The following is a 72,089-nucleotide window of genomic DNA, read 5'->3' as shown; positions in this document are numbered from 1 at the left end:
AGACCATTGTATTGAGAATCAAGAGAGAGAGAGAGAGAGAGGAAGCCATCTAGATACTAAGTACGGACCCGTAGGTCTACAAAGAACTACTCACGCATCATCAGAGAGGCACCAATGGAGGTGGTGAACCCCATCTGAGATGGTGTGTAGATTGGATCTGGTGGTTCTGGACTCCGTGGCGGCTGGATCAATATTTCATCGACTCCCCTAGGGTTTTGGGAATATTGGGGTATTTATAGAGCAAAGAGGTGGTCCGGGGGGGCATCCGAGGTGGGCACAACCCACCAGGGCACCCCTAGGCCTCCTAGCGCTCCCTGGTGTGTTGTGCTCTCCTTGGAGCACCCCCCAGGCGCAGCCAGGGCCCATTATGTTCCTTCTGATCCATAAAAAATCTCCGTAAAGTTTCGTGGCATTTGGATTCTGTTTGATATTGATTTTCTATGATGTAAAAAACATGGAAAGAATAGCAACTGACACTTGGCACTATGTCAATAGGTTAGTACCAAAAAATTATGTAAAATGACTATAAGATGGTTATAAAACATCCAAGATTGATAATATAACAGCATGGAACAATTAAAAATTATAGATATGTTGGAGACGTATCAGATTATACAATGGAAAAATGTGAACACCGACACGATGAATAAGTGGACACATACTCCCCCAAGCTTAGGCTTTTAGCCTAACTTGGTAGTCGATCAGAAACCCGGATGATAGTAGGGGTACGGAGGAGCGGGCATCCACTGATCCCACTGCTGAGGCTCCTCCTCTGCCTCTGCAGCAGCCTGAGCATTCTGGTAGGCGATGATGTCCGCAGGCATAATCATATATCCACCCATGGCAATAGAATCAAACAAAGCAGGAGCAGGCAATGGAATAATATCGTGAGTTTCCATGCTAAAAACCATGTTATAAGGAATAGGAATGTCAGGATATTTATCATCAGTAAAATGGTGGTGACCCATGGAAGCACGGTCTAGGTAAACCTTGGCCAGAGGGTAATCATGAGGGCGTATCTCAACCTCAAAGTGAGCCGCCAAACGAGTAGCATAAATACCACCATGAATTTTACCTTTGATTTATTAAGGTGGAGGCGACGAGCCACAATAGCTCCCAAGCTATAGGTGTTGTCGCCCTCTAATGCACGACGCGGAACAACAAGGTCTGGTGAGCTGAGCACACCCACCTTCTCCCTATCAAGCAAGCATTTTGCAATGAAAAGAGCAAAGTAATGAACCGCGGGAAAATGCAAACCATCGGCAGTGATAGCTGACACCCCTCTCTCATCTCCCACTGTCAAAGTATGATAAAATGTCTCAAACTCCGCCGGCCTAGGCTCGGCTAAGCTGCCATCAGAAGGGATCATGCATATGTCACAAAATTCAATAAGTGGTATCTGATGGTTTTCTGCATATAAATCAAAACTCACTTCAGGAGGATATTCCTAGGAAGGAAAGTAAAGCTTTGAACAAAGATGTTTGTGAGGATTTGGTGCTGTTGACACTCATCTGCGATGAATTTGGCGAGGTCGGCATTAGCAGCATATTGCGTGAACTCCTGAAGTATTCCAGCCTCTTCCAGGAACGGGGTGTGCGGCCATTCACACGGCCGTACTTCCGCCAACCTCCGAGGATGGACATCACTACCAGATGACTCCCCAATAACACCCTTGGAGTTCTTCTTAGACACAAACTTCCTAAAGATATTCATGGTTTTCATGTGAACAAAATTCTGAAATTTATTATCCCACAAAATTTTCTGAACAAAACCTCACAAAAATGATACCAACTACTCAATGGGGTACATAGAGGCCATAGCAAGCATTCAAACTACTTAGAACACTAAGAATTCAACATGCAAGCTCATCTACAGCAGCACCAAGATTAGCTAATTATTCAAAATATAAACCATTAAAACAAAAACTAATTGGACAAACGGTGTAGTCACATACCTAGCGACAATCGCCCGAAACAATTTCGGAAACAGAGCTCCGAGCAAAGATATCGAAATCCACGGGATTGAGAGCAAGACCACGGGAGAAAGAGCAATGGAGATATTTTTCTGGAGGTAAGTGTTGATGTGGTATGAAGAGATAAGTGAGGGGCTCCATGTGGGGACCACAACCCAGCAGGGCGCGCCTGGGGGTCCTAGCACACCCAGGTCGGTTGTGCCCACCTAGTGCACCTCCCTCTGGTATTATTTTCACCAGAAATTGAGAAATATTCAGAAAAAAATTGTATTAAATTTTCAGGGCATTCTGAGAACTTTTATTTTGGGTCATTTTTTGTATTGCACGGGAAAATCAGAAAATAGACAAAACATGGCATTTATTTTATTTAACTAATAAAATCAAAGAATAAAATGTAGGGACAGAAAGTAGTGCTTTTCTAAATTCATCAACTTCATACCGTTCGAAAATGATCCATTAATAAGTTTGATCAAGTCTTACTAACAACCACTTTCGATTAGCATGAAACCGAAGAACTTCCGTAAATCACTAAGTTACCTCAATGGGGATATTAATGTCCCCAACAATAAGCATTTCATATTTCTTTTTGATAGTAGGTAGAGGTATTTGAAAACTTCCAATAGTGATTGTCCGAGATTTTTCAATAACATTAATACCATTCACTTGGAATTGTTTCTTTGGAAAGTGCACTGCATGCTCATTACGATTGATATGAAAAGTGACCTTACTTTTATTGCAATTAATAACAGCCCCTACAGTATTCAAGAAGGGTCTACCAAGGATAATCGACATGTTGTCCTCCTCGGGCATCTCAAGTATATAACAAAGTCAGTCAAAATAGTAACATTAGAATCAACAACGTCCACATCCACATAGATACCGATAGGTATGGCAGTTGATTTATCAGCCATTTGCAAAGATATTTACGTAGGTGTGAGTTTATTCAAATCAAGTCTTTTTATATAAAAGGAAAGGCATAATACTAACACTAGGTCCTAAATCACACATAGCAGTTTTCACATAATTCTTTTTGATAGAGCAAGGTATAGTTGGTATTCCCAGATCTCCAAGTTTTTTAGGTACTCCATCTTTAAAAGTATAATTAGCGAGCATAGTGGAGATTACAGCTTCTGGTATTTTTCTATTATTAGTGATGATGTCTTTCATATACTTTGCATAAGGAGGCATTTTCAAGATATGAGTCAAGCGAGTACGCAAAAAGACTGGCCTCAGCATTTTAGCAAAGCATTCAAATTCTTCTTCATTATTCTTTTTAGTTGACTTAGGTGGAAAATGCATAGGTTTTTGAACCCACTGTTCTCTTTCTTTACCATGTTTTCTAACAATGAAGTCTCTTTTGTCATACATTTTATTCCTAGGTTGTGGGTTATCAAGATCAACAGGTGGTTTTATCTCAACATCATTGTCTGGTTCTTTATTATTTGGTTGGGAGTCTTCATGAACATCAGCATTATCTTTTTCATTATCACTAGGTGAGTGTTCATTACCAGATTGAGTTTGAGCATCAAAGACAAAAGTTTCATTATCATTGTCAGGAGGTTTCTCTATTTCAGGTTCACTAGGAGCATGTGAAGTCCTGTCATTTTTCTTTTTCTTTTTCTTTTTAGAAGGATTTGGTGTAGTGATATTGTTCCTTTGTGAATCATGTTCTATTCTTTTTGGGTGTCCCTCAGGACAAAGTGGTTCTTGAGTCATTTTACCCCCTCTAGTTGCAACTCTAACAGCAAAGTCATGTATATTATTATTCATTTCATCAGGCAATTCTCTTTGAGATTTAGCAACTTGTTCTAACTGAGTTTCAACCATAGAAGCATGCTTTCCAACACCTCTAACAAATTTTATATTCTAAATAACAAGTCACTCAAGAAAGCAATCATATCAGAATTGTATTTCAATTGTTTCATAACATTTTCTTTGAAGTGATCTTGTTTTCTAATATAATTTTCAAACTCATAAAGGCATTGGCTAGGATGCATATTGTGAGGATTTTCATTATCATTGAACTTCATAAGAGAATTTACCTCTACCACCTTAGGTAGTGGTGGTGCATTAAGCCCATGTATTTCTTCAATAGCAGGTAATTTTTTAACATCCTCAGCCTTAATACCGTTTTCCTTCATAGATTTATTTGCCTCTTGCATATCTTCAGGATTGAGATATAATATACCCCTCTTCTTAGGAGTGGGTTTTGGCGGTGGTTCAGGAACAGTCCAATCATCATATTTTTTCATTATATTATTCAATAATTCCTTAGCTTTTCCAATAGTTCGTTCCCTGAAAACACAACCAGCACAACTATCTAGGAAGTCCCTAGAAGCATCAGTTAGTCTATTTTAGAAGATATTAAGTATTTCATTTTTCTTAAGATGATGATCAGGCAAAGCATTAAGTAATTGGCAAAGCCTCCCCCAAGATTATGGGAGACTCTCTTCTTTAATTTGAACAAAGTTAAATATTTCCTACAAGACATCTTGTTTCTTATGAGCAAGAAAATATTTTTCAGAGAAGTAATAAATCATATCCTGGGGACTATGCACACAACTAGGAGAAAGAGTATTGTACCAAGATTTATCATCACCCTTTAATTAGAAGGTAAATAATTTGAGAATAACGTAATAGCGAGTTTTCTCATCATGAGTAAAAAGAGTGGCTATATCATTCAACTTAGTAAGATCTACCACAACAGTTTCTGTTTCATAACCATGGAAAGGATCAGATTCAACCAAGGTAATTAACTCTAGGTCGACAGAGAATTCATAATCCTTATCATCAATAAAGATAGGTGAAGTAGCAAACTTAGGACCACATTTCGTTCTAGCATACAGAGACTTTTCTTTATACTTGCATTATAATTTCTCTAGATCATCTCTATCTCTGCAAGCAAGAATATCTCTAGTTGTTTCCTCACTCATAACATAACCTTCATGTACCTTAGGCAATTCATATCTAGGAGGGCTAGTGAGGGAGTCCTGGATTAGGGGGTCCTCGGGCGTCCGGACTGTGTTACGTAGGCCAGACTGATGGACGGTGAAGATGCAAGACCGAAGACTCCCACCCCTGCCTGGATGGGACTTTCCTTGGCGTGGAAGGCAAGCTTTGCATCCCAATATGAAGATTCCTTTCTCTGTAACCGACTTTGTACAACCCTGGTCCCCTCCGGTGTCTATATAAATCGGAGGGTTTAGTCTGTAGAGGCGCAGAACAATCATAATAAGATAGGCTAGACTTCTAGGGTTTTAGCCATTACGATCTCGTTGTAGATCAACTCTTGTAACCCCCATACTCATCAATACTAATCTAGCAGGACGTGGGGTTTTACCTGTATCGAGAGGGCTCAAACCTGGGTAAACATTGTGTTCCCTATATCCTGTTACCATTGAGGGAGTCCTGGATTAGGGGGTGTTCGGGTAGCCGGACTATACCCTCGGCCGGACTCCTGGACTATGAAGATACAAGATTGAAGACTTCGTCCCGTGTCCGGATGGGACTTTCCTTGGCGTGGAAGGCAAGCTTGGCGATGCGGATATTCAAGATCTCCTACCATTGTAACCGACTCTGTGTAACCCTAACCCTATCCGGTGTCTATATAAACCGGAGGGTTGTAGTCCGTAGGCAATCAACTCCATACACAACAATCATACCATAGGCTAGCTTCTAGGGTTTAGCCTCCTTGATCTCGTGGTAGATCTACTCTTGTACTACCCATATCATCAATATTAATCAAGCAGGAGTAGGGTATTACCTCCATCGAGAGGGCCCGAACCTGGGTAAAACAAAGTGTCCCCTGTCTCCTGTTACCATCCGGCCTAGACGCACAGTTCGGGACCCCCTACCCGAGATCCGCTGGTTTTGACACCGACATTGGTGCTTTCATTGAGAGTTCCTCTGTGTCGTCGCTTTTAGGCTCGATGGCTCCTTCGATCATCAACAACGATGCAGTCCAGGGTGAGACTTTTCTCCCCGGACAGATCTTCGTCTTCGGCGGCTTCGCACTGCGGGACAATCCGCTTGGCCACCTTGAGCAGATCAAAAGCTATGCCCCTGGCCATCAGGTCAGGTTTGGAATCCTAGATTACGCGGCTGACATCCGCGGGGACTTGATCTTCGACGGATTCGAGCCACAGCCAAGCGCGCCGCACTGTCTCGATGGGCATGATATAGCTCTGCCACCGAACAGCGCCTTGGAGGCCGCACACGCATCGGTTCCGACCATTGATTCGGAGCCTACTGCACCGATCGAGGATCAGCGGTTAGACGCTGTCTCAGGGGCTGCGATCTCAGAGGCGATTGAGCAGAACTCCAGCCCCGCACTCCGCATGGCCCGTGACTCCGAGTATCCGGATTCCTCTCCAAGCTCCGAGCCTCCCGCGCCCCTGCCGATCGAATCCGATTGGGCGCCGATCATGGAGTTCACCGCCGCGGACATCTTTCAGCACTCACCCCTCAGCGACATCCTGAATTCTCTAAAATCTCTCTCTTTATCAGGAGAGCCCTGGCCGGACTATGGTCAGCAAGGTTGGGATACGGACGACCTATTCGGCAATTCGACTGCCGCACAAACGATGCAAGATCCAGGGAGGCAGACAAGCCATGCCGCATTATGGAACTCCCGGGTGGTCTCTGTTACGAGCGGTATACCTGTTTTAAATACAATTCCGCGGCCTGCCCCTGGTCAGGACATACTGAATAGTCCAATATCTTTTGCTTACCGCACTATTTGTATCGTTCGGCTTTGATAAATAGCCTCTCTATAAACAATGCATAGCTTTTTGTCTATTTTTTGCATTACTCTCTTTTATATATGTTCATTTATGACATGTTGCACCCGTACACTGTGGTACGGCAAGTACGCCAGGGGCTTCAGTACCCTTTAACATGGTGTGAGAAGTCCGTACACTTTCACAGGTGCGGCACCCCGAACTTATAGCACTATATGCATCGGCTCCGAATCATGATTTCGGTCAATAGTTGGGTTTGCCCGGCTCCTATGGTTTGGTGCCTTACGTTCCGCTATATCGGCTAAGGTAGCACTAGGAGAACCACTGCGATTGTGCCCCGGTTGAGCTGGGTTAAGCACCTCAGTGGAGAAAGCTAAAACTGATTGTTATGATGAGGCGAGAGACCGGTCGCTGTTCGAGAGGTTTTTCAAGTCCCTAAAGACTTATGCCGCTTCGAGCGAGGAGCTGGATAACCCCAGCCAAGGCGTGGATAGCGCCCCGGACTCAGTCTTCCGAACTAGGGGCTTCGCTGAAATTTAAAATTATAAAGTTCTATGGCTAAGTGAGAGTGTTCAAGCATTATAGTCCGATTGCCTGGTTCGTCGTGCTGAGCGCCTCCCTCGAAGGACCCAACCATGGGAAAAAGAGCGCTCAGGTTTATCACCGAACACCCCTGCACTAGTGGCATGGGGGCAGAAGCCGACGACTGGCCATCTCTCAATTTTTGATAAACGGCCGCACAGAAAATAATATTTTAAATTCAATAAGCATTGCTTAAAGCGCCTATGAACAAGTTTTCAGCGCATAGGATAAAAACGAGTTAGTTTATTCAAAAATTACATCCTTGGTACATTCATCCGCCACAAGGCGGGCACCTACAAGAACATCCTTGTAATAGTTCTCGGGCTTGCGATGCTCCTTCCCCGGCGGCGGCCCGTCCCTCACAAGCTTCTCACCGTCCAGCTTACCCCAGTGCACCTTCGCACGGGCAAGGGCCCTACGGGCTCCTTCGATGCAGACGGACCGCTTGATGACCTCGAGCCTTGGACAGGCCTCCACCAGCCGCTGCACCAGCCCGAAGTAGCTCCCAGGCAGGGCCTCTCCGGGCCACAGCCGAACTATGAAGCCCTTCATGGCCTGTTCGGCCGCCTTGTGGAGCTCGACCAGCTGTTTCAGCTGCTCGCTCAAGGGCACAGGGTGTCCGGCCTCAGCATACTGAGACCAGAACACCTTCTCCGTCGAGCTGCCCTCTTCAGCTCAGTTGAATGCGGCGGCGGCGGATACGCTGCAGGGAAGATCTGCGAATGCCCCTGGAGAGCTCCGGATTCGGGTAAGTAACAAGTAGTTTACTTTTATATTTCTGCTTTGTATAAAGAATGCCATACCCACTGCTATCTTCTTCATCTCCTCCAACTCTTGGAGGGCCTTTTGGGCTTCGGCCTTGGCAGACTTGGCAGTCTCAAGGGCCGCCGCGAGCTCGGACGCTTGGGTCTTTGACTCAAGCTCCAAACTCTCATGTTTTTTCATGAGAGCCTGAAGCTCTTGCTACACCTCGCCGACCTGAGCCCCAAGTTTCTCTCGCTCGGTGCGCTCCGCGGCCGTTTCTTTTCGGCCTCGGACAGCGCCTGCTTGAGCGTCGCCACCTCAGTCGTGGACCCTACAATAAGCAGTACAATCCTGTTATTTTTTGCAATCACGCCTCTCTATAGGCACCTTTTTTTGTAAGGTATTTCCTACCTTCTTTCTCCTCGAGTTGCCACTTGGCAAGGCTGAGCTCTTGCCCGGTCCACTCGAGGTCCTGCTTTAGGACACCCACCTTCGCAGTCAGTGCGGCGGTGGATACCAGCGAAGCCTGCATACGCATATTGACTCTTTATTGTTAGACTCCTGCGAAATTTAATAGATCCTCTATTCGGCTTTTCTTTCCAAACGCCAAACAGAGCATCAGGTGCTACTGTCTATGCGGTAATATTTTTACATATTTTTTACTTACCTCGAAGCCTGTTAGGAGGCTAGCACAAGCTTCACTCAGTCCGCTCTTCGCGGACTGAACCTTCTGGATCACCGTACTCATAATAGTACGGTGCTCCTCGTCGATGGAGGCGCCTTCAAGCACCTCCAGCAGATTGTCCGGCACCTCCGGTTGGACGGAGGCTGCCGGCTCAGAAGGCTTGCTCCTCTTGGAAGGAGTTCGCCTGCCGCGGTCCGGAATCGTTGAAGATTCCGGCATGGTGTCCGGATCAAAGCCGGACTTGGAGTCCTGGGGGGTCTTGTCCCCTTCACTCCTGGAGTCCGGGAGGTCGCCTTGCGGCTCCTCTAGGACCACCTCCTCTTGCCCCGGAGCTCGTTGCGACGCCACTTCGGCGTCATCCGCAGTGCGGGGGGAGACAACAGGCAGAACTAAGTTCACGTCAGATGAATCCAGGGAGCCACTCGACGACTCGTTGAGTTCGGCCCGGGGCGGGCTGCATGATTATATTTGACATTAGGGAAAGCTGTGCAACAAAAGGAATATCATGAGTTACTCTGGTATCCGAACACTTACGACTTCGCCGAACGCCGGGCCCTGTCCGGCCACTCCTCTTCGTCCTTGTCGGCGTCGGGGGCGTAGTCCGGCGGAGGGGTCTTCCTCGTCTTGGACCCTTCGGCCTTCCCCCTTGGGGCGGCCTTCCTTTTCTTTCCTCCCTCCGCTGGGGGGGGAGAGCTTTCTTCTTCCTCCTCCTCATTTTCATGGGAGGAGGGCGTCTCGGACTCGTCGGATGACGAGTCCGACAACACCATGTTGCGGGTACTCTTTCGAGTCCCCGTGGTCTTCTTCTTCTTGGCCTTCTTTTCCGGCACCACATAAGGCGCCGGAGCCAGCAGCTTCACTAGTAGAGCTGGGGCTGGGTCTTCCGACAGCGGAGCCGACAGTTAATCGGTCCGGATACCGCCCGCCAAGCTTGTCAAAGGTAAGGGAGTTTAGATCCCGCATAGAGTTAAACTATGAAAAAAGCTGAACATCCTCTAAAAGGTGAAAATAGCTTACCTCGCTAGCGTAACGCTGCGAGCTGTATCCGCGGTCCTCGGAAGCGGATGCGGGAGCCTCGGCACCTTTGATTAGCGCCTTCCAGACGTCTTCATACATCGTGTCGAAGAGCCAGTTAAGGGTTCGGTGCCGTGTCGGGTCGAACTCCCACAGAGTAAAGTCCCGTTGTTGACACGGAGGATTCGGTGAACGAGCATGACCTGGACTACATTTACAAGCCTGATTGACTTGTTTACCAAGGACTGGATGCATGTCTTCAGTCCGGTCACCTCTTTCTCATTACCCCACGATAGGCCCATCTCTTTCCAGGACATGAGCCGCGTGGGGGGTCCGGATCGGAACTCGGGGGCTGCGATCCATTTCGGATCGCGTGGCTCGGTGATGTAGAACCACCCGGCTTGCCACCCCTTTAGGGTCTCTATGAAGGAGCCCTTGAACCACAGGACGTTGGCAATCTTGCCCGCCATGGCGCCTCCGCACTCCGCCTGGTTGCCGCACACCACCTTGGGCTTGACGTTGAAGGTCTTGAGCCAGAGGCCGAAATGGGGGCGGACGCGGAGGAAAGCCTCGCACACGACGATAAACGCCGAGATGTTGAGGATGAAGTTCGGGGCCAGATCGTGAAACAGGCCGTAGTAGAACATGAGCCCCTCGACAAATGGGTGGAGTGGAAAACCCAGTCCGCGGAGGAAGTGGGGAAGGAATACTACCCTCTCATGGGGCCTTGGGGTGGGGAGAAGCTGCCCCTCCTCGGGAAGCTGGTGCGCGATGTCTTTGGACAAGTATCCGGCCTTCCTTAGCTTTTTGACATGGCCCTCCGTGACGGAGGAGACCATCCACTTGCCTCCCGCTCCGGACATTGCTGGAGAAGGTTGAGGTAGGAAGTACGGGCTTGGGCGCTGGAGCTCGAGTGCGTAGGAGATGGACAGGCAAAGGAGGAAGAAGGCGTAGGTAAAAAGGTGGATCCTTATCCCCTTATATGGGCGGATGCGATTGTGCGTCCCCGCCAGCCTGGTAAAACTCGCTTGCCTCCCAAGCGCCGTATAAATGGCGCGGTTAGGGTTACCCATGTCCGTATTGATGAGAAACGCGTAAAAAAGGGTACACAATCTCTGCTTTGACAAGACGTGCCAAGGAAACCGCCTCGCAAAGCATGCTGAGGTGGAAAAGTGAAAACGATTCAAGTAAAGGACTTGGCTGTAGTGTGATGGCGCACTGCAAAATACGTCAGCAGATTTGATTTGTGTTAATATTATTCTCTCTATGGCAATATGTCGAAACTATTTTTGAAGAACCGGACACTACTCTTGGTGTTTAAAAATCTTCTATGAAGCACTTGGAGGAGGAACCCACCTTGCAATGCCGAAGACAATTTGCGCGCCGGAGTCGTCGTCATTGAAGCCTGGTTCAGGGGCTACTGAGGGAGTCCTGGATTAGGGGGTGTTCGGGTAGCCGGACTATACCTTCGGCCGGACTCCTGGACTATGAAGATACAATATAGAAGACTTTGTCCCGTGTCCGGATGGGACTTTCCTTGGCGTGGAAGGCAAGCTTGGCGATGCGGATATTCAAGATCTCCTATCATTGTAACTGACTCTGTGTAACCCTAACCCTATCCGATGTCTATATAAACCGGAGGGTTGTAGTCCGTAGGCAATCAACTCCATACACAACAATCATACCATAGGCTAGCTTCTAGGGTTTAGCCTCCTTGATCTCGTGGTTGATCTACTCTTGTACTACCCATATCATCAATATTAATCAAGCAGGAGTAGGGTATTACCTCCATCGAGAGGGCCCGAACCTGGGTAAAACAAAGTGTCCCCTGTCTCCTGTTACCATCCAGCCTAGATGCACAGTTCGGGACCCCCTACCCGAGATCCGCCGGTTTTGACACCGACAACCATCAACCTCAGACGCACAGTTCAAGACCCCCTACCCGAGATCCGCCGGTTTTGACACCGACAGCTAGTTCTAGCTTGTGTTTTAGGAGTTTCAGTCACTACTACAGGATACTGCTAACGCGACACTACGATCAGAGACCCTTTCACGAAACTGTGTGTGATGCATTAATCACAAACAGGTATGAAAAAAACCGTCAAAAAAGGTCCAAAACTTTAGCAATGGAGGATGCATCAAACACGGTTCAGATTTTAGTTGCGTGTGCAATCCAGGGCATATGGTTCAGTCCAATGAATCGTTTGCGATGAGGCGGAACAAAAGGAACAGGCAGCCTAATGAAGGCGTGTGCGATGTACAACATACGGTTCCCTCGGATGAACTGTTTGTGATTAGGCAACACAAAAGAAACGGTCAGCCAGATCGGTGTGTGTGATGTACAACATACAGTTCACTAGGATGAACTGTTTGTGATTAGGCAACACAAAAGAAACGGTTAGCCAGATCAAGGTGTGTGCGATGTACGACATGCGGTTCACCCAGATGAACTGTTTGCGTTGACACAAGAGAACAGAAACGGTTCAATATAACAAATACCATAAATATTGCAAGGTTCAAATTCAAAGATTACAACACCCAAATGCAAACATTGCAAATAGCGTAATTTCTGAAAAGGGATTAGCCGCTTACAAGTCATGTATGGGTTTGACACAATGACTTCCAATTGCTTTGCCATATGCACTTCCAATACGAAGTTTGGCATTTTTGGAGGCATTTCCATTCCGCGGTACCAGTCGCCTCTGATAATCATACCATTGATCTTTCCTAATTGAATGTGTGTTCAACCATAGTACCCTCAACACCTTTGCTCTGGCAAGAAAGAACATGGTGAGTGTTAATCTCCGGTGGGGTTCCTCGGTAGGAGTTCAAAGTAATATTTGAGAGATGAAAATCCAGGCATTCGATGTGATTGTCGTTATCAACATCTTCCACTGGGCGTAATATGCACTCAAAAGAAGAGAACGTGCTTGTCCCTACATGCAGTTTTGAACACTACTACATGATACGTCTCCATCGTATCTATAATTTTTGATTGTTCCATGCCAATATTCTACAACTTCCATATACTTTTGGCAACTTTTTATACTATTTTTTGGGACTAACATATTGATCCAGTGCCCAGTGCCAGTTCTTGTTTGTTGCATGTTTTCTGTTTTGCAGAAAATCCATATCAAACGGAGTCCAAACGGGATAAAAACCGACGGAGATTTTTTGGAATAAATGTGATTATTTCGGAAGAAGAATCAACGTGAGACGATGCCTGAGGGGGCCACAAGGCAGGGGGCGCCCCTGACCATCGTGGCCACCCTGTAAGGCGGTTGGTGCCCTTCTTTCTCCTCTATAAAGCCAATATCCGGATACAAATCGTGTTAAAATTTCAGCCCAATCGGAGTTACGGATCTCCGGGAATATAAGAAACGGTGAAAGGCCAGAATCTGGAACGTAGAAATAGAGAGAGACAGAGAGACAGATCCAATCTCGGAGGGGCGCTCGCCCCTCCCAAGCCATGGAGGCCATGGACCAGAGAGGAAACCCTTCTCCCATCTAGGGAAAACGTCAAGGAAGAAGAACAAGAATAAGAAGAAGGGGGCCCTCTCCTCCTCTCTTCCGGTGGCACCGGAACGCCGCCGGTGCCATCATCGTCACCACAATCTACACCAACACCTCCGTCATCTTCACCAACATCTTCATCACCTTCCCCCATCTATCTACAGTGGTCCACTCTCCCGCAACCTGCTGTACCCTCTACTTGAACATGGTGCTTTATGCTTCATATTATTATCCAATGATGTGTTGCCATCCTATCATGTCTGAGTAGATTTTCGTTGTCCTATCGGTGATTGGTGAATTGCTATGATTGGTTTAATTTGCTTGTGGTTATGTTGTTGTCCTTTGGTTCCCATCATATGAGCGTGCGCGTGGCTTACACCATAGGGTTAGTTGTCTGTTGATAGGACTATGTATTGGAGGGCAAGAGTGACAGAAGCTTCAACCTAGCATAGAAATTGATGCATACAGGATTGAAGGGGGACTAATATATCTTAATGCTATGGTTGGTGTAATGCCCCGAGACCCATGTGCCAGGTGTCTTCCAGTTATTCGCTGACGTTGTCATGTCATTTGCTTGTGTGTTGCATCTTGCCATGTCATCATGTGCATTGCATCATCATGTTTTCAAAACTTGCATCCGTCCGGGTTCCCCCAGTTCCGTCCATTGTCCGTTCTAAGCCCAGACACACTTGCACGCTCCCGCGGCATGTCCGAAATATTATTTTATAAGTGGCCGGAAAATGTTCTCGGAATGGGTTGAAAGTTGGCATGTGGTGTTGCTATGTTGTAGGTAGGCCGCCTGCCAAGTTTCATCGCATTCGGAGATCGTTTGACGCCCAAACGGTTTACTATAGCGACAATATAGTCGGTCAAACGTCGGACGTTTTCAGTCTCCGGAAACAGTCGTCGGGTCTCTCTCTCTTTTCTCTTCTCTTAGTCTGAGGCCTTCTGCACAGCCCACTACCCACTCACCGTCAGGCCCTACCTAAACTATCTTGTCAGCCCGCTCCCTCCTCGTGCGCGTCCGAAATTGTCCCGGACCCGACCCGGGCAGTCGTCACCGTTGGATCCGGATCATCCCCAAACATCTACAAAACGTCACTGTTTTCTTATTTGGACTTCCTAGCTATTTTATTCGCGATCGTTCGATTGCGATCGGAGGGACGATATACCCCTAAGTCAACCCACCTACTATATATATAGTCTATCCCTAGTCCATTTTGGACAACCCTCATTTTTAGGGATCCTCCCAGCCGCCGCCGCACTCATTTCCCACCTCGGGATCCTCTCATTCCCCATGCACCAACCATTAGCCACACCCAGATCCAATCCATCCATCCCATCGATCCATCTCGAGTGAACGACCGCCGACGCTCAAATCCCGCAGGAGCCCGAGCTCCACCTCCTTGCCCACCATCCCCGTCTCCTGGATCCTAGCGCGCCCGAGCTCTCTGCTGCTCCTTGAGCCAACCACCACCGGAGCGCAGCCACCCTTCCGCCGCCGTCGAGCATCGGCTGTGCCCGACCTCGACCTCCAGGCCAGCCCCGCGCCCTGCCTCTCTCCTTTCCTTCCTTAGTTTCTTCCTCTCAAACCTCTCTCCCTCTCTGCCATGGATGACCTCAGGAGATCCCTCCGATGCCTTGGCTCCTGGACCTCAAGCCTTCGCCGGAATATGAGTGGGAATGGATGGACTAGTCCATCCCCGACCTCCGGCCGTCCCCTGCCTCGCAGGAGGGGCTCCACGCCATGACTTCCTGAACCTGAAGCTCCATAGTCGCCGGGACCAAGTCTTTCTGCCCCATGGAGCGACCCCGCAGGACCTCCTCCTCGCCGTCCGTCGTCTTCATTCACGCCAGCACCGAGCCCCGCTCCCCTCCGTCCGCCACCTTCCCTCCATCGCGCCGCCCGTGGCCGAGTCCTTTGCCGCTGCGTGCTCTACTTTCCTGCATCGAGCAGCAGGAGCGAGCGCCGCCGCGTGTTGACCCACGCCTGGGCTGCGACCAGCGCGTCCAGGGCCCAGCGGGCCTCCTCAGCCAGACGGCCTGCCCGGTCTCCTCCCCACTAGTTGAGTTGAAGCCCATGGTGAGATAGCCCAGCGCCCAACAGATTCAGCCCATGTCGTTTTTTTCCTGAGCAAATTTGTCTAATATCAAGTGTAAAATAGTTTTGCAGTTAAGTCCCTGTTCTTCATGCATTTAATAACTTCACAACTGTGCATCGGTTTAAAATGATTTATATATGAAACTTGCTCAGAATTTTTGTCTAGTTTAATAATATGTCATTTTCATCCATGTTAAAATGCTTTAATTCATAACTAAATAACCGTAACTCCGAATTTAATAAACATTATATGTAATTGGGGTAGAAAAATGCCTAGTTTAACATGGTAGCACCACTTTGCATGTTTAACAACTATAAAATATGGTTTAGGGCAGAACAGTACCAAACCTAATATATACATATGGGGATTTACAAGAATTGTTGTTCGTTGCTTCCGGCCTCATTTAAACTTGACTAGATATGTAGTTTTACTTTGCTTCACCCTCTTGCCATGTTTAACAACATTTAATATTGTTGCGTACCTAACCGGGAGAGAACTAAATAATTAATGTGGTTTTCCGTCAATATGCAACTCGTTGCATATTGAGCTCCACTTAATTTGTAGAATTTGCTTGTGCATTTTGCCATGCCATGCTTCATTAAACCGGACATGCATCATACTTGATTGTGCATCATGCCATGCTTATGTGGTGGTTGTTTACTATGTTGTTTGCTTCTTTCCGGTGTTGCTTCTTCGGGTTGGTTCCGATAACGTCGCGTTTGTGAGGACCCGTTCGTCTATGTCTGTTTGTCTTCTTCTTGGACTCGTTCTTCTTCCTTGCGGGATCTCAGGCAAGATGACCATACCCTCGAAATCACTTCTATCTTTGCTTGCTAGATGCTCGCTCTTTTGCTATGCCTATGCTGCGATACCTACCACTTGCGTATTATGCCACCCATATTGTTGAACCAAGCCTCTAACCCACCTTGTCCTAGCAAACCGTTGATTGGCTATGTTACCGCTTTGCTCAGCCCCTCTTATAGCGTTGTTAGTTGCAGGTGAAGATTGAAGTTTGTTCCTTGTTGGAACATGGAGATGTTGTTCCTTGTTGGAACTTGTTTACTTGTTGGTATATCACAATATATCTTATTTAATTAATGCATCTATATACTTGGTAAAGGGTGGAAGGCTCGGCCTTATGCCTGGTGTTTTGTTCCACTCTTTCCGCCCTAGTTTCCATCATATCGGTGTTATGTTCCTGGATTTTGCATTCCTTACGCGGTTGGGTTATAATGGGAACCCCTTGAAAGTTCACTTTGAATAAAACTCCTCCAGCAAGGCCCAACCTTGGTTTTACCATTCGCCACCTAGCCTTTTTTCCCTTGGGAGTCGCGCATCCCGAGGGTCATCTTATTTTAACCCCCCCCCCCCAGGACAGTGCTTGTCTAAGTGTTGGTCCGAAATGGGCAGCCTGCGGGGCCACCTCGGGGAAACTTGAGGGCTGGTTTTACTTGTATCTTGACCTATCCGTTGTTGCCCTGAGAACGAGATATGTGCAGCTCCCATCAGGATGTCGGCACATCGGGCGGCTTTGCTGGACTTGTTTCACCATTGTCGAGGATGTCTTGAAGAACCAGGATACCGAGTCTAATCGGAATGTCTCGGGAGGAGGTCTATTCCTTCATTGACTGTGAGAGCTTGTCATGGGCTAAGTTGGGACACCCCTGCAGGGATTTGAACTTCCGAAAGCCGTGCCCGCGGTTATGGGCAGATGGGAATTTGTTAATGTCCGGTTGTAGAAAACCTGAAGTTGAACTTAATTAAAATGAATCAACCGCGTGTCTTACCGTGATGGTCTCTTTCCGGCGGAGTCCGGGAAGTGAACACGGTGTTGGAGTTATGCTTGACGTAGGTTGTTTTAGGATCACTTCTTGATCATAGTTGTTCGACCGTGCTTTTGCTCTCTCTCCTCGCTCTCATTTGCGTATGTTAGCCACCATATATGCTAGTCGCTTGCTGTAGCTCCACCTCATACCTTTTACCCTACCTATAAGCTTAAATAGTCTTGATCGCGAGGGTGCGAGATTGCTGAGTCCCTGTGGCTCATAGATACTTCCAAAACCAGCTTGCAGGTGCCGATGAGTCCGTGCAGATGACGCAACCAAGCTCAGGAGGAGCTCGATGAAGACCTTGTCCTTTGTGTTGTTTCCTTCTAGTTGATCAGTAGTGGAGCCCAGTTGGGGTCGATCGGGGACCTTTGTCGCATTTGGGGTTCTTCTTTTATTTTGGTTCCGTAGTTGGACCTTGATTGTATTTGGATGATGTAATGTTTTATTCATGTATTGTGTGAAGTGGCGATTGTAAGCCAACTATGTATCTTTTTCCTTATGTATTACATGGGTTGTGTGAAGATTACCTCACTTGCGACATTGCTTTCAATGCGGTTATGCCTCTAAGTCGTGCTTCGACACGTGGGAGATATAGCCGCATCGAGGGCGTTACAGTTGGGTTTTACCTTAATGAACGTTAGTAGTTGCGGATTCTTGCTAATAGTTCCAATCATAAGTGCATAGAATTCCAAGTCAGGGATGACATGCTAGCAGTGGCCTCTCCCACATAAAACTTGATATCGGTCTAGTAAAGTAGTTAATTGCTTAGGGACAATTTCGCAACTCCTACCACCACTTTTCCACACTCGCTATACTAACTTTATTGCTTATTTACCTAAAACAGCCCCTAGTTTTTATTTACGTGCTCTTTATATTCTTGCAAACCTATCACGTTACACCTACAAAGTACTTCTAGTTTCATACTTGTTCTAGGTAAAGTGAATGTTAAGCGTGCGTAGAGTCGTATCGGTGGTCGATAGAACTTGAGGGAATATGTGTTCTACCTTTAGCTCCTCATTGGGTCCGACACTCTTACTTATCGAAAGAGGCTACAATTTATCCCCTATACTTGTGGGTCATCAAGACCTTTTTCTGGTGTCATTGCCGGGGAGTTATAGCGTGGGGTGAATATTCTCGTGTGTGCTTGTTTACTTTATCACTAAGTAGTTTTTATTTTGTTCTCTTGTTTTCTATCTTTAGTTATGGGTAGGAAATGAAAAATACCAGAAAAATAGTTGTACCTACTACACCAATGGTTGAAGAACCACTCAAAATCTATCACACTCCTAAAGCTTTTTACTTGGATCATCTTCGATCCCTATGTGCTCGTGCTGAAACCCCAACTAGATTAGTTGAGGGCAAATCTTTAGATGAGCATGCTTGTTATGTGCGACAACGCTTATCTTAAAAAGGGAAACTTTTACTGGATCAAATTCATCATTTGCAATGCTATGCTTGGAATTTATGTGCAATATATGATTTTACTTGTTGTTCTGAAGACCCTAAGAAACACCTTCCCTACCGATGTGAGTTTAGTGATAATGGAATCATATCTTCGTATGCTAAGGGTGTTTATAATTACTATGATGTTCAACAAATTGAAGAATTTGTTGCTTTTAAGGGTTCTTATGAAATTGCTTCTTTGATTGGAAAGTATGATGCTAGTCTTTACAAATCTGAAAATTTTGCCATACTTAAATATTGTTATGATAATTATGCTTCTAATGCCTATGTTAAACCATATATTGAGGACTCCTCTATTGTCCAAGAAGAGACTAATATTTTGCAGGGGTCTATGGAAGAAGGAATTGATGAAACTGTGGGCTCATTGGATGAAAAAGATGATGAGGAGAGGGAAGAACAAAAGGATGATTGCCTAATGAGAGTAACTCTTCAACTCATACATTGTTTAATTTCCCTTCCTGCTTACCAAAGGATGATTGCTATGATGATTGTTATGATCCCGTTGATTCTTTTGAAATATCCCTTTTTGATGATGCTTGCTATGCTTGTGGACAAGATGCCAATATGAATTATGCTTATGGAGATGAACTTGCTATAGTTCCTTATGTTAAACATGAAATTGTTGCTATTGCACCCACGCATGATAGTCCTATTATCTTTTTGAATTCTCCTGACTACACTATATTGGAGAAGTCTGCCCTTATTAAGGATTATATTGATGGGTTGCGTTTTACTACTACACATGATGATTTTGATAGATATAATATGCATGTGCTTGCTGCTCCCACTTCAAATTATCATGAGAGAGGAACTACATCTCCGCCTCTTCATGTTTCCAATATGATGTAATTGCAAGAAACTGTTTATACTATGCATTAGCCTTTACTATATGTGCATGAATTGTTCTTTTATGACATGCCGATGCATAGGAAGAGAGTTAGACTTCGTTGTTGCATCATATATGTTACTTTGTGCTCACTACTAAATCAGAAATCATTGTTAATTAAAATTGGCTTTGATATACCTTGGGATCTGGGTGGATCCATTACTTGAGCACTATATGCCTAGCTTAATGGCTTTAAAGAAAGCGCTGCCAGGGAGACAACCCGGAAGTTTTAGAGAGTCATTTAATTCTGTTGTGTGCTTTTATAAAGTTTAAAAACAAGAATAATGTGCCAAGATCTGCCTTTAGGATGTTTACATGGCTTGTTGGTTTGTGCGGTGCAAGACAGAAACTTTGGCTGTAGTGCGCGATTTTACATTTTTTTACTAGAACATAAAACGGTTCTGAAACCTTTTGCACTATATTTCAATACAAATTGCTTATTTTTCCTAATGTTTTCAGAATTTTTGGAGTACCAGAAGTATAGTGAATGTTCAGATTACTACAGACTGTCCTGTTTAAGATAGATTCTGTTTTTGATGCATAGTTTGCTTGTTTTGATGAAACTATCAATTTCTATCAGGGGATTAAGCCATGGAAAAGTTATATTATAGTAGCTACAATGCAAAAACAAAATATGAATTGGTTTGCAACAGTACTTGGAGTATTCATTTGCTTCATTATACTAACCGGTCTTACCGAGCTTTCTGTTGAGTTTTGTGTGGATGAAGTGTTCGAAGATCGAGAAGGTCTCAATGTGAGGAGAAGGAGGAGAGAAAAGAGCTCAATCTTGGGGATGCCCAAGGCACCCCAAGTAAATATTCAAGGAGACTCAAGCATCTAAGCTTGGGGATGCCCCGGAAGGCATCCCATATTTCTGCAACAAGTATCGGTATGTCTTCAGATTCGTTTCGTTCATGTGATATGTACAAATCTTGGAGCGTCTTTGGCATTTAGTTTTCGCTTTTCTTTTATGCACCATGCTGGTATGAGATAGTCCTTGGTTGATTTATAGAATGTTCATTGCACTTCACTTATATTTTTTGAGTATGGCTTTATAGAATGCTTCATGTGCTTCACTTATATCATTTGACGTTTGGATTGACTGTTTCTCTTCACTTAGAAAACCGCCAATTATAGAATGCTCTTTTGCTTCACTTATATTTGTTAGAGTATGGGCATATATTTTGTAGAAAGAATTGAACTCTCTTGCTTCACTTATATCTATTTAGAGAGTTGATGGGAATTAGTCACCCACATGGTTAGTCATAAAATCCTACATAAAAACTTGTAGATCACTGAATATGATATGTTTGATTCCTTGCAATAGTTTTGCGATATAAAGGTGGTGATATTAGAGTCGTGCTAGTTGAGTAATTGTGAAATCGAGAAATACTTGTGTTGAAGTTTGCAAGTCCCGTAGCATGCACGTATGGTAACCGTTGTGTGACAAATTTGAAGCATAAGGTGTTTCTTTGATTGCCTTCCTTATGAGTGGCGGTCAGGGACGAGCGATGGTATTTTCCTACCATCCCCCTAGGAGCATGCACATATTGCTTGGTTTTGATGACTTGTAGATTTTTGCAATAAGTATGTGAGTTCTTTATGACTAATGTTGAGTCCATGGATTATACGCACTCTCACCCTTCCATCATTGCTAGCCTCTTCAGTACCGTGCATTGCCCTTTCTCACCTCGAGAGTTGGTGCAAACTTCGCCGATGCATTCAAACCCTGTGATATGATACGCTCTATCACACATAAGCCTCCTTATATCTTCCTCAAAACAGCCACCATACCTACCTATTATGGCATTTCCATAGCCATTCCGAGATATGTTGCCATTCAACTTCCATCATCATCATAGACATGACGTGAGCATTCATTCTCATATTGCTTTGCATGACCGTAAGATAGCTAGCATGATGTTTTAATGGCTTGTCCATTTTTTGATGGCATTGCTACACTAGATCATTGCACATCCCAGTACACCGCCGGAGGCATTCAAATATAGTCATACTTTGTTCTAGACATCGAGTTGTAATATTGAGTTGTAAGTAAATAAAAGTGTGATGATCATCATTATTAGAGCATTGCCCCAATGTGGAAAGGATGATGGAGACTATGATTCCCCCACAAGTCGGGATGAGACTCCGCACTTTAAAAAAATAAAAGAGGCCAAATAAGTCCACCAAAACAAAACAAAAAAAACATGAGAGAAAAAGAGAGAAGGGGCAATGTGACTATCCTTTTACCACACTTGTGCTTCAGAGTAGCACCATGTTCTTCATATAGAGAGTCTCTTGAGTTATCACTATCATATACTAGTGGGAATTTTCATTATAGAACTTGGCTTGTATATTCCGATGATGGGCTTCCTCAAATGCCCGACGTCTTCATGAGCAAGCAAGTTGGATGCACACCCACTTAGTTTCCAGTTTGAGCTTTCATACACTTATAGCTCTTAGCGCATCCGTTGTGTGGCAATCCCTACTCCTCGCATTGACATGAATTGATACGCATCTCCATAGCCCGTTGATTAGCCGTGTCGATGTGAGACTTTCTCCCTTTTGTCTTCTCCACACAACCTCCATCATCATATTCTATTCCACCCATAGTGCTATGTCCATGGCTCGCGCTCATGTATTGCGTGAAAGTTGAAAAAGTTTGAGAATACTAAAGTATGAAAAAATTGCTTGGCTTGTCATCGGGGTTCCGCATGATGGGAGCATTTCGTGTGACGAAGATGAAGCATAGCCAAACTATATGATTTTGTAGGGATGAGCTTTCTTTCACTATGTTATTTTGAGAAGACATAATTGCTTGGTTGGTATGCTTGAATTATTATTGTCTTAATGTCAAATGATAGACTATTGCTTTGAATTAATATTCATGCCATGATTAGATTACATGATCAAAATTATGCTAGGTAGCATTCCACATCAAAAATTATCTTTTTTATCATTTACCTACTTGAGGACGAGCATGAATTAAGCTTGGGCATGCTGATACGTCTTCGTGGTATCTATAATTTTTGATTGTTCCATGCCAATATTCTACAACTTTCATATACTTTTGGCAACTTTTTATACTATTTTTTGGGACTAACATATTGATCTAGTGCCCAGCGCCAGTTCCTGTTTGTTGCATGTTTTTGTTTGGTAGAAAATCCATATCAAACGGAGTCCAAACGGGATCAAAACTGATGGAGATTTTTTTGGAACATATGTGATTTTTGGGAAGAAGAATCAACGCGAGACGATGCCCGAGGTGGCCACGACGCAAGGGGGGCGCGCCCCAGGGGGTGAACGCGCCCCTGACCCTCGTGGCCACCCCTTAAGGCGGTTGGTGCCCTTCTTTCGCCGCAAGAAAGCCAATATCCAGATACAAATCGTGTTAAAATTTCAGCCCAATCGGAGTTATGGATCTCAGAGAATATAAGAAACGGTGAAAGGCCAGAATCTGGAACTGAGAAATAGAGAGAGACAGAGAGACAAATCCAATATCGGAGGGGCTCTTGCCCATCCCATGCCATGGAGGACATGGACCAGAGGGGAAACCCTTCTCCCATCTAGGGAGAGGGTCAAGGAAGAAGAAGAAGAAGAAGAAGAATGGGGTCCTGTCCCCATCTCTTCCGGTGGCGCCGGAACACCGCCGGGGCCATCATCGTCACTGTAATCTACACCAACACCTCCGTCATCTTCACCAACATCTTCATCACCTTCCCCCATCTATCTACAGCAGTCCACTCGCCCACAACACATTGTACCCTCTACTTGAACATCGTGCTTTATGCTTCATATTATTATCCAATGATGTGTTGCCATCCTATGATGTCTGAGTAGATTTTCGTTGTCCTATCGGTGATTGGTAAATTGCTATGATTAGTTTAATTTTCTTGTGGTCATGTTGCTGTCCTTTGGTGCCCATCATATGAGCGTGCGCGTGGATCACATCATAGGGTTAGTTGTATGTTTATAGGACTATGTATTGGAGGCCAAGAGTGACAGAAGCTTCAACCTAGCATAGAAATTTATGCATACGGGATTGAAGGGGGACCAATATATCTTAATGATATGGTTGGGTTTAACCTTAATGAACGTTTGTAGTTGTGGATGCTTGCTAATAGTTCCAATCATAAGTGCATAGAATTCCAAGCCAGGGATGACATGCTAGCAGTGGCCTCTCCCACATAAAACTTGCTATCGGTCAATTGTTAGGGACAATTTTGCAACTCTTACCACCACTTTTCCACACTCGCTATACTAACTTTATTGCTTCTTTACCTAAAACAGCCCCTAGTTTTTATTTACGTGCTCTTTATATTCTTGCAAACCTATCCTATTACACCTACAATGTACTTCTAGTTTCATACTTGTTCTAGGTAAAGCGAACGTTAAGCGTGCGTAGAGTTGTATCGGTGGTCGATAGAACTTGAGGGAATATTTGTTCTACCTTTAGCTCCTCGTTGGGTTTGACACTCTTATCAAAAGAGGCTACAATTGATACCCTATACTTGTGGGTTATCCCTACACGCCCATTTGGTTTGCCGGATTTGTAAAATGCACCAACGTGCCATCTTCGATCTGTCGTGATTAACATGGTCATTAATTTGATTACAATCTAGAAACATGTAGCCTTATTCACAAGAGGTTGGATTGGATGAAAAATTCCCTAAGAAAACTAGTACAGATGAATCCAATGGAGAAATGCTTATGGACGATTTTAACCATATGAATGATGCAACCAATATGGGGTGGGGGTTTATGTCCTCAAATCCTCCAAAATTCCTTCAGAAATCATAGTACATAGTCATTGTAAACTTGGCAAAAGGTGCAAAAATTTGAACTCCCTTATGGTTAACATTTAACAGGAAACGAACATCACCTCGATATACAGCTTCTTCGGGCACTGAAAGCATCTCAGGCAACTCAAAACGTGGTCCAGGTTGGGGACGACAGATTCTAGTGCCAAGACCTTCACTGTGCCTAGAGTCTGGGTGAAGCTTCACTGGATGACAGACAAACATACATCTTCAAAACTATAAATAACGTTGATATCAAGAATGAGAGGTATATAAGGCGACTGTTGTACCTAAAAGTTGCAGTATTTGACAGACGAGTAGCCCACCACTTTCAATTTCGGCGCAGAAATGACATTGATTCCTGTTGGACCTTGTTGATCAACCACAAGTAATCTCTCAAGTGAAGGCGTGTCCTAGATGACCATATTGTGGTCCACCTTTTGTGATCTCTCGTTCCAGCACCAACAACACACATAAATAGTGTGGAGAGTCCTGGAGGTGATGTGCAACATACTCGACCAATTCATCGCCTGAAGACGAAGGAACTCGGGTGTAGTACAGCCGCGGAGTAGGCACTCCATGTTATCCTTTGGGATGCGGATGGTGATGAGCTTGAGGTGCTTCAGTCGTGGCAGAAAAAGAGCGGGCGCATCATTAAGGGGGGATAGCAGTTCATGAAAGGCGCAGCGTGGGCGCGAAATGGAGCATGGATGTTGGCAGCAAGCTCATATACCCATCATTATAATTTAGCTTCTCGAGCTGATCTATGGCGCGGGATCGGAACCACTCGTCAAGCTTGTCTCATTCCTTGCCATTGGAATGGAACTTGCCCGCGATAAGGCCTTTGATTGGGCCATGGTGACTGCCGAGGATCTGGGAGAACGCATCCAAGCTTTGGTGATAGCCATGGCAGAGCTTGTGGGCGTGGAGGAGGTCGACAGGGGTGCAGAGCCATAGGGTGCGCCACCGCCGGGAAACGGCATCTATCCTCGCCCAATTTCTAATTGGGAGGAGGGATAAGATGACTGTCAACATATCATCGGGGAGGTTGTTGATGAAGTCTAGGCCTGCTGGAGTCCCTTGCGGTTCTTTCTCGACCCGCCTCCACTTGTTGGCAGCCTCGTTCTCCACCTCGTCGGCGGGGACAGGAACCTATGTCTCCATATTCACGCCGTGCTCCGGTGCTTCAGCAGCCCCGGCATCGCCACTCCCTCCGATGGGGCGCTTCCACGACATCCTCGTACACTGACGGCTTTGAGGACTCAGAGCAGCATCAAGGATGCAGGCAGAGAGAGAGGAATTTTGTGTGTGGCGAGGATGGGGGGTGTGGCCGCTCAGCGGTGCCATTAATATAGACCAATGGGAGCGAGGCGGGCGGCGGTCCAAGGCTGTCTTGCTTCCTGGTGAGAACAACTACTTAATCTCTAGTATGAATGAAATCTATGCTTAATTACAGAATTTTAGTTGCAAAAAATAGAAAGGGATATTAACTTTTAGCTGCATATTTTGACAAATTGCAGTGTCTCTTGGCTTAGCGCCGAAGTCTGGCTTTAATTTGCATACAGTAATCTGAACCGTTTGCATTGAAGAGATGCATAGATCCAGCACTGAACAGCCTGTACGCTTCCCGGTAGCCTATGCACCGGACTGCGCTCGCACGCCTCCCATTCGGTCAAGCAGCTGTCCACACCGCACCTCCTATAGCCATTAAAAACCAAGACACATGGCGTCACATGAATGGTTAACCGAACACACACGGTTTTAATTATAGAAACGTTTGAGATATTATAGTGGCAGCTATTTTTTTTCAAAATGCTTTTTTTGGCTGTCATTATTCGAGTGCGCCTTCTCTCCAAATAGACACGAAAATACCACAGCATGTCGGGTACCCTTCCATGATAGCATGCCAAGTTTCATGACTTTCAGACGAGTTTTGGATTTACTAGAATTGAAAAACAAGGCATCTCAATGTTTTGCCGGCAATCAACGGCGCCTTGGTGTTTGAAATTCATTCCCATTTCTTGCATGGGACCAAATCATGCACCCAAGGACACAGATTTGATTTTTCAACCAATTTATATGCACTGGGGCATGCACATGTAGTTCAAATTTGAATTATGCACATAAATGCATTGAAAACTCAGTTGATGCATAAAAATGTCCAAACGAACCCCGAAAAATCACAAAAATTCACACAACACTCCTGTTGTTCTATGTTGACACAACAAAAAATAACTTGAAAGCAATAAGAGGCAATGGATATCGTTTCGTCCCCAAAGATGGGATGTTCCCTACCAAAAAACATCGTGCTTGTTGTGAGAAGCTCCAGCTTGTGAGAATCATATACCCAAACCTGCCCCAAATAGGACAAAATTTGTACCACGGCATGTTGATGCCGCTCCATGATAGCATGCCAAGTTTCCTGAATTTCAGACAAGTTTTGGATTTACTAGAATTTAAAAACCAGGCATCTCAATGTTTTGCCGGCAATCAACGGTGCCCTGGTGTTTGAAATTCATTCCCATTTCTTGCATGGGACCTAAGCATGCACCCAAGGACACAGATTTGATTTTTCAACCAATTTATATGCACTAGAGCATGCGCATGTAGTTCAAATTTGAATTATGCGCATAAATACATTGAAAACTTAGTTAATGCATAAAAATGTCCAAAAGAACCCCGAAAAATCACAAAAATTCACACAACACTCCTGTTGTTCTATGTTGACACGAGAAAAAAACTTGAAAGCAATAAGAGGGCAATGGATATCCTTTCATCCCCAAAAGTGGGACGTTCCCTACCGAAAACAATTATGCTTGTCGTGAGAAGCTCCGGTTTGTGAGAAGCATATACCCAAACCTGCCCCAAATGGGACAACATTTGTACCACGGCATGTTGATGCCGCTCCATGATAGCATGCCAAGTTTTATGAATTTCAGACGAGTTTCGGATTTACTAGAATTTAAAAACCAGGCATCTCAATGTTTTTCCGGCAATCAACGGTGCCATGGTGTTTGAAATTCATTCCCATTTCTTGCATGGGACCTACGCATGCACCCGAGGACAAAGATTTGATTTTTCAACGAATTTATATGCACTGGAGCATGTGCATGTAGTGCAAATTTGAATTATGCACATAAATGCATTGAAAACTCACTTAATGCATAAAAATGTCCAAACGAACCCTGAATAATTCCAATTCTTTTATGGTCACTGCAGATAAAAGGTCTAGCAATTCAAACACCGTCCATGGCCGTTGTGACCCCATTATGTAATTCAAATCAAGACCACAAATCAAGTAGATCCCACACAGTTTATTATAACCAACTGTGTGAGATGCAGCAAAAAATATCTTCGGACCATGTCTGAATAAGGGACCGTGTCTGATGACACTTTGCACGCCAGTTTTTTGTGTGTAGCGATTCTAAATTTTCGACTTCCGCGGAAGGATCTACCTCCCCGCCCCCTCCCCCTTACCAAAAGTCACATTTCCCCTCTTTCCGCCTTCCTGTCCAAGTTGAAACCTTCACTCCTTGCTTGCAGCGTCGCTGCCTCCTCGTCGGTGACCCTCCTTCACGCTGCTCGGCCTCGCCTATCCAGGCAGGTAATCCACACCCGACCCCCATCCTCCTCCTCCTTCCACATCACACATGCCACGACCGTTGGCGCGGGCGCGACACCTTCCACCTAAATCACCGACCCCTCCACCAAATAAGCGTCGGCCTAAGCCATGGTGCATGCAGTATATTCAGGACCTCAAGAAGCATTTGGAAGCGAAGAAGCAAACCGCGGGCGCATGCACGGATGAGGTCGTGATGGCTACCATTCGTGCCGACCCCCATATCTTGGAGGAGCACCTCACCGTTGATGCCTCGCGTGCTGACGCCGCGACGTGGTTGGCTGCTTTAAACGACAGTTCGTGGCATTTTCTCGAGGCCACCGTCGGTGCCTTCGACGAAGACTATGAGGTGTTTTCTCAACGTGCACATGCTTACCTCATCTCAAGAGCCAGCAGGTTGGTTCCCGGAGTGGCTCAGGCAACTCACCACTAGAACGAGGGCACCCATGATGCGGAGGCCTCGCCCTCTTCCATGTCCAAGGAGCCAATCGTCTTCGATATCTCCGACAATGAGGAGTAGCTTGTCTTATTAGCTCACTATAAGGACCTGTTGGATTTCGGGTTCCGGAAAAACCCTCGAGGTTCGAATACTGGGGTGCGCATGAAGATCTCTCCCTTCCCTAGCTCACCCACTCCCCATGATCCCAAGGCTCAGCACATGGAACTCGAAGAACAAAGGACACAAGGTTTATACTGGTTCGAGCCACCGATGTTGTGTAATACCCTACTCCAGTGTGTGGATTGCCTCTTGGGCTGAGGATGAACAAGTAAAAGGGAAGAACAACCTCTGAGGAGAGGTGTTCTTGAGCTCGATGAGCTTGTGTGGTTGAGGATGGAATGGATCCGATCCAAGATGAGTTGCCTCCTACTGTGGTGGCTAGTCCTATTTATAGAGGCCCTGGTCCTCTTCCCAAATGTAGGCGGGAAGGGATCCAACAACGGCCAAATTTGAAGGGAGACAACTAGTACAAGTTATCCTGACAAAAGGTGGTCTTCGCCTGCCAAAGGCTCTGGTGGTGACGCCGTCCTGGGCTCCACGGTGACCTCCGTCCTGCCATCCTGCTGGTCTTGGTCTTGTTGCACCGATATGGTAACCTTTGCCTGATGCCTCGGGACTCATCGCCAATGCCTGCCCCTTTAGCACCAAAGAGGACACAAGGACAGTGCGCGCGCTAGCGCCCACCTAGTCCTCGCCTAGCCTTGGTCGTCATGGCTTGCATCACAGGAACCTCGCGAGGTGCCCCTCGCCTTGATCTCTCCGCCCCTCGCGAGCCAGCCTAGTGAGTTTGCCCCCGAGGGTCTTGTGTCATGCGCCTTGTGACGCTTGGCCCCTCACGAGGGCCTTGAGTATTTGCTGGTGAAGATGGGTTGTACAGGGCCACTAGTGGTGCCCTGCTGCGGACTGCAGGCAGGCAAGTCTGGGGAACCCCGTTCCCAGAACACCGACAGTAGCCCCCGGGCCCAAGCCGCGGGCCCCAACAGCCTATGGCCTCGATTGATGCGTGGCGATTGATGGGACGTGGGCGTCTCCGCTTCCCCATGTTGCCTCGGCAACCGCCTGACTTGACAAGTCCCTGATGCATGCAGAGAAAACCATCATTACCTGTGATCGTAGGGGTCGCCGATTGGCCTTCTCCTACTATAAATGAGGAGGGGGGCGGAGCCCCCGTCGCCCATCTCTTCCTGTTCTGCCCGCTTCTCCTTCCTTGCTTCATTGCTAACAGCGACACCCATGGCGTCGGTGAAGAGGTTCTCGGCCGCAGAGAAGGGGAAGGCCCGCCAGGAGGGGCCCGGCTCGCCGCCGCCCAAGAGGGGGCGCGGTCGCCCATGTATGCACGTCGCGACCACCGCCGTGGCCCCTTGCGGCCGCGGCGGCGCCTCCTCGTGCGGTGGGAGCCGCCCGGGTCGAGGCAGCCCCGTCGATGAAGTGAGCCGCGCCATGGTTGCGCGGCCTCCCCGGTCGTGCTTCCACTTGGCACCGGTGCTGCCAGAGTTTGTCGTGTGGTCGGAGAACCCGGCCGGCACCTGGCTTCAGCTCCCGCGCTTCTTCACCGGTGAACTGCCGGCCACGGGTCCAGGCGGTCTCTTGCTGCAGGCGGACGGCTGTTGCAGCAAGGCTTCGTGGGTCGCGGTGCAGGTCTCCTTCGTGGGCAACGCAGCCCTAGCACGCGTCTGGCAGACGTTTGCCCACGTGCGCGGCCTGGGCAGGTGGTGTACCCTCCACTTCAAGTACGACGGCAACGCGACCCTCTACGTGCGGGTATTCGCGGAAGATGGTCACCGTGTCGGATGCTGCCCCGAGGACAACGATGGCGGCGAGGTGCTCAGCCTTGGCGACGGTCGTGACGAGGGTGAAGGTGGACTTGCCCTCGGCACCGGCCGCGGCTCATCCAGCTACGGCGGCTCTTCCTCCGGTGACAGCTCCAGCGGCGGCGGCTATGACCAGTCGCCACGCCTCCGTGCCCGCTTCTAAGGCGGTTGCGGGTCGTCTCGTCGTGGCACCCCAGTGAAGCGTGAGGAGGAGTCTGGCTGAGTCCAGGAGTGTGCCAAGGTCATACCCTCACGAACCGCTGTGGGGGCACGCGCCGCTTTTGTTTTGTTCTTTCCTTTCTTCCTGCATTCGAAAAAGAAACAAGTGTGGGGCCCTGCAAGGGTGTGCAACGGACCGTGATTTCCAAGTCGCTATGTTATGTTTATTGTTCCTATGTCATGTTGCAGCATCAATGTTTTATGTAGGCGTGTAGAGATAACTTAGCTCGACGTGTCTGAAGTAGTTTCAAATTATTTCATTCGTTGTTTCAAATCCTACCGGTGGTTCATTGAAGACCTTCTCAAGTTTGCACAATATCTATCTTAATCCTTTCTATGAGAATAAGTAGTATGCCAAATCCATTGTGTGCCATCAATTTAAATTGATGAGGGATAAGGATAATGTAATTCTTATTCTTTTTTTTATCGAGCAAATTCAATTTCTTATTCCGGAGGTTCATCAAAATTCTTGTTTCCATTTGTTCCATCTTTCTTTCCGGAATTCCAAGCTATCTCAATTTTCCTCGTCATGAAGATTCATCTAAATCATCGCAAGGCTTCACCTTGTGTTTTTCAACTTCTCTTTTCCTTTCGATTGATTCATTCCTTTGTTTACCGAAGTTCTTCATGGAGGTTCTACATGATGGTTCATAAAGGATTTAATTCCTTCTCCAAGTTTTCCATTGAGATTATTTTCTAAGAAGCTCAAGCTTTCTTCATATTGTAATCCGGAGTGCAATTCTTTCTACTGTATCATTGGAGGTGGTATTATGTCATTCTTGATAATTTGAGTTCATGTTGCATGATTCACACGTGGTCAAGAATGGGATATTAAAATCCATCAATCTCTTCCTTGGAGTTATCTTGGGTTATATTTCACCCTAAGCCTTCCCTAAGGATGGTTTCTATTATGGTGCTTATAATTGATCCAAGTTCTTCATTTATCCTTTCCGGTGCGATATACTTTCTCGTCTCTTTGATCATATCAATCCAATTCTTTTCCCGTGAGTGGTAGGTTGTCACCTCATAATTTGAGATGTATTCCATAAGACCATATCAAGCTTATTCTTTTCGTTGTTGGTTTTCCAACAACTCCGTTCTAGCTTTTGTTGTAAGTGTGCTCCCTCGAGATATTGTTTCCCTTCGTTCATCCCATTCCATTCTTACTTTTGTTCCGGAGGCTTTGTGATGTTGCTCTTTTCAGCCCATCTTTTCGTTTTGTCAGGATCATGTTCTTTTCTTGGTTTATCCATTTAACCGGAGTGTTGTGTCCCTTTTTTCTCATGCTCTTTCATTTTATCAAGTCTTCATCTCTGTTCAATCGAAGTGCTACCCGAATCGGTTCTTTCTTATTCCTCTTTCTTAACGGAGTTCTTTCAACTTTGTTCTTCTCCGTTGTTTTCTTTCTTTCATTTTGCTCAACCTTTTCAAGGTTCTTTGGTTTGACTCATTGGTCAAAGAAGTAACTTAGTTTTACCTCTTCTCTTTCTCTTCCGTTTCCCCCTCCGGTGCCATTCTAGATCTCTGGACGAGATCCTCTCGTAGTGGTGGAGTGTTGTAACGCGCCAAGACCGATGTGCCAGGTGTCCTCTAGTTATTCGCTGTTGTTGCCATGTCATTGCTTGCGTGTCATGCATCTCATATCATGTCATCATGTGCATTGCATTTGCACACATGTTCATCTCATGCATCCGAGCATTTTCCCCGTTGTCCGTTTTGCAATCCAGTGCTCCTACGTCATCCGGCGTCTCCTTTTACCTCTTTTTGTGTGCAGGTGTTAAACGTTTTTGGATTGGAACGAGACTTGCCAAGCGGCCTTGGTTTACTATCGGTAGACCGCCTGTCAAGTTTCGTGCCATTTGGACTTCGTTTGATACTCCAACGGTTAACCGAGGGACCGAAAAGGCCTCGTGTGTGTTGCAGCCCAACACCCCTCCAAAGTGGCCCAAAACCCACCTAAACCTGTTCCATCATCTAGAGCGTTCGATCACGATCGCGTGGCCGCAAACCGCTCCTCATTTGGAGCTTCCTAGCTCCCTCTACCTCTATAAATAGACCCCTTCATTTTCGTTTTCGAATCTTTTCCCCGAAACCGTAAAAACTCCTCCTACATCATCCAGCCAATCCGTGGCGCTACCTCAGCCCCGCCGCCCTCCGCAACCAACCTCAGCGCGCCACTTGGCGCCCCTTGCCTCGCCAACCGCCGCTCCCTCGTCCCAGCGTCGCCGCGGCCCGCCAGGCCCACGGGAGGCCCGCCCCGAGCCGCAACGGGCCCGAGCCGCCCGCGCGCCTCCGCCGCCACTCGCCGTTCCCCGCCGCCTCTTGCTCCTCGTCGGCGCCCCGCAGGAACGCCGCGCGCCGCCGCCCGCTTCAGCGTCGCCGCCGCCAAGTCCTTCCACCGGCGAGCTCGCCCGCTCGCGCCGGTCTCCGCCACCGCACCGCCGTGCGCTGGTCGCTGCCTCCTCCGGCTTCGCCCGCCACCTCCGGCGACTTTCACCACCCCGGCCGAGCTCTATTGCCGCCTCCGCGCCGCCCCGTCTCCCGTGTGCCGCGCCGGCGTCCTCCGGTGACCTCGCCGCTGCCGGTGGCCGCCATGCCCAGATCCGGCCGGGTGGGATGAGATCCACCCGGTCCCGAACCAAACAGCCCTGCGCCGCCCGGATCCCTCCATCCCGGGATCATCTCGTCCAGTTGACTTTCTCGCGAGGTGAAAAAAAACCACCAAGTCCTTTTCCCCTCATGTTTTTCAGGCCCTATTCATCATGTCATAACTCCGGCACCGTTGCTCCGATTCGTGCGCGTAGCATATCAAAATGTTCGTCTCGACGAGTACATCATTTCATCTCATTGCATCATTTTCATTTGAGCTCATCTTGAAGCCCGAAATGCTGTTGGAAGAGGGCTATGTGATGAATTTGTCAGATCTGTTTCAGCAAATTGCTATTTGTCATTTTTGCCATGTTTAATGTGTGCATGCTATGACCCTGAGCTCTACATGTGTTTTGTTATATGCCATGCCATCTTTATAGGGGTGCTTGCCATGTATTTTTGTGATATTTGTGGTGACTAGCACAAGCTTGCAAAGTTGCGTAATCGGTAATGCTGATTTCAGGGACTTAGTATTTCACTAAGTCCTTGTCCTGTTTTTGCTTTTATGCCATATGTTCATGTTGTTTCCTAGTGATACGTGCCTCTTTTAAGGATGATCAGTAAGGATGTTTTGTTAACATTGTGGTGGTCTATCCATACATGTCTTTGTTTGCATTTATGGAGCACCCTAGCTTGAGTCAGTCGAGCTCTACTTTTGCTATAAAATGTTCCTGGCAGATTGTTAACATGTTTAGCGATGTTGCCGAGGATGTTGCTATTGATCCGTGCATGCTATGTTGTTGTTCTTGCCATGTCTAGCTTCTATGCCATGTCTTCTTGATGGGTGTATGCTTAGTTTGTCATGCCATGCTTTGTAGTGAGTGCATCGAGCTCGTAAACATGCCTACTCGTTAACTGATTTGCATGCTCCAGTTTTTCACTAAGTCTGAATCTATTTATGTTTTTGCCATGTTCACATGTTTGCAATTGTATTTTCTGATCCCTTTTGGCTCAAGGTCACTAAGGGACTTTTGTTAAGTCCTTTGAGTAGCTTCATGCCATTCCTTGCTTTTCCATGTTAAGTTCCTTTAGCATGTAGTTTTCATGCTCTAAAGTGTGCTTCCTGATGATAAATTCCAGACTTGTGCTAATTTCACTAAGTCTGAAACCTGTTATCATTTGCTCTTTTGCCATGCTTGTTTGAACCTGTTAATGGATGAATTAGCCCTAGCTCAGTGTTCATCTTTTGTCAAGCATCATGAGTGGATCCCTGCCATGTATTTTGTTGCCATTTTTGAGTGCCGTAGCATATTTAACTTGATGCATGTAGATGACTACTTGCCGATTATCGCAGACCAGTGCCATATTTGTTTTGCTTGCCATTTCCAAACTGTGCATCCGATTCCGGTGATATTTATATTGATTTCGACCGAAATCACCTCACCTTTCCAGTGGCACTCTTGGATTTCCATGTTGAGGCCAGTTTCAACCATTCCTTTCCAAATCTTGCATATGCATCACATACTGCATCTCGCATATCATACCATGTTCATGTGTTGTTTGTTTACTATATTGTGTGCTTCTTTCCGGTGTTGCTTCTTTGGGTTGGTTCCGATAACGTCGCGTTTGTGAGGACCCGTTCGACTACGTCCATTTGTCTTCTTCATGGACTCGTTCTTCTTCCTTGCGGGATTTCAGGCAAGATGACCATACCCTCGAAATCACCTCTATCTTTGCTTGCTAGTTGCTCGCTCTTTTGCTATGCCTATGCTGCGATACCTACCACTTGCTTATCATACCTCCCATATTGTTAAGCCAAGCCTCTAACCCACCTTGTCCTAGCAAACCATAGTTTGGCTATGTTACCGCTTTGCTCAGCCCCTCTTATAGCGTTGTTAGTTGCAGGTGAAGATTGAAGTTTGTTCCTTGTTGGAACATGGAGATGTTGTTCCTTGTTGGAACATGTTTACTTGTTGGGATATCACAATATCTCTTATCTAATTAATGCATCTATATACTAGGTAAAGGGTGGAAGGCTCGGCCTTATGCCTGGTGTTTTATTCCACTCTTGTCGCCCTAGTTTTCCGTCATATCGGTGTTATGTTCCCAGATTTTGCGTTCCTTATGCGGTTGGGTTATAATGGGAACCCCTTGACAGTTTGCTTTGAATAAAACTCCTCCAGCAAGGCCCAATCTTGGTTTTACCATATCATACCTTAGAGATTTACGAAAGTTCTTCGGTTTCATGCTAATCGAAAGTGGTTGTTAATAAGACTTGATCAACCTTATTAATGGATTGTTTTTTAGAGGTATGAATTTTATGAATTTATCAAGCACTACCTTCTATCCCTACCTTTGGTTTTTTGTTTTTATTAGTTAAATAAAATAAAATGCCATGTTTTGTCTGTTTTCTGTATTTCCCGTGCAATAAAAAATGACCCAAAAATAAAAGGTCTCACAATGCCCTGAAAAATTAATATTATTTTTTCTGAATATTTAAGAATTTTTGGTGCAAATAATATCAGAGGGAGGTGCACCAGGTGGGCACAACCCACCTGGGTGCGCCAGGACCCCCAAGCACACCCTGGTGGGATGTGGTCCCCACGTGAGCCCCCTCACTTATCTCTTCACACCACATCATCACCTACCTCCAGAAAAAAGCCACCTTTGCTCTCTCTCTCTCTCTCTCTCTCTCGTGTTCTTGCTCCCAAACCCGCGGATTTCAATCTCTTTGCTCGAAGCTCCGTTTTTGAAACTGTTTCGAGGGATTGTTTCTCGGTATGTGACTCCTCCGTTTGTCCAATTATTTTTTGCTTTAGTGGTTTGTATTTTCAATAATTAGCTACTCTTGGTGCTGCTGTAGATGAGCTTGCATGTTGAATTCTTAGAGTTCTAAGTAGTTTGAATGCTTGCTATGTCCTCTATGTATCCCTATGAGTAGTTGCTATCAATCTTGTAAAAGATTTGTTGAGAAAATTTTGTGGACTAAAAATTTCAGAACTTTGTTCATAGGAAAAAGATGAATATCTTTAGGAAGTTTGCTTCCAATAAGAACTCCAAGGAGTGACTGGGGATTCGTCTGACAGTGATCTCCATACCCGGAGGTTGGTGGAAGTATGGTCGTGCGAATGGCCACATACCCCGTTCATGGAAGGGGCTAGAATACTTCAAGAATTTGCAGAATATGCTGCTAATGCCGGCCTCACCGACTTCATCGCAGCTGAATGTGAACAGTATCATCTCCTCAAAAACACCTTTGTGCAAAGTTTTACTTTTCTTCCTAGGAGTAATCCTCCTGAGGTGCAGTTTAGTTTATACGCTGAGCCCCATCAGATACCGCTTAGTGAGTTCTATGAAATATGCTTTCTTCCTTCTGATGGTGGTTTGGTAGAGCCTAGGCCTACTGAGTTTGATGGTTTCTATCATACTCTGACAGTAGGTGATGACAAAGGGGTGTCGAGTACCACTGCCACTGGCTTGCATCTTCCGGCTGTTCATTATTTCGCTCTTTTTATTGCAAAATGCTTGCTTGCTAAAGAGAAGGTGGGTGCACTCAGTGCCCCAGACCTTGTTGTTTTACGTCATGCACTTTAAGGAGACAACACTTATAGCTTGGGTGCTATTGTGGCACGTCGCCTTCACATTAATAAATCCAAGGGTAGATACATGGTGGTATTTACGCTACTCGTTTGGCAGCTTGCTTTGATGTTGAGATATGCCTTCACGATTATCCTTTGCCCAAGGTTTACCTAGATCGTGCAGCCATGGAACACCACCAGTTTATTGCTACCGATTACCCTAACATTCCTATTCCTTATAACCTGGTTTTCAGTGTGAGACTCATGATATTGTTTCATTACCTGCACCTCCTTTGTTTGATTCTATTGCCAGGGCGGATAACGGATTATGCGTGCAGATATCATCGCCTTCCGAGACAACCAGACTGCAGCAGAGGACGAGCCTCAGCAGTGGGATCCTTGGGTGCCCGCTCCACAGCAGTTCGACTACTGACTAATTACCAAGTTAGGCCAAAAGCCTAAGCTTGGGGGAGTACGTATACCCACCGACATTACATTCATGTTCACACATTTCATTCAAGTTGTCAGTGTCTACACTTTTTCATTGTATTGTCCATGTTAGATTTATTTTCTCGCTTTCTTCTTGTGTGTTTGGAAAACCTTGAGAAAATCCAAAAATATTTCCTGCTTCTTTTTTATTTTTCTTTCTAGAGTAGTTAGTTGTAGTACTAAAAAGAAAACCCAAAAAGTGTTGCTTGTTCTTCTTTTGCTTGTTGAGAGCTTTCCCGTGTAAATAGTTTTTCTCATTTTTGCTTTTCCCTTTCATTCGCCTGTTCAAGAAAACCAAAAACTCCAAAAATATTTCAGTGTGTTTCTCTCAATTTCTTTTCTTTTTATTCGAGTCGTACCGAGGAGAAGACCACGATGAAAAGTTGAGCGACTCTCTTATGCATAATTATTGATCTAACAAAGATCCCTTATTACCTTGTATTCTCCTATTGAATAAAATGTTTGTAGATTCTAGCTTAGTCCACGCACACTTGCACTCTTATTATTTTCATATCGTTCGGTCATACAAGTGAAAGGCAATAATGACAATGTTTGATGAACTGGTCGTGGCAGAGAGAAACGGGTATGAACTCGACTTGTTCTGATTTTGTAAGTATGTTTAACCTAGTATCTATGATTCATCCCATTATGATTAAACATGTTTGCAATGACAATTAGAGATTACAGTTTCTCATGCCATGCATAAGTAGCTAGGAGTGGATAATGATTTATCTTGGATATCAACATTGCTTAAAATGATTGTGATGTACTATGATGATATGGTATCCTCCTCTGAATGTTTGAGTGGCTTGACTTGGCACATGTTCATGCATGTAGTTGAATCAAAACCAACATAGCCTCTATGATATTTATGTTCATGGTGTTCATATCCTACTCATGCTAGTGTCTGATGTTACTTATGCATAATGCATGTTCATGACCGTTGTTGCTCTCTAGCTGGCCGCTTCTCAACCTAATTGCTAGCCTTTGCCTGTACTAAGTGGAAATTCTACTTGTACATCAAAAACCTTGAACCCAAGTTATTCCAGATGAGTCCACCATACCTACCTATATGTGGTATTACTGTGCCCTCCTAAGTAAATTTGCATGTGCCATCTCTAAATATTTCAAATAAACATCCTTTTTGTGCATTTGGATCGTTCATGGAACAACAGGAGGTAGTCGGTATCTTCCATGCTAAGCGGGTTATTCTCAGGATGAGTGTTTACTCACTCACCATTGCACGAGAAAAGGGCGGTAATAGGGATTCTCAGTCCTGAACTCAAAATTGCAAATAATTAAACAAAACTCCCCCGGGACTATTGTTGTTATGGACGGCACCCGTTATTTCGGACAAGCCGTGGAGTGTGATTGTTGGTGGAGGGGGAGTAAACCTTTACTTTTATCGCTTGGGAACCACCACTAGAGTCCTTATCTTGGAATATATTGATAAATCATGGTCGTGAAGTAAACAAGAAGGGTGCCTGTTTCAAAATATCATTTACCTCTGTTTTAAAATTTTGAGCTCTGGCACCGCTCCAAATCACGGCTTCCCTCTGCGAAGGGGCTATCTTTTTCCTTTTATGTTGTGTCATCACCTTCTAAAATAAGCGCTAGAACCTGAGAGCACTGTTGTCATGCTGATGCATTGTGTGTAGCTAATGTTGGGTGCATCATGACTGGATCTTTTCTACCATGAATTACAATGTTTAGTCGCTGCTTGAACTTTGGAGGTGCTCTGCATTTATCTTTTGCGATCTCAGAAAGGGCTAGCGAGATACCACTATTGTCATATTATATCATTGTTGTTTTGGTAACGTGTTGCTGTTTGAGATATCTTATTATTGCTCACTAGCTGATTATGTCAATGATATGAGTTAATATAATTTTTAAGAGTTATTGTCGGCATGGTTAGTTATAATGTTAGCTGAAAACAAGGGTGTTGTTTAAGCTTATTTATGCAAACAAGAGCAAAAGAGTTCGTAAAAGTTTTTCTTTTTCACTTTCAGTTTACCAACTGAATTTCTTGAGGACAAGAAAAGGTTTAGGCTTGGGGGAGTTGATACGTCTCCAACATATCTACTTTTCTTAACGCTTTTCCTCTTCTTTTGGACTCTAATTTGCATGATTTGAATGAAACTAACCCCGGACTGACGCTGTTTCAGCAGAACTACCATGGTGTTGTTTTTGTGAAGAAATTAAAGTTCTCGGAATAGAACGAAAGGAATGTTTACCCAATAAAATAGAATTTCTGGAGCCAAGAGCTACCTGAGGGGGGCACCTGGGTGGGCACAACCCACCAAGACGCTCCTGCCCCCCCCCAGGCTCGCCCAGGTGAGTTGTCCCCACCTGGTGTCCCCGCAAACCCTAAAATCGATGCTATAAAATCCTATTTTTTTAGGAAAAAATCATGGAGAAAGAATTATCACATTCCACGAGACGGAACCGTCGTCACCTCTTGTTCTTCATCGGGAGGCCAGATCTGGAGTCCGTTTGGGGCTCCAGAGAGGGGATATTCGATCTTCGTCATCACCAACCCTTCTCCATCACCAATTCCATGATGCTCCCCACCAGGAGTGAGTAATTCCTTCGTAGGCTCTCTGGTCGATGAGGACTTGGATGAGATTCATCATGTAATCTTGTTAGTTTTGTTAGGGCCTGATCCCTAGTATCCACTATGTTCTGAGATTGATGTTGCTATGACATTGCCATGCTTAATGCTTGTCACTTTGGGCCCGGGTGCCATGATTTCAGATATGAACCATTTATGTTATCACAATTATATCCATGTTCTAGATCCAATCTTGCAAGTTATAGTCACATACTACGTGTTATGATCCGGCAACCCCGAAGTGACAATAGTCGGGACCACTCCCGGTGATGACTGTAGTTTGAGGAGTTCATGTATTAACTGAGTGTTAATGCTTTGTTCCGGTTCTCTATTAAAAGGAGGCCTTAATATCCCTTAATTTCCAATTGGAGCCCGCTGCCACGGGAGGGTAGGACAAAAGATGTCATGCCAAGTTCTTTCCATAAGCATGTATGACTATTTATGGAATACATGCCTACATTATATTTATGAACTGGAGCTAGTGTTGTATCGCCCTAGGTTATGACTGTCACATGATGAATATCATCCTACAAATTACCGATCCAATGCCTATGAATTTATCTTATATTGTTCTTGCTAAGTTACTACTGCTATCGTTACAGTTGCACTTGCTATAAAAATATTGCTATCATTATTACCGTTACCATTGTTGTTGCTAATATTATCAAAACTATTGAACTACTTTGCTACTGATCACTTTGTTGCAGATAATGGACTTATGTGGCAAACGTTCCCTAGGAGGAGAATGGCAGACGGACGCATTTTCCTCGCAGTTTTAGTTGTGATGCAAGATCAAACGGACGCAGTTTCGGGAATGTTATCTGGCGAACGAGCCCAGTTTTTTCTTCCTATATATAAAAAAGTATGCTACCTGGTGTCAGCTTAGTCAACAAGCGATTGTGCCAACCTTGACCATTGGATTGACATTCAACGCCTGTCATGTTTCTTCAGTCTGTTCTTCCTCTAGCCGCGAAAGCCAAACCAGCGCCGACGGGACCACTTGCTCCCGCTTCCCACGGCTGGTTGTGCTGCCGCGCATGCATCGTGGCCACATCGCACCTTAAAACTCTGTGCATCTTCCCCGGCTCCTGTTCGTTCCCTTCTAAGGCCTCACCGTCGTCCTCCGCCTTGGTTTGCTTGCCGAGGTGCCGCCCTTCGGTGTTGTCAACATGATCAATGTCGGCGTTCTAGGAACGGGGGTCCCCAGACTTGCCTGCTTGCGGCCCACGGCGTGGCACTGCAAGCGGGCCCGTACAGCCCATCTTCACCAGCAAGGACTCAAGACCCTCGCGAGGGGCCAGGCCTCGTGAAGCGGATGACATAAGACCTACTCGGGAGCGGCCTCACCAGGCTGGCTCGCGAGGGGCGGAGAGATCAAGGTAAGACAAACCTCGCGAGGTTCTAGTGACATGAGCCATGAAGACCAAGGCCAGGCGGGCGCCAGAGCGCACAGTGTCCTTATTTCCACTTTGGTGCTAGGGAGGCAAGCGCAGACGAAGAGTACCGAGGCATCAAGCAAAGGTTTCCATATCGGTGCAACGAGACCAAGACCAGCAGTACGGCAGGACGGAGGTCACCATGGAGCCCAAGGCGGCGTCACCACCAAAGCCTTTGGCAGGCCAAGACTACTTTTGTCAGGATAAGTTGTACTAGCTGTCCCCTTTCAAATTGGCCATTGTTGGCTCCCTTCCCGCTCAATATTTGGGGAGAGGACCAGGGCCTATATAAATAGGACTAGCCACCACAGTAGGAAAAGAGGGAGATCGCAGGGAAAGTCAACCTCACAACCACAAGTTCACCAAGCACAATAACACCTCTCCTTAGGAGGATGTTCTTCCCCTTGTACTGTTTGTCCTCAGCCCGAGAGGCAATCCACCACCACACTGGAGTAGGGTATTACACCACAACGGTGGCCCGAACCAGTATCAATCTCGTGTCCCGTGTGTTGTGAGTATGTGTGCCCAGCCTAGAGATTGCGAAGTGTGTGAGGGCGTGATCGGTGAGGGAGAGATCTTCGCGCGCACCCCATTGTTCGAACCTTAAGGGTTTTGTCGGAACCCGAAATCCGACATTTGGCGCGCCAGGTAGGGGTGCGCCGAAGCTTTCCTTGTGTCGCTCCACGTTCCACCGCTTTGTCGCAACCATGTCAGACGCTCGTCGCGCCCGAGCTAAGCGCCGGGCCGCCCTCGCCTCCCGCGTCGCCCAGACGGCTCCTGTCGGCGGGCCTCCCCGTCGTTCTCCGTCACCGGCCGCCAACGCCGCTACCGGCCCGGCAGGGAACGAGCAGCAAGCATGCTCGTTGCACCCCTCGGTGCGGCGGGACGGCCGCACCGCCACTCCATCGGTGACCCCCACCGGTTCCTCGTCTCACGCTCGTCACGCTCCCATAGACGCGCGGGCCTCACTACTCATGGCGCACGAGCTCCTACGTTACCGGCCATTCGACGACCTCTACGAGGACTGGCTAGACCGCATCGCCGAGCTCGTCAGCACCGTAGGGGGCTCCCCGGCACCGTCCCTCTCGCTGCCTCATCCACCGCCAGCTACGGGCGACGTACCTCACGCAGCATCTCCACCACCCCTGCGCCAAAACGGCGCCCTGGCGCCAAGGTGCGCGGCTCCACGGTGCGACCCACCGCGCCAAGCACCCGCGCGTGAAGAAAGAAGCTATCAAGAAGTTCCTCGCCCACAAGAGAACGCTCCACCGCTCCCCGCACCGCGGTGTCAGGATCGCTTGCCGCGGCAGGGCCATGCGTCGCTTGCCATGGTCGTGCGCGGGCGCCAAGACCAGGCTCCACCTCCACGGCGGGCCCCGGTGACCATGGCCGGCTGCCGCGCCTTCACCCCCGAGCTGCGTAGCGTCGCCTGGCCGGGCAAGTTCAAGCCGGATCTGCCTCCTCACTACGATGGCACCCCCGACCCTGCAAAGTACTTGCAGCTCTACGAGCTGAGCATCGAGGCGGCCAACGGCGACGAGAAAGTCATGGCGAACTAGTTCCCTATGGCTCTCAAGGATGGCGCACGCTCGTAGCTCCTGAACATGCCTCCAGGCTCCATATCTTCCTAGAACGAGATGCGCGACCGCTTCGTCGCCAACTTCCAGGGCACTCGCGACCGCCCCCCAGACGCGGGTTACCTGCGCCGCGTCAAGCAACAACCAGGAGATACCCTCCAGAAGTACATACAGCGCTTCGACAACGTCCGCCTCAAGTTCCCCAAGGTGACGGACAAGGCCATCATCTCTGCGTTCTCCGACGGTGTCCGCGACATCAAGATGAAGGAGGATCTCATGCTCCACGAGGAGTTGTGCACATCCCTTGAGCTGTTCAACCTGGCGACCAAGTGCGCAAGGGCTGAGGAAGGGCGCCTTTCCCTCCTCGAGCTCCCAGCTGCCGATCAGGAGGAGAAGAAATCCAAGGCCAAGGATGTGAAGCGCAAGGGAGTCACCGCGCTCGCGGCGGAGCCGGACACGAAGCGCGGTAGGGACCAGACTGAGTCATCCAAGGGCAGCCGACCATTCTGCGCCTGCCACAACATGCACAGCCACAACACCAACGATTGCCAGGAGCTTAGGGCCATTCGCGACAGACGCTTCGGTCGACGCCCCGAGCACAACGACCAAGGCTACGGCCGAGGAGGAGGACGTGGCGGAGGATGCTGGGACGACCATGAGCCACGCCAAGAGTGGTGCGACCCACCTCGTCAGGACCGTTAGCAAGACCAGCCTCGCGAGGGCGCTTGGAGGGACCAGCCTCGCGAGGATCACCCTCGGGGCAACCCCGGTCTTCCTCCGCTGCCACCACCACCAAGAAGGAACGATGACCACCATCAAGACGAGGGGGCTGGGGGATTCCAGGAGCCGCATGCTATGGCCTGCATCTTGGGCGGAGCTCAAGCCCCAGCCTCACAGCGTATCTCCAAGCAGTTTTCTCGCAAGGTGAACGCGGTCCTCCCCAAGCTCGAGGCCACTCGCCCGCTCAGGTGGTCCAAGTGTGCCATCACTTTTAGTTCGGCAGATCAGCTCAAGTGCGCGGCTACCGCTGGCGTTCACCCGTCATCAGCAACGTGCAAGTCACCAAGACTCTCATCGACGGCGGCGCAGGGCTTAACGTCCTGTCTGTCGAGACGTTCGACAACCTTCAAGCGCCATACGATCAGCTTCAGCCCACTAAGCCCTTCTCAGGAGTGACCAACGGCTCCACAACGTCAATAGGTCGGGTCCGCCTCCCAGTCACCTTCAGAGAATGCAACAACTACCGCACTGAGCTCATCGACTTCGACCTCGCCCATATTCGTCTGCACTACAATGCCATCCTCGGGTATCCAGCCCTGGCCAAGTTCATAGCAGTGATGCACCATGGCTACAATGTCCTCAAGATGCCAGGGAGCGGCGGGATCATCACAGTCCCGTGTGAAGAAAGAGATGTGGTGTGCTCCCTCGAGCGCGCCTTCCAAGCAGTGTCAATCAAAGACCCCGACAACAATGCAGCTCGGTACCCTCCTGAGGTCATATCCAAGAAGAAGAAGCAGCTACTCCATGCCGGACCTCGGGAGGGCAGCACCGCAAGTGGTACCTCGTCAGGATCAGTGCCCCACCTGGGGCGCCTCCCTCTGTCGCATAGGGAGGCGCGCCTAGCGCCCTCCTCAGGCAGGGCTCGGGGGCTCTCTTCTGGAGGGCCTCAGACCTTGCCAACGTCGCTAGGGAGGCGCTCAGGCACCACTTGGAGGCGTGCTTCGTGGCACGTCTCCCTCAGGAGGACACTGCGCAAGGAGCGCCCGGCACTCAGGAGTTCATCACCAAGGTATCTCAGGAGCTTCAGGAAGCAAGAGCAATACGCGGCGATTGCCGCCCACCTAGCGTTGCTCCCCACCCAGGAGAGGGTGGTGAGCTGCGCGTCTGCATCGACATACCAGGGCTCAACTGAGCTGCATCTCAGGAGCGCTTTTGGCCTTCGCATGTTGGGCACTGCGAAGGTCCACCTCATTGCTACGTTCGCATGCCGTTCAGCCTGCCAAGAGTGGTTGATTCCTTCCAGCGCAACCTGCAGAGCGTCATGGCGAGGCAGGAGGCCAGGCACCACGTAGTCCTGGCGGAGATGGCGACGGTCCTCAAGGAACCTCCTGGCCCCCAGAGCCTCCTGAGGCTCAGGGCCCCGGTGGCTCATGAGGAGCAACCCCTGCGCCATGGATCTTCAGCTGCCTCAACACCCCTTCAACAACGGAACCAGGTGACACTTTCCAAGTTTGTTTAGCTGGGAGTGCCCCGGGGGCTGCATCATTCCCAGGCCGTGTGGGTCCGTCCCTGTGGCATGTATCCCTTCCTTTTTATGTCTTTAGCTTACCTTGTTGGGGGCGCCCCTCGGGCTGCATAATCCCAAGCCGCTCGGGCCAGACCTAGTGGCACATATCATTCATGCATTTACCTGAGCTAGTTTGCCTTCCATGCTTAATCTATCTATGACTATCACCTGCTTGATTGTCACCCACCACGGGGCCGCGCGTCGGTCGTCTTTCTTCAGGACCCTTCATGTGAGAGGGTTAGGCACGGCGTCTGTGCTCGGGCCCGTCCCTACAGCATCGATAAATCCAATGGCTGAGCTCTGTCTGGCAGGCTGGTCCCGTTCACATCACCTCCTGTGGCCATTGGTGCTTGGCTTTCTCACGTGATAACCTCAGCAGATTCGTTCGGCGCAGGTTGTCTGACCACCTCGCAGGACCAACACAGCGAACAAGAATCAAGACCAGGCGTAACCCGCCTTGAGGTAGGGCCTCATTAGTCCCGCGCTAGCTCACGAGTGCCCAGACACACCTCATCTAGCCCTATCGTGCAAGCCACGTGTCAGGGCGGGGCTGTACACGCCCTGGGGGCTCGCCGCGGTAGGGAGTCCCCTCCCACGTACCAGTGGAAGCACCATGCTCCGTGCTGGTAGTCGACACTGCCAAGGAGCGGCTATGCCCGTGCAAGTGCAGAAGCGCCCTGGTCCGTCCTGGTGATAAACAACTGAGGGCGGCCTCACGGTCGTATCAACCTCAGGGAGCCTCCGGGCTCGGTGTCCGGCCTCATCGCAACGCCTCCCCTGGGGAGAGCGGCGCAAGGGGGCTGCGCTCGGGTCACGCCCAAGCGTACACCACCCTGCCAGGTCCCTCCAACCTGGTTGTCACGCGCCCTCCCAAGCAGGACTAAGGTATGAAGGTCATTTGAACGTCAAGGGGGACTCCTGAGCATCACGACCCAGGCGCCTAACTGGTCATGTAGCCCCTCACTCCTTGGTCTCGTCCTGGTCTCCGGTCGGCCCAACAACGGCTGAGGTATGCGCGGGGTCGGGCCCTGCCGACATAGAACACTAGATATATCCCAGCATCTCTTCCTATAAGTTGTTTGCGCGTCAAGGTGGACTCCTGAGCATCGCGACTCAGGAGCCTAATTGGTCACGTAGCCCCTCACTCATTGGGCTCGTCCTGGTCTCCAGACGACCCAACGGCGGCTGAGGTATGCGCGCGGCCGAGCTCTGCTGACGAAGAACGTAAAGCAAATGGGAAGGAAATCGCAAAATCTCAAAGCAAATATTACAAGACATATTGTTCTCCGAATATCATACACAAGTTTAAACGCCTCCATGCGGCACGCTACATGCTGCAGGAGTTTCAACAGGAAAGGAGCCGCAACCAGGCACCCCTGGATACCGCCGGCGCCCGCAAGAGGCGCCCCTCCTGGGTGGCGTCGCCTTCACCTGCACCACCGGTTGAAGGGGCGAAGGCATCAAACCTCTTCAGAAGGGCTTCCACCTGACCTTTCACAGCTGCGGCGGTGGCTGCGCAGTGTTCAATGGCCACGGGCTCCAGCAGCTCGTCCAGGCGGGCGGCAGGATTGCGGAGATGGAGGTGGCTGAATACGCGCGTCAGCGCGGCTGAAGAAAGGACACGAGCCTCTTCCTCTGCCATGGGGCCGATGCCACGCACGACTTCCTCAAGCGCCTCGACCAAGTAGGGAAGCAACTGGGCGGGGCCGTCCTCATTGGTGGCCAGCAGCTTCTCCAAGCCCTTCTCATAGAGTGACTTCACAGCCTCACGATACCTCTTCTCAAGAAGCACGAAGGCTGCGCGGTCCTCGGCCAGAACCTTCATCTTGGCGTCAAGTTCGGCTTTCTCAGCCCGCACCTTTTGCTCCAGCTCCTCTAGCCGGCCGCGCTCAGCGGCCTGCTCTTGCGCCAACTGCTCCAGCTCGGCGTCACGACCCTTGACGGCGTCCTCCCGTGCCTTCATCCTCTCTTCCTCCGCCTTACGGCCATGGGCATCTTCAGCACGCTCTTCACGCAGGATCTTCAGTTCGGCCTCCAGCACCTGGCAGCGACCTTGGGCGGCCTTGGCGTCCTTCAGCGCCGCCTCGCAAGCAACTGTTGCCTGAGCTGTGGCTCACTTCTCCCCCTCAAAGTTTGCCTCGACCTGGCTCCGCGCCGCCCGGACGGACACGTCAGAATGGAGCCAACCAGGGACTAGCCCCAGATGCCCAGCCGCCAGGAGGGGTTCGGCACTCTGGAGATCTTCTTGCAGCCGGGCCATCTCATAAAGGGCCCGCTCCAGGACATCAGGAGAAGCAGAGGAACCTGGGGCCAGCAGCACGACGGAAGGAGGAGGAAGAGGCGTCGACATCACCATGGCCTGGGAGGCTGGAAGCTCCTGAGCCTCTTGGACCTCAGCACCCGAGCCGGACTCTGGCACCTCCCGAGTCAGCGGGGCCTCGGGGGCTCACTTCTGCTAAGGATGCTCCACCCAAACTCGCGAGGATGATCGGGCTGGAGAAGCATGAGAACCATCCCCACCTTTGCTCATGGAGAGGGGCGCAGCCGTAGGAGGCGACTTGGGCTCACGCAGAACCACCTCGCTCTCCCTTCTCCTCTTCGCCGCATGCGTCGGCCTAGTTTCACAGCAAGGACGAAGAGTCAGAAACAAGCATCAGCAGCAAGAACAAGGCAGAACGAGAACACTTACTGATCCGCCGCGGCGCAGTCCCTCCGCTTCGGGAGCCTGAAGCTGGAGAGCTTCGCGACCCGAGGCACGGGCGCGCCAGCTCCGGGAGCAGAAGCAGGACCAGTAGCTGGGCCGGAAGCGGCTCTAGGCGGCACCGGAGCACAAGCAGCATCCCGGGAGATTAGCGCCGATTGGTCCCTCATCATGATCATGGGCGGCTCTCCCTTCTCCTGGTGGGCGTCAGCCTCGTCATCGTCAGGAAGGCTGCGGAGCATGTCAGATTTGCTCACGGGGGAGGTCTCCCCCGTCCCTTCGGGAGATATCTCCAAGTCTTCCTCCTCCTCCTCTTCCTCCCCGCGGGACTCACCAGAAGACAGCTCCACTAGCGTCGGCACCGCAGGGGCCCCGGTGGGCACAGGTGGCACCAGCCCGTGCCCGTCAAAGGTCGGCCCGGCGGCCACAACCAGCGCCCCGTCCTTGAGGCGGAACAAGGCAGTGAAGACATTCGGCGGGTACTCCTGGTCCTCCTCGACCAGGAGGTGGAGAGCCACAGCCAGCTCATCATCGGACAAGGCTTTCGGACTCAGGCGAACCTCGTCCTCTTCGTTCCCAAGCTCCCACAAGGGGCGCATACGCGCCTAAACCGGGGCTACACGCAGCATCAGGAATTCCCTCAGGAGCATGGCCCCTGTCACCTTTGCCGCCTTCACGTTGCCCGACTTCAGGTCGGTGTTCATCTACTCCAGCACCAACGTCGCCTGCTCATCAGTGAGCTTCGCACGAGACCACCTCTTGTCGGACTGGGGCATCTCCGTCGGCAGCGTCAAGCGTGGGTGGACGCACTTAGCGTCCATCATGGCCCACTTGCTCCGTAGGCCGTCGGCCTTCTTTCCAGTCTTCAAGATTGAGTTGGCCTTGTTGGCAGCGATGAAATTGGCACACCCGGAGGTATGGCCATCGTTGATGCGGAGGAAGAAGAAGTGGCACAGCAGAGCCATAGACGGCATCACGCCGAGGTACGCCTCGGAGTAGTAGGCGAAGATCAACAAGAGAAGGATAGAGTTGGGATGAAGATGCAGCACCTGCAGCCCGTAGTGGTCAAGGACCTTGTAAAAGAAGTCAAATAAGGGGGGAACCAGCCCCGCGACGATGCTGCTCGTAAAGAAGGGGAAGAAGGTGCTTTCCTCGGGCTCCGGCACGTCGGAGCCGGCCCGGAGCTCAGTCTTTCCCCTCTAGTTGCTTTCCCCTGTTGTCAGCAAGCGCGTGGCGGTGAGGTTCTTCTCCGAGATGTTGGACGCGTCGAGAGCTGGCTTGTACCAAGACGGCGATGAGGCAGCCTTGACCTTCCGGGGCGCCATTGGTCGCTAATGCGGAAGGGGATGGGAGCAGATCTGGAGATTTCGGAAGCAGGGAGAAAGAAAGGGGATCTGGAGCAAGGCGAAAAGAAGCAGTGAAGGCAAGCGCTGTCTACGCCAGCCTTTGTGACAGTCGGGCAGTTCCGAGGCAACATGGGGAAGCAGAGACGCCCACGACCAATTGACCGCCACGCGTCGACCAAGGCCGTAGGCTATTGGGGCCTGCAGCGCTCCGCACTTGCCCTTTGGATTCTCCTAGAATCCAAGCCTGAGTGCGCCTTGGGCCCAGGGGGTACTGTCGGCGTTCTAGGAACGGGGGTCCCCAGACTTGCCTGCCTGCGGCCCAAGGCGTGGCACTTCAAGCGGGCCCGTACGACCCATCTTCACCAGCAAGGACTCAAGACCCTTGCGAGGGGCCAAGCCTCGAGAGGCAGATGACATAAGACCTCCTCAGGAGCGGCCTCACCAAGCTGGCTCGCGAGGGGCGGAGAGATCAAGGCAAGACAAACCTCGCGAGGTTCCAATGACGTGAGCCATGACGACCAAGGCCAGGCGGGCGCCAGCACACACAGTGTCCTTATTTCCACTTTGGTGCTAGGGAGGCAAGCGCAGACGAAGAGTACCGAGGCATCAAGCAAAGGTTTCCATATCGGTGCAACGAGACCAAGACCAGCAGGACGGCAGGAAGGAGGTCACCATGGAGCCCAAGGCGGCGTCACCACCAGAGCCTTTGGCAGGCGAAGACTACTTTTGTTAGGATAAGTTGTACTAGATGTCCCCTTTCAAATTGGCCGTTGTTGGCTCCCTTCCCGCTCAATATTTGGGGAGAGGACCAGGGCCCCTATAAATAGGACTAGCCACCACAGTAGGAAAAGAGAGAGATCGGAGGGAGAGTCAACCTCACAACCACAAGTTCACCAAGCACAAGAACACCTCTCCTTAGGAGGCTGTTCTTCCCCTTGTACTGTCCATCCTCAGCCCGAGAGGCAATCCACCACCACACTGGAGTAGGGTATTACACCGCAACGGTGGCCCGAACCAGTATAAATCTTGTGTCCCGTGTGTTGTGAGTTTGTGTGCCCATCCTAGAGATCACGAAGTGTGTGAGGGCGGGATCGGTGAGGGAGAGATCTTCGCGCGCACCGCAGTGTTTGAGCCTTAAGGGTTTTGCTGGAACCCGAAATCTGACAATCAACAATCAAGAGGAATAAGGAGATGACTGTACATGGTGAGGATGATAGTAGGGACCCACAGGATCATGGCAGTAGGCAAACAAGTGCCTCCTTTATTACATGAAAAAAGGGTTCCTCCTGATGGTTTCCTGACATCTGGGTTGCACACCACTGTCAAAGTAGTCAATAAGCAAGATAACTGCACAAGGAGCGGCAGACACCCCGGACCCAGCAGCATGCGCAGTAAAAAAATTGATTTCGGGGCGGAGAAGGGTATCAAGTCGGTTGTGCAGGAGTTGTGGCCCGTCTAGCCTAGGCTTTTATTTCATATGTTTACCACATGACCAGCCCAGTTTTTTTCCTTTCTGAAAATGGCAAGCCCAGCTAATTGTTTTTTTGCATAATAACCAACGTAGGCCTACTTGCTTTTCTACACCCTGCTGGGCCGGAAATCTTTCGAGATGAGGAGGGATGCATTCAGGCTTGCCCAGAAAATGGGCTATATGAAGGAAATATGCCCTAGAAGCAATAATAAATTTGTTCTTTTTATTTCCTTATTCATGATAAAGGTTTATTATTCATTCTAGAATTGTATTGATTGGAAACTTAATGCATGTGTAAATACATCAACAAATAACGTGTCCCTAGTGAGCCTCTACTAGACTAGCTCATTGATCAAAGATGGTTAAGGTTTCCTAACCATGGACATGTGTTTTCCTTTGATTATGAGAACACATCATTAGGAGAATGATGTGATGGATAATACCCATCCATTAGCTTAGCATAATGATTGTTCAGTTTGTTGCTATTGCTTTCTTCATGTCAAATACATATTCTTTCGACTATGAGATTATGCAACTCCCAGATGCGGGAGGAATGCCTTGTGTGCTATCAAACGTCACAACCTAATTGGGTGATCATAAAGATGCTCTACAGGTATCTCTGAAGGTGTTTGTTGAGTTGGCATAGATGGATATTAGGATTTGTCACTCCAAGTATTGGAGAGGTATCTCTAGGCCCTCTCAGCAATACACATCATAAGCTTGCAAGCAAATGACTAAGGAGTTAGTCGCGAGGTGATGTATTACGGAACAAGTAAAGTGACTTGCCGGTAACGAGATTGAACTAGGTATGAAGATATCGACGATTGATTCTCAGGCAAGTAACATACCGATAGACAAAGGGAATTATGTATGTTGTCATAACGGTTTGACCGATAAAGATCTTTGTAAAATATGTAGGAGCCAATATGGGATCCAGGTTCCGCTATTGGTTATTGACCGGAGAGGTGTCTCGGTCATGTCTACGTAGTTCTCAAACCCGTAGGGTCCGCATGCTTAACGTTCGTTGACGATATAGTGTTATATGAGTTATATGATTTGGTGACCTAATGTTGTTTGGAGTCCCGGATGAGATCACGGACATGACCAGGAGTCTGAAAATGGTCGAGAGGTAAATAACGATATATAGGATGATGGTATTTGGACAACGGAAGGGTTTTGGGACGTACCGGGAAGGAATCGGGTCACCGGAAGGTGTTCCGGGCACCCCCCCCCCCCCACAAGTTATGGGATTAATGGGCCAAAGGGAGGGACGGACCAGCCCACTAGGGGGCTAGTGCACCCCTCCACTTGTTTGGACAGCCCTAGTGAAGGAAAAGGGGGAGGGCTAGCCCCTCTTGCCTTCCCCTCTCATGCGAGAAAGGAAAGGGAGGGGCGCCACCCTCCCCTGCCTTTCCCCGCAAGAAGGGGCGCGGCATGGGAGGGACCCCAAGTAGGATTCCTCCTACTTGGGTGCCTCCTTTGGTTGCTCCTCCCTACTTCCCACCTATATATATGTGGGAGGGGAGCGCCTAGCACACACAAGACAATTGTCTAGCCGTGTGCGATGCCCCCCTCCACCGTTTACTCCCACATTCGTATCTTCGTAGTGCTTAGGCGAAGCCCTGCGCAGATTACTTCACCATCACCATCACCATGCTATCGTGCTGATGGAACTCATCTACAACCTCGACAACTTGCTAGATCAAGAAGGCAAGGGACGTCACCGAGCTGAACGTGTGCAGAACTCGGAGCTGCCGTACGTTCAGTACTTGATCGTTCGGAGCTAGAAGCAGTTCGACTACATCAACTGCGTTGTCAAATGATTCCGCTTACGGTCTACGTGGATACGTAGACACACTCTCCCCTCGTTGCTATGCATCTCCATGGATATATCATTGTGTGTGCGTAGAATTTTTTTTGCTTTCCATGCAACGATTCCCAACAGTGGCATCATGAGCCAGGTCTATGCGTAGATGATATGCACGTGTAGAGCACAAAGAGTTGTGGGCGGTGATAGTCCACGCACGTCTTGTTTTGATTCGGCAGTATTGTGGGATGAAGTGGCCGGGACCAACCTTACATGTCCACGCACATGAGACCGGTTCCACCGACAGACATGCAACTAGTTTTGCATAAAGGTGGCTGGCGGGTCTATGTTTCTCCTAATTTAGTTGAATCGAATTTGACTGTGGCCGGTCCTTGAAGAAGGTTAAAACAGCAAACTTGATGAAACACCGTTGTGGTTTTATGCGTAGGTAAGAACGATTCTTGCTAGAAGCCCGTAGCAGCCACGTAAAACTTGCAACAACAAAGTGGAAGATGTCCAAATTGTTTTTTAGGGCATGTTGTGATGTGATATGGTCAAGACATGATGTGATAAACGTTATTGTATGAGATGATCATGTTTTGTAAAAGTTATTGGCAACCGACAGGAGCCTTATGGTTGTCTCTTTATTGTATGAAATGCAAACGCCATGTAATTACTTTACTTTATCACTATGCATCAGTGATAGTTGTAGAAGCAATAGTTGGCGAGACGACCACGACGCAACGACGGAGATCAAGGTGCCGAGCTTGTGACTATGGAGATCATGACGATGCGTTGGAGATGGAGGTCAAAAGTACGAGATGATGATGGCCATATCATGTTACATATTTTGCTTGCATGTGATGTTTATCTTTTATGCATCTTATTTTGCTTAGTACAACGGTAGCATTATATGATGATCCGTTCACTAAATTTCAAGGTAAAAGTGTTCTACCTGAGTATGCACCGCTGCTATAGTTTGTCGTGTTGACACACCACGTGATGATCGGGTGTGATAGACTCTACGTTCACATACAAAGGGTGCAAGACAGTTTTGCACATGCGGAATACTTGGGTTCAACTTGACGAGCCTAGCATGTATATACATGGCCTCGGAACACTGGAGACCGAAAGGTCGAACGTGAATCATATAGTAGATATGGTCAACATAGAGATGTTCACCATTGATGACTACCCCATCTCACGTGATGATCGGACATGGGTTAGTTGATTTGGATCAGGTATCACTTAGATGACCTGAGGGATGTCTATTTAAGTGGGAGTTCTTAAGTAATTTTATTAATTGAACTTAATTTATCATGAACTTAGTCATGGTAGTATTTGCATATCTATCTTGTACATCAATAGCTCGCGATTTAGCTCCCTTATATTTTTGATATGTTCCTAGAGAAAACTAAGTTGAAAGATGATAGTAGCAATGATGCGGGCTAGGTCCGTAATCTGAGGATTATCCTCATTGCTGCACAAAACAATTATGTCCTTGATGCACCGCTAGGTGACAGACCTATTGCAGGAGCAGATGCAGATGTTATGAACGTTTGACAAGCTCGGTATGATGACTACTTGATAGTTTAGTGCACTGTCTTAGAACCGGGACTTCAAAAACGTTTTGAATGCCACAGAGCATATGAGATGTTCCAAGAGTTGAAATTGGTATTTCAGAATCATGCCCATGTCGATAGGTATGAGACCTCTGACAAGTACTTTGCCTACAAGATGGAGGAGAATAGCTCAGCCAATGAGCATGTACTCAGAATGTACTATAATCGCTTGAATCAAGTGGGAGTTAATCTTCGAAATAAGATAGTGATTGACAGAGTTCTCTAGTCACTATCACCAAGCTACTAGAACTTCGTGATGAACTATAATATGCAAGGGGTGATGAAAACAATTCCCAAGCTCTTCGTGATGCTAAAATTGACGAAGGTAGAAATAAAGAAAGAGCATCAAGTGTTGATGGTTAACAAAACCACTAGTTTCAAGAAAAAGGACAAGGGATAGGAAGGGAACTTCAAGAAGAACAACAAACAACTTGTCGCTCCCATGAAGAAGCCCAAAGCTAGACAAAAGCCTGAAACTGAGTTCTTCTACTGCAGAGAAAATGGTCACTTGAAGCGGAACTTCCCCAAATACTTAGCGGATAAAATGGATGGAAAAGTGAACAAAGGTATATTTGATATACACGTTATTGATGTCAACTTTACTAGTGTTCATAGTAGCCCCTGGGTATTTGATACCAGTTCAGTTGCTAAGATTAGTAACTCCAAACAGGAGTTACAAAATGAATAGAGACTAGTTGAGGGTGAGGTGATGATGTGTGTTGGAAGTGATTCCAAGGTTGATAAGATCACCATCACATACTCCCTCTACCTTCGGGATTAGTGTTGAACCTAAATAAATGTTATTTGGTGTTTGCGTTGAGCATGAATATGATTGGATCATGTTTATTGCAATATGGTTATTCATTTTTGTCAGAGAATAATTGTTGTTTTGTTTACATGAATAAAACCTTCTATGGTCACACACCCAATGCAAATGGTTTATTCAATATTGATCATAGTAATTAATACACATATTCATAATATTGATGCCAAAAGATGCAAAGTTGATAATGATAGTGCAACATACTTGTGGCAGTGCCGTTTTGGTTATATTGGTGTAAAGCGCATGAAGAAAATCCATGCAGATGGACTTCTGAAATCACTTGATTATGAGTCATTTGATACTTGCAAACCATGCCTCATAGGCAAGATTACTAAATCTCTATTCTCCGGAACAATGGAGCGAGCTAATGACTTATTGGAAATAATACATACCGATGTATGCAGTCCGATGAGTATTGAGGCACGCCGCAGGTATCATTATTTTCTAACCTTCACAGATGATTTGAGTAGGTATGGGTATATCTACTTAATGAAACACAAGTCTAAAACATTTGAAAAGTTCAAAGAATTGCGGAGTGAAGTGGAGAATCATTGTAACAAGAAAATAAAGTTTCTACGATCTGATTGCGGAGGCAAATATTTGAGTTACGAGTTTGGCCTTCATTTAAAACAACATGGAATTGTTTCACAACTCACGCCACAAAGAACACCACAGCGTAATGGTGTGTCCGAACATCGTAATCGCACTTTATTAGATATGGTGCGGACCATGATGTCTCTTACCGATTTACCACAATTGTTTTGGGGTTATGCATTAGAGATAGCCGCATTCACATTAAATAGGGCACCGTCTAAATTCGTAGAGATGACACCGTATGAACTGTGGTTTGGCAAGAAAACTAAGTTGTCATTTCTTGAAGTTTGGGGTTGTGACACTTATGTCAAAAGGCTTCAGCCTGATAAGCTCGAACCCAAATTGGAGAAGTGCGTATTCATAAAATACCCAAAGGAAACAATTGGGTACACCTTCTACCACAAATTCGAAGGCAAGATTTTTCTTGCCCAGAATGGAACCTTTCTAGAGAAGGAGTTTCTCTCAAAAGAGGTAACTGGGAGGAAAGTAGAACTTTATGAGGTAATTGTACCTTCTCCCAATTTGGAAAGTAGCACATCAGAGAAATCCGTTTCTATGATGCCTGCACCAACTAGAGAGGAAGCTAATGATGATGATCATGAAACTTCAGATCAAGTTACTACTGAACCTCGTAGGTCAACCAGAGCACGATCCGCACTAGAGTGGTACGGTAATCCTGTTCTGGAAGTCATTTTACTAGACCCAGATTCCGATAAATGGCTTTAGGCCATGAAATCCGAGATAGGATCCATGTATGAGAACAAAGTATGGACTTTGGTGGACTTTCCCGATGATTGGCAAACCATTCAGAATAAATGGATCTTCAAGAAGAAGACAGAAGGTGATGGTAATGTCACCATCTACAAAGCTCGACTTGTTGCGAAAGGTTTTTGGAAAGTTCAAGGAGTTGGCTACGATGAGACATTCTCAACCGTAGCGATGCTTAAGTCAGTCAGAATCATGTTAGCAATTGCCGCATTTTATAATTATGAAATCTGGTAAATGGATGTCAAAACTGCATTCCTTAATGGATTTCTTAAAGAAGAGTTGTATATGATGCAACTAGAAGGTTTTGTCGATCCAAAAGGTGCTAACAAAGTGTGCAAACTCTAGTGATCCATCTATGGACTGGTGCAAGCATCTCGAAGTTGGAATATACGCTTTGATGTGGTGATCAAAGTGTATGGTTTTACAGACTTATGGTGAAGCTTGTATTTACAAGAAACTGAGTGGGAGCTCTGTAGCATTTCTGATATTATATGTGGATGACATATTGTTGATCGGGAATGATATAGAATTTTTGGATAGCATAAAAGGATACTTGAATAAGAATTTTTCAATGAAAGACCTCGATGAAGCTGCTTATATATTGGGCATCAAGATCTACAGAGATAGATCAAGACGCTTGATAGGACTTTCACAAAGCACATACCTTGATAAAATTTTGAAGAAGTTCAAAATGGATCAGTCAAAGAAAGGGTTATTGCCTGTGTTACGAGGTGTAAAGTTGAGCAAGACTCAAAACCCGGCCACTGCAAAATATATAGAGAGAATGGAAGTCATTCCCTATGCCTCAGTCATAGGTTCTATAAATTATGTCATGATGTGTACCAGACCAATTGTGTGCCTTGCCATGAGTTTGGCAAGGGGTACAATAGTGATCTAGGAGTAGATCACTAGACAACGGTCAAAATTATCCTTAGGTGCCTAAAGAGGACTAAGGAAATGTTTCTTAGTTATGGAGGTAATAAAGAGTTTGTCGTAAAGATTTATGTCGATGCAATCTTTGACACCAATCCAGATGACTTTAAGTCTCCATCTAGATACATATTGAAAGTGGGAGAAATTAGCTAGAGTAGCTCCATGCAGAGCATTGTAGACATAAAATTTTGCAAAATAAATATGAATATGAATGTGATAGACCCGCTGACTAAACCTCTCTCACAAGCGAAACATGATCACACCTTACTACTCTTTGGGTGTTAATCACATGGCAATGTGAACTAGATTATTGACTCTAGTAAACTCTTTGGGTGTTGGTCACATAGCAATGTGAACTATGGGTGTTAAATCACATGGTGATGTGAACTAGATTACTAACTCTAGTGCAAGTGGGAAACTGAAGGAAATATGCCCTAGAGCCAATAATAAAGTTGTTATTTTATATTTCCTTATTCATGATAAAGTTTTATTATTCATGCTAGAATTGTATTGATCAGAAACTTAAATTCATGTGTGAATACATAAACAAATACCGTGTCCCTAGTGAGCCTCTACTAGACTAGCTCGTTGATCAAAGATGGTTAAGGTTTCCTAACCATGGACATGTGTTGTCATTTGATAACGGGATCACATCATTAGGAGAATGATGTGATGGACAAGACCCATCTGTTAGCTTAGCAAAATGATCGTTCAGTTTGTTGCTATTGCTTTCCTCATGTCAAATACATATTCTTCGACTATGAGATTATGCAACTCCCGGATACCGAAGGAATACCTTGTGTACTATCAACGTCCAACATAACTGAGTGGTCATAAAGATGCTCTATAGGTATCTCCGAAGGTGTTTGTTCAGTTGGCATAGATCAGCCCACTAGGGGGCTGGTGCGCCCCTCCACTTCTTTGGACGGCCCTAGGGAAGGAAAAGGGGGAGGGCTAGCCCTTCCTGCCTTTCCCTCTCATGGCAGAAAGGAAAGAGAGGGGCGCCACCCTCCCGTGCCTTTCCCCACACTACAAATAAGGAAAGAAGGGGGCACCGCTTGGGAGGGGCCCCAAGTAGGATTCCTCCTACTTGGGCGCCTCCTTTGGCTGCTCCTCCGTCCCTCCCATCTATATATATGTGGGAGGGGGCGCCTAGCACACACAAGACAATTGCCTAGCCATGTGCGGCGCCCCCTCCACTGTTTACTCCCATGGTCATATCTTGGTAGTGCTTAGGCGAAGCCCTGCGCGGATTACTTCACCATCACCGTCACCATGCTGTCGTGCTGACGGAACTCATCTACAACCTCGACAACTTGTGGATCAAGAAGGCGAGGGACGTCACCGAGCTGAATGTGTGCAGAACTCAGAGGTGTCGTACGTCAGGTACTTGATCGGTCGGAGCTAGAAGAAGTTTGACTACATCAACTGTGTTGTCAAACGCTTCTGGTTTCGGTCTACGAGGGTACATAGACACACTCTCCCCCTTGTTGCTAGTCATCTCCATGCATATATCACTTCGTGTGCGTATAAATTATTTTGTTTTCCATGCAACGATTCCCAACACTATAAGTAATAAGAAATGGGCTATATGTAATAAGAAATGGGCTGTACAATGAAAAAATACACCAAAGGCAATTAGTTCCAAAATACTTTTTTCTTTATGATTTTGATATTTTAGTTTTCTTTGTTTTTGTGCGGGTAAAATTTCATTGGATTTAAATTAAGGTATGTTTAGTTTTTAAATTAATTTGAATCTGGCTTGAAATTTTGGATTGTATGTTGTTTGGGACAGATTTGGAGGCTGACTTGTGGGTCTACTAGGTTGATGTGTATGAAAGGCTTTGCCAACTCAGTCCCAAATGATTCTAGCAGCAGTGACAGTTTGATGTTAATCCAACGGCCGTGCTGCTTCTTCAATATCTGATCTTCTTGCTCCAGCTAAGGGAGTCCTGGATTATGGGGTCCTCGGGTGTCCAGGCTATGTGATGTGGGCCGGAAAGATGGGCCGTGAAGATACAAGATAGAAGGCCTTCCCCCGTGTCCGGATGGGACTCTCCTTGGCGTGGAAGGCAAGCTTAACGTGCGTATATGAATATTCCTTTCTCTGTAAACCGACTCTGTACAACCCTAGCCCCCTTCGTTGTCTATATATACCGGAGGGTTTAGTCCTAAGAGACAGTCATAATCATACAGGCTAGACATCTAGGGTTTAGCCATTACGATCTCGTGGTAGATCAAGTCTTGTAAACCCTATACTCAGCAAAGTCAATCAAGCAGGACGTAGGGTATTATCTCCATTAAGAGGGACCGATCCAGGGTAAAAATCATGTCCCATGTCTCCTGTTACCTTCGATCCATAGACGCACAGTTTGGGACCCCCTACCCGAGTTCTTCCGGTTTTGACATCGACATTGGTGCTTTCATTGAGAGTTCCTCTGTGCTATCGTCGAAAGGCTCGATGGCTCCATCCATCATCTACAACAATGCTGCCGCGAAGGAGATTTTTCTCCCCGGCCAGATCTTTGTATTCGGCGGCTTCGCACTGCGGGCCAACTCGGTTGGCCACCTGGAGCAGATCGACAGCTACACCCCTGGTCACCAGATCAGTTTTGGGAACCTGAACTATGTCGCTGATATCCGAGGAGACTTGATCTTCCAAGGGTTCGCGGCCTCAACCACTGTTCTAGCCTTAGATCCGGAGTGCTTCATCGGGTCCGAAGACGAGAGTCTAGAGCCCGCCGGACTCTCTGCGGCCTTAGAGCTCAACACCAAAAGAATAGTGTCTCTAGCAATCATTGCAAGGTCGGACTCTTCTCCGGATACTACTTCCAAACAATGGAGGCCCGCGTCATGCGAGCTCGGCCCAGAAACTTCTGACCATGTCCAAACTCCGCTCTTAAATGAGGCTTTGGACCTAATGCGATCCCTCGTCAGCACGGAGGAACTGCTTCTGAATCACGCCCAGCCCGGGCTAGGGGCTGGAAATAAGGAATTTTACTTCCCACCCACCACCCACTTCATAGCCACTGTCAAGGACCTAACCGACATGCTTGATTACGCCTCCGAAGACATCGACGGTATGGATGATGATGTCGAAGAGGAGCAGGCCCAAAACCCGCCGGTCACCGGACGTTGGACGGCCACCTGCTCCTCGTATGACATATACATGGTGGATACACCTAAAAACGGTGACGGCGACGATGAGAAAAACCCAGTCGAGGATGAACCTCCTGAGATACCGCCGAAACATCGACGTCAGCGGCGCCGCTCTAAATCGCATCGTGGTACGAACAGCGACACCGACACTGGAGACAATGATACTCCAGAGAACACCGAAGACCCAGAAGCCCCCATCGGGCCAACATCCGAACAGGACGATCAGGACGATTGGCAAATTGATCCCGACGAGCAAGCAGGGAGCGAAGACTTAGAGGACAGCAACTATCTGCCACTCCCCGAGGATGACGTGAGCCTCGACGATGAAAATTTTATCGTGCCAGAGGAACCCCTCGAGCAAGAGCGCTTCAAGAGCTGGCTAATAGCCACGGCTAGAAGCCTAAAAAGAAACAGCAACAGCTGCAAGCTGACCAAGATCTGCTCAACAACAGATGGACTAATGTCTTGGCAGCCGAAGAGTACGGCCTCGAACGCCCAACGAAAAGTTACCTGAAGCGTAAACTGCTACCCCAATTCGACAACGAGGCGCTGGAGCCCATACCACCCGCACATAACGTGGCTGACGGACCCAACCGACCGCCACATGGCCACGGCAGAACGACAACTCAGGCCGAACACCAGCCCACTCCACCTCGCTGTAAAAGCAGAGAAACAACAGCTTGGGGGTATACATATGACCTGCGACAAGACCTGGAAAATAGATCAGGTCAAACCAGATCAATCTATGGATCGTGGGGGCACGCCCTGGCGTGAGAGGACGGTTACCAATCCCGGCGCGGCAAGTATAACCACGCCCTGGCCGAAAACCGCATACGGATTTCATCCGAACTGCACCGTGACACGGCCCGCTATAGGGGCGCCGCACACCCCCTATGCTTCATCGATGAGGTAATGGAGCACCAGTTCCCAGAAGGGTTCAACACATGAGCATCGAATCATACGACGGCACAACAGATCCTGCAGTATAGATTGAAGACTTTCTTCTGCACATTCACATGGCTCGCGGTGACGATCTACACGCCATCAAATACCTTCCCCTCAAACTTAAGGGACCAGCACGACACTGGTTGAACAGTCTACCAGAAAATTACATTGGTAGTTGGGAGGACCTAGAGGATGCATTCAAAGACAACTTCCGAGGTACCTATGTTCGGCCCCCAGATGCCGATGACCTTAGCCACATAATCCAGCAACCCGGGGAATCGGCCCGACAGCTTTGGAGAAGGTTCCTAATAAAAAGGAACCAGATTGTGGATTGTCCAGACGCAGAAGCCCTTGCGGCCTTCAAACATAGCGTCCGAGACGAGTGGCTCGCCCGACACCTCGGGCAAGAAAAGCCAAAGTCCATGGCAGCCCTCACTTCACATATGACCCATTTTTGCGCGGGAGAAGACAACTGGCTTGCTCGCAGAAGCAATAGCACCAGCGACCCTGGTACCTCCAAAACCAGGGACGGCGATGGAAAGCCACGACGCGACAAGCATAAGCGCCGAAACAACAATGAAGGAACGCAAGACATGACGGTTAACGCCAGATTCAGTGGCTCCAAACCCGGTCAACGGAAAAAGGCATTCAAGGCAAACAGAGATGGCCCATCTAGTCTAGACAGAATACTTGATTGGCCTTGTCAGATTCATGGCACCCCCAATAAACCCGCCAATCATACCAACAGAAATTGTTGGGTCTTCAAACAAGCCGGCAAGCTTAACATCGAACACAAGGGAAAAGGTTCGCCAAGCGACGACATTGACCAAGAGTCTCGTCAGCCGAACACAGGGTGACAGAAACAATTTCCCCCCGAGGTAAAAAATGGTGAACAAGATATATGTCGCACACGTACCTAGGAGGGAGCGCAAACGCACACTACGGGACGTCTACGCCATAGAGCCAGACGCCCCAAAATTTAACCCATGGTCGGCTTGTCCGATCACCTTCGATCGAAAGGACCACCCAACTAGTATTCATCATGGAGGTTCGGCAGCTCTAGTCCTCGATCCAATCATCGGCGGATTCCACCTTACGCGAGTCCTCATGGATGGCGGCAGCAGTCTCAATCTACTTTATCAAGACACTGTCCGCAAAATGGGCATTGATCCATCAAGAATCAAGACCACTAGAACTACCTTCAAGGGAGTAATACCTGGCAAAGAGGCCCACTGTACGGGGTCAATCACGCAAGAAGTAGTCTTCGGCTCACCGGGCAACTCCCGAAGCGAAGACTCTTCAACATCGTCCCCTTCCGCAGCGGCTATCACGCACTGCTCAGACGAACCGCTTTTTCCCGCTTCAATGTGGTCCCGCATTATGCCTATTTGAAGCTCAAGATGCCCGGTCCACGTGGTGTCATTACAATCAATGGAAATATGGAGTGCTCCCTCCGTACTGAGGAGCACACAGCGGCCATTGCGGCCGAAGTACAAAGCGGCCCTATCAAGCCGCACATCCCCTTGGCTATTAGGCCATCGGGCTTTACACGCAGGACCGGTCAGTTCTACATACCGGTAGTCCGGCAACTTCATGGCTAGATTAGCAGCCTAGCCTCTGTCGACCACCACGTACATCAGCAAAATTCATATAGCGCGTGAACAATTATGCACTCAATATACCTTGGGCATCGGTGGAGGCAACATATGGACAGGCCTATACAAAGGTTCGACCTTACACGGCCTTGCCCTTTCTTTAACCATCTTTTCCTTTTTTACCACAGGTGAATCAAAACCCACTCATTCTTCGGACCCACGAGGACTCTTTCCGAGCCCGGTTTCGTATACACGGCCGAAGACCATACCTTTAAAAGAATCTTTCTTATTTGGGCGAAAAATGGCGCAGACGTGCGGTAGGAAGACCATAACTTCGCTCAAGAACCTATATAGAGCTTTTCCCTTAGCCCTAGACCCCCGACATGTAAAATGGCCTTGGTGATTATGGTACCTTCTGCAAGATTACATTTTGACATATCAATCAGATTTCAGTGAACCGAAATTCTTATTCGGTATCATTTTTTCCGCCTGTTAAGTGGTCCCACGTACACACCTCGGCATAAAATTGCCAGGGGCTTATAAGGCAACATATGTGTTGCCAAACAAAAGTCCGAACATCTTTACAGCACAATTCGGCATCCCGAGCTCGGCATTATATGCATCGGCTCTGAATCATGTCTTTGGTCAATAGTTGGGTTGCCTGGCTCCTGTGCTTGCTACCTCACGTTCCGTCTGATAGGCTAGGGTAGTAAAGGGAGAACTACTCCGATTGTGTTTCCGGTTCGTCCGGTTAAGCACCTCAGTAGAGAAAGCCAAAAACTGACTGTCATGATGCGGCGAGAGCTGGTCAGCCACTCGGCGATTCATTACAATCCTTAGCGATTTTTCCGTATTACACGAAGGACCGTTTCCCGGTCACATATGTAACGCATACGCATCAGGGTAGTCGCGTACATACTAGGGGCCACCTAATAGACCCATTGTCAAACTCCTATAGCTAAGTGAGAGCAATAAAACCAAATAGTCTGATTGCCTGGTTTGCCGCACTAACACCTCCTTCAAGGACCAAGACATTGGGTTAAGTGTAGTTATGTGCAATTTCAAACACCCCAGTAGCATCTACATGGGGGTTGAAGCCGACGACTGGGAACTCTCAGATATAATAAATGGCCGCACACGAGGATAAAAACTTTTCATCAAGGAATGAATGTATTACAAAACATTTAGTTTATAACACAAATCCCAGGACAGTTCGGACCCTTTTATTCGAACACTACATCCTTAGAGCATTGGCCCTCTATAAGGCGAGCACCTTTTAGCATGTCCTCAAAATAGTGCTCCGGTGTGCGGTGGGCCATGCTTTCGGGAGGACCCTCAACTACCACCTTTTCGGCATTCATTTCCACCCAGTGCATTTTGACACGGGCGAAAGCCATACACGATCCTTCCATACATGACCACCTCTTTACGGCGTCAATCTGGGGCAGCGCATCGTCGAGACGCCGCACGAGGCCGAAGTAGCTATCCGGAATGACTTCAGCCAGCCACAACTAGACTATGACGTCCTTCATGGCCGCGCCGGACATCTTATATAGCTGCGCCCATTGCGCCATTTGGTCGTTTAGCAGTAGGGGACGCTCCTACCCCACAAATTGCGACCAGAAGAGCATCTCTGCCTCGTACCCCTCCTGTGCTTGGAAGAATTGAGTTTCAGCCACAGCACTCGTTGGCAGATCCACATATACGTCTGAAGAACTCCATAGTTGATTAAGTAGAGCATACTTCTGGTCCCCAAATTTAGCCTATAAAAGAAAAGGCTTACCAGCCGCTATCTGACCGGCTTGACGGATTACCTCGCGTGTTGCGCGAGATTCGGACCGTGCCTCCGAAGCATCTTGAAGGGCCTTGGTGAGTTTGATCCCCTTCGCCTTATTTTCTGTTTCCAAGGACTCGCACTTGGCAGCACTGTCCTTGAGTTTTTGATCCATCTCGGTCACCTGTTCCTGAAAACGGCGCCGAGCGGCATGTTCGGCCATCAAGTCCATAGCCGCCTCATCGGCGACTGCCTTGCTTACCCTTGCTTCCTCCGTGGCTTGAGAAAGCTCTCTTCTGAGGGTCTCCACTGCGGCGGCACCATCTGTACAACCGTGCATAGTAAAGCTCTTCAACTTCCACAAAAGCATGGAAATAAACAGGCATACAGCAAGATGTATCTTATACTTTGCGCTTGGTCGAGTCGCGTCTTAACAAGGACTAGATCCTCATCGGCTCACTCCAGTTTCCGTTTGAGTTCGGAAATCTCCGCTGACTGGGCAGTCGCCGCTAACAGAGAGGCCTGTTTTGAAATTCAAATAAAATAGCATGTTACCACCTAACAACTGATTATTGATCCTTTGCTCGCTTTTCTTTCAGAAAACCGAACAGAGTCTCAGGGGCTACTATCTATATACGGGCATATTTCTCATAAAAAAGATCAAAAACATTACATTGCGTACCTCAAAGCCTGCTAGCAGGCTAGAGAATGCTTCGTTCAGTCCGCTCTTGGTGGACTGAATCTTCTCAGACACCGCACCTATCAGGATGCGGTGCTCGTCTAGGACGGATGCACTTTGATGATCGTCCATCGTGGTATTCCGCACCTCCGGATTAGCAGAGGTTGCCACTCCGTTTTCTCCCATAGGGGGTCGTTCACTAGACTTCGGGGCCGTATTGGTCTTCGGAGCAGTCTGCGGCTGGGGAATGGATTAACCGGGGCCCTCGTCGCCGGTCTCCATGAGGACCATCCTCCGTGACCCTCCGCCAGCCGAGGTATTACCTTCTGGCACCATTAAATCGCCCCCCTGTGTCTCTTCAAGGCTTGCGGGGGGCCTATGAGACGACACCTCGGCATCATCTGCCTTAGGCGGCGGGGAGGCTAATGGAGGTGACCCGCTCTCCATCATCTCCGGTGGCAGATCCCTCGAGGACGAAGATAGTGGGGGAAGATCGCGGGCCAGACTAAAAGATAGAACTTAGAGTTATCATCACAGTTTATTGATTGAATAAGTGCGAAAAATCATGAACCACTTACGAGTCGGCTTGGGGCTTAGTCTGGCGCCGGTGCTTCGGGGCACCCTCGGCGTCTGATCCCAAGTCATCGGGGAGGGTAATTTTGTCCCTCTGGGACTCTTCGGCTCCCAGGTCTTCGGAGGCCGCTCTGTTTTTACCCTTGCGAGGAGGATCTTCTTATTCTTCCTCCTCCTCCTCCTCCTCATTGTCGTCATCACCCTCGTGAGAGGGCTGGGCATCAGCATCTCCGAACATTGCATCCGAAGTTCTCTCCTCCCTTTTCTTCTTCTTGTCCTTCCTTGTCGATGCCTGGTATGGCGCCAGGACCAGCATCCTCATTAGAAGAGGATTGGCTGGGTCTTCGGGGAGCGGAGCCGGACATCGGATCTGCTTCGCCTTCTTAATCCAGACCTGTAAGGGGATGGACTACTTAGCACCTCCCCCTCGGGTTGTTGAAGCCTATTGGTGTTCGGAGTTTCTAGAATTTACCTCGGAGGACGGATGGTTGAAGTCGAGGCCGGTGTCGTCTGAGGACCTCGGCCATGATTTCTGCTTCTTAAAAAGCAGCTTCCAGATCCCCTTATACATTGTGCCATAGAACCGCTGTAGGGTCCACGGCCCTACCAGATTGAACTCCCACATCTTGAGGGGCCGCCTCTGGCAGGGAAGTGCTCGACGGATCAGTAAGGCGCCACCACACTCCACGTGTTGCCCATTGACCACCTTCGGTTTCACATTAAAAATCTTGAGCCATAAGCCGAAATTTGGAGGGACACAGAGGAAGGCTTCACACACGACGTTAAACACCGAGATGTGAAGGAAAGAATTTGGGGCCAGATCATGAAAATCCAGCCTGTAGTAGAACATGAGACCCCTTACAAAGGGGTGAAGGGCGAATCCGAGTCCATGGAGGAAGTGGGGGATAAACACCACCCTCTCACCGGGGCTCGGAGTGGGGATGATCTGCGCCAGATCGGGAAGCATGTGCTTAATTTCCATGGTCAAATACCATGCTTCCCGCAACTCCTTGATGTTCTCCTCCATGATGGAGGAGGGCACCCACTTGCCTTGAGAACCAGCCATGGTCGGACGAGTTGTCGGGAAGGGAAGAGCTTGAAGTTTGGGCGCTGGAGCTCGGGGACGGAGAGGCAAAGAGAATGAGGTGTGGGGTGGAACAGATGGGTTCTATCCACTTATATGGACTGCGAATATCAAGTGTCCCCTCCCTCAAGCCTTAAAACTCACCTGTTCCCAAGGGGTCACGCGAACCGCACGAATAGGTTACCAAAACTCGTATTGATGAGAATCCCGTAATAAGGGGGCACGATCTCTGCTTTGACAAGACATGTCGCCAGAGGTTGCGTATCGAAGCACGAAACGGGAGGCCGAAAAACGATTCGAAGTAATAAAACGGCTGGACGTAACGTCTCACCAGTGAAATATTCGGAGGACGGAACTTATATGTATTCTAATTCAGAGGTATGACTGTTGTACAGAGCCGGATATAGTACTGACGATCAACTGCTTTGAAGAATTCGGAGGAGGAACCCGCCTTGCAATGCCGAAGAAAATCTGCGCGCCAGACACATCGTCATTGAAGACTGGTTCAGGGGCTACTGAGGGAGTCCTGGATTATGGGGTCCTCGGGTGTCCGAGCTACGTGATGTGGGCCAAACAGATGGGCCATGAAGATACAAGATAGAAGGCCTTCCCTCGTGTCTGGATGGGACTCTCCTTGGCGTGTAAGGCAAGCTTAGCGTGCGGATATGAATCTTCCTTTCTCTGTAAACCGACTCTGTACAACCCTAGCCCCCTCCGGTATCTATATAAACCGGAGGGTTTAGTCTGAAGAGACAGTCATAATCATATATGCTAGACATCTAGGGTTTAGCCATTACGATATCATGGTAGATCAACTCTTGTAACCCCTATACTCATCAAAGTCAATCAAGCAGGACGTAGGGTATTACCTCCATTAAGAGGGCCCGTACCTAGGTAAACATCGTGTCCCCTGTCTCCTGTTACCTTCGATCCATAGACGCACAGTTCGGGACCCCTACCCGAGATCTGCCGGTTTTGACACCGACACCAGCCTCCCAAACCAGCACCGGTGGGACTGCCTGCTCCCGCCTCCCGTGACTGACTGTGTTGCCGCACAGGCCGCACCGCCCCACCCTAGTCCATCGATGGCCAGGACATTCCTCTACTCACCCACACCTCATGTTATTTTTCGGCGACAGTAGCTAAACCAGTAAACCCTCGTACTCCCCACCGAGTGGGCAACCACTACGGAGTCTTCCCCAGTTCCAGGTCGTTCCCTTCCTAGGCCTCGCCATCTTCCACCGCCCTGGTGCTCTCGGCGCGGCATGGTCAACGAATGACATCCATCAGAAGAGGGTTGTACGTGGAGAGGCTGACAGCTGGGTGCATGGCCGCACACAAGGAAGTGCCTCCTTATTACGCGCAAAATAATGATTCCTCCACCTGACGGTAGGGACCCACCGGAAGGGCCTCTGTATTTCACAAAAAAAAAACTTTCCTCGCGCTGACAGCTCGGACCCACCAGCTATATCTTTGCACGGAAGGACGTGTGTCCTTATTACGCACAAAAAAATGAATACTCCCCCTGCTATCTGGGACCCATCATAGTTGGAGGCTGACTTGTGGGCCTACTAAGTTGACGCGGATGGAGGGCTTTGTCAACTTAGTCAATATGAAAGATTCTAGCTCCAGTGATCGTACTATGTCCATCCAACGGCCATAGTGCTTCTTCAACCTCTGGTCTTGTTGCTCCAGACGCCCAAACCAGCGTCGGTCGTGCCACCTACTCCTGCCTATCGTGGCCAGCTCTACTGCCGCACAGGCCTCACCTCCCCACCCTACTCCCATTGCTAGCCTGGCCATCCTTGTACTGACCCAGACCTGTTGTTATTCTCTAGCGACGGCAGCCTCACACTATATCCCAACTAGTAAACCCTCGTACGCCCCTCCGCATGGGGAACAATTGTCAAGTCTTCCCCGGCTTTGGGTCATTCCCTTCCTAGGCCTCGCCGTAGTCCACCGCCTTGGTGCTCTCAGCGCGACGTGGTCAACATGGTCAAGAACGACTTACATCAGAAGAGGATTGTACGTGGAGAGGCTGACAGGTGGGTCCATGGCCGCAGCAAGGAAGTTCCTCCTTATTACGTGCAAAATAATGATTCCTCCACCTGACAGCAGGGACCTACAGGAAGGGCCTCTGTATTTTGGCTTAGCTGTATTTTGCGAAAAAGCATTTTCCTCCCTGACAGGTGGGACTCACCAGCTATATCCTCGGACACAAGGAAAGTGCCTCCATATTAGGCGCGAAAAAATGAATCCTCCCCTTGACAGCTCGGACCCACCATCAATAACTTCGCACGCAAGGAAGTGCCTCCTTATCCTCCCTGTTAGCCGGGACCCACCTGTCAAAACGTACGTAGAGTTGTCATTCTGGCACGAACGTGTACGTACATACTGGTCGATCGGTCTCTCTGCAATGATGAACCGTGGCTAAGCAAGCAGTGGCACGTGTAGTAGTAGATCCCCCGACATAGCAGTTCAGTCAATCCCTTCTAAACAGTGTACACATACATACAGCCACATGCTAAAAAATACGGCCACGTATGCACATACGGGAGGGGTCTCAAATGCGTACTCGCGCATATGTACGGCCAGGGCTGGTGTACATGGAGAGGCAACAGACAGCAACAACGGTGTCCTATTCATCGAGCAGCCAAACGGATGGGTCAGAACAGAGAAACATCGTCATGTTCATCGGCAGGCAATAGACTGGGTTGGAACGCGTCCTGTTCAATGGGAGCCAACCGGCTTGGACGGAACAGCCGAAACAGGGTCTGGCGTACCGCGGTATAGAGGAAACAGCCTTCTATTCGACCGGCTACAGTTGAAACGGGGGTCCTGTTCATCAGGAGGGGTCTGGCGTACCACAAAACTGAGGAAACGGACTTGTGATGGAGTGCTACCGTCGAAACTGGGGTCTTGTTCATTGGGAGGGGTGTGGCATACCGCAAAAAGGAGGAAGCGGACTTGTGTTGGAGCGCTACGGTCGAAATGGGGGTCTTGTTCATCGGAGGGGTGTGGCGTACCGCAAAACGGGACTCCACGGGCTACTGTTCACTCACCGTCGACTTCCTTCAGCCTCCACCTACACTGTTCATCCACCATGTATTCCTCCTGCCTCCACTAGCTATTGTTCATCCACGAGCTACTATTCATCCATCCCTCCATGGGGTCCCGTTCATCCAGCCGCCACGGGGTCCTGTTCAACCAGATTAAAGCACAAGTGCTCCCTGGGTGATTCTGGTAATTAATGTCAACATATCTCTTGTTGGACTAATGATTTCATCTAGTATGCTTCAGATAAGTTCAACAATGGAGTGGCATGGACTAGAGGATGTGGAACCCTTTCGAGATGATACGGACAAAGGATTGGCTCAAGCTCAAAGCTTAGGACTCTACACTTTTCATTTTAGTGATCCAAGATCACATTGAGTCCATAGGAAAGCCAATACTATTAAGAGGGGATGAGGTGTTGCTTAATGGCTTGCTTGCTCAAAGTGCTTAGCGATATGCTCCACAGCCCTCAACCACTTTCTCACATCCACATATGTACCAAACCAAAAGTCAAACTCGGCCCCACCAAAACTTTCTATCCGGCGCCACTGAGTTCTCTTGACATAGCCACTGCCAGAAACGCTAATCAATTCGGTCTCACCGATGGGATCTCGGTCTCACCGAGATGGGCTTGCAAACTCACTATTGCCTATTGCATTAATTTCGGTCTCACGAAATATGAAATCGGTCCCACCGAGTTTGCTTGGCCAACTCTCTGTTTACCTTATTACCAAAATCGGTCCCACCGAGTTTGTGTAACCCGTCCAACCGAGATAAGGCGTTACCCTAACCCTAGTACATCGGTCCCACTGAGTTGATCATGTCGGTCCCACCGAAATGCCTAACGGTCACATTATGAACCAAATCGTTCCGACCGAGTTTTTTCGGTCATACCGAGTTTGGTGATTTGTGTGTAACGGTTAGATTTTGTGTGGAGGCTATATATACCCCTCCACCCACTCTTCATTCGTGGAGAGAGCCATCAGAATATGCCTACACTTCCAACATACATTTTCTGAGAGAGAACCACCTACACTTGTGTTGAGGTCAAGATTTTCCATTTGTAAGTGCATCTAGTGCCACCCCTAGTTGGTTTTGGAGTATTGACGACAAACCTAGTTGAGGGAGTAATGTGTTTGTGAGAATTGCAGGATAACACAGGTAGAAGTCCCTCATTGATTCAGTTTTCCTACCAGAGATGACCCCTAAAAATGTATGAAGACATTGAAGTCAAAGGTGGTATGTGAAGACATTCACATTGAAGTCTATGACAAGAGAAGACATCGTATGAAGACTATGGAGCGCGAAGACTTAGTTGTTTTGTCATTTGTTTTTCTTCGTTGAGTCATAGGAACCACCGTACTGTTAAGTGGGGTCCAAGAGAACCAGTCAGAATGACTGAAGTGATGCTTAACCAAAATCCTATGTCTTCGAGCGAAGACTATGAGAGCAAATCTTGTCCAGAGTTGGATAAGTCAGCTTTGCTTGTAGCCCAAGTAAAGTTGTCGTGTGTGTCTGAAATCTGACCGTTGGAACACGTGTCAGTTCCTTACTGACCGAGGGTCATTTCGGACAAATCAGGTCGGGTTGCCTAGTGGCTATAAATAGCCCACCCCCTACAACCATAAACGGTTGGCTGCTCAGAGTTAGTGTACGGCTTTTGTCGTTTGAGAGCAACCCACCTCAAAGCCTTTGAGAGAGAATTCCTTGCGAGGATAAAGCCCTAACCACCCAGAGCCAAAGAGAGTTAGGCATCACTGAAGTCTTCATGTCTGTGTGATCTGAAGACTTATTACACTTGAGGACTGTGAAACCTCCAGCCGGTTAGGCGTCGCGTTCTGAGCATCCAAGAGTCATTGTGGATCGCCGGTGAATGAAGTCTGTGAAGGTTTGGAAGTCTATCTTGAAGACTTACCAGAGTGATTGGGCAAGGACTGGGTGTCCTTAGCTCAAGGGGAATAAGGTGAAGATGTGGTCTTCTGAGTTGAATCTCAGCCTCCCTAACCAGACGTACAGTTGTCAAAGCAACTGGAACTGGTACAACAAATCATTGTCTTCAACGAGTCACTGGTTTCATCCTTCCCATTCCTTTACTTACTGTTGGCCCTGGTGAAGTC

This window comes from Triticum urartu, chromosome 1A (genome assembly GCF_056163025.1).
Source record: "Triticum urartu cultivar PI428250 chromosome 1A, HENAU_Tu73, whole genome shotgun sequence".
NCBI classification, from domain to species: domain Eukaryota; kingdom Viridiplantae; phylum Streptophyta; class Magnoliopsida; order Poales; family Poaceae; genus Triticum; species Triticum urartu.
The sequence above is the reverse complement of the archived record's forward strand: the minus strand, read 5'-3'. Positions refer to the sequence as shown.